The sequence below is a fragment of the Netta rufina genome (assembly GCF_964035555.1).
Source record: "Netta rufina genome assembly, chromosome: 27".
NCBI classification, from domain to species: Eukaryota; Metazoa; Chordata; class Aves; order Anseriformes; family Anatidae; genus Netta; species Netta rufina.
Genome location: NC_140151.1, coordinates 6,245,036 through 6,311,758, shown reverse-complemented (window position 1 = coordinate 6,311,758; position 66,723 = coordinate 6,245,036). Strand labels below are relative to the sequence as shown.

Below are 66,723 nucleotides of genomic sequence, written 5' to 3'. Positions count from 1 at the left end.
CCTAACCCTAACCCTAACCCTAACCCTAACCCTAACCCTAACCCTAACCCTAACCCTAACCCTAACCCTAACCCTAACCCTAACCCTAACCCTAACCCTAACCCTAACCCTAACCCTAACCCTAACCCTAACCCTAACCCTAACCCTAACCCTAACCCTAACCCTAACCCTAACCCTAACCCTAACCCTAACCCTAACCCTAACCCTAACCCTAACCCTAACCCTAACCCTAACCCTAACCCTAACCCTAACCCTAACCCTAACCCTAACCCTAACCCTAACCCTAACCCTAACCCTAACCCTAACCCTAACCCTAACCCTAACCCTAACCCTAACCCTAACCCTAACCCTAACCCTAACCCTAACCCTAACCCTAACCCTAACCCTAACCCTAACCCTAACCCTAACCCTAACCCTAACCCTAACCCTAACCCTAACCCTAACCCTAACCCTAACCCTAACCCTAACCCTAACCCTAACCCTAACCCTAACCCTAACCCTAACCCTAACCCTAACCCTAACCCTAACCCTAACCCTAACCCTAACCCTAACCCTAACCCTAACCCTAACCCTAACCCTAACCCTAACCCTAACCCTAACCCTAACCCTAACCCTAACCCTAACCCTAACCCTAACCCTAACCCTAACCCTAACCCTAACCCTAACCCTAACCCTAACCCTAACCCTAACCCTAACCCTAACCCTAACCCTAACCCTAACCCTAACCCTAACCCTAACCCTAACCCTAACCCTAACCCTAACCCTAACCCTAACCCTAACCCTAACCCTAACCCTAACCCTAACCCTAACCCTAACCCTAACCCTAACCCTAACCCTAACCCTAACCCTAACCCTAACCCTAACCCTAACCCTAACCCTAACCCTAACCCTAACCCTAACCCTAACCCTAACCCTAACCCTAACCCTAACCCTAACCCTAACCCTAACCCTAACCCTAACCCTAACCCTAACCCTAACCCTAACCCTAACCCTAACCCTAACCCTAACCCTAACCCTAACCCTAACCCTAACCCTAACCCTAACCCTAACCCTAACCCTAACCCTAACCCTAACCCTAACCCTAACCCTAACCCTAACCCTAACCCTAACCCTAACCCTAACCCTAACCCTAACCCTAACCCTAACCCTAACCCTAACCCTAACCCTAACCCTAACCCTAACCCTAACCCTAACCCTAACCCTAACCCTAACCCTAACCCTAACCCTAACCCTAACCCTAACCCTAACCCTAACCCTAACCCTAACCCTAACCCTAACCCTAACCCTAACCCTAACCCTAACCCTAACCCTAACCCTAACCCTAACCCTAACCCTAACCCTAACCCTAACCCTAACCCTAACCCTAACCCTAACCCTAACCCTAACCCTAACCCTAACCCTAACCCTAACCCTAACCCTAACCCTAACCTAACCCTAACCCTAACCCTAACCCTAACCCTAACCCTAACCCTAACCCTAACCCTAACCCTAACCCTAACCCTAACCCTAACCCTAACCCTAACCCTAACCCTAACCCTAACCTAACCCTAACCCTAACCCTAACCCTAACCCTAACCCTAACCCTAACCCTAACCCTAACCCTAACCCTAACCCTAACCCTAACCCTAACCCTAACCCTAACCCTAACCCTAACCCTAACCCTAACCCTAACCCTAACCCTAACCCTAACCCTAACCCTAACCCTAACCCTAACCCTAACCCTAACCCTAACCCTAACCCTAACCCTAACCCTAACCCTAACCCTAACCCTAACCCTAACCCTAACCCTAACCCTAACCCTAACCCTAACCCTAACCCTAACCCTAACCCTAACCCTAACCCTAACCCTAACCCTAACCCTAACCCTAACCCTAACCCTAACCCTAACCCTAACCCTAACCCTAACCCTAACCCCTAACCCTAACCCTAACCCTAACCCTAACCCTAACCCTAACCCTAACCCTAACCCTAACCCTAACCCTAACCCTAACCCTAACCCTAACCCTAACCCTAACCCTAACCTAACCCTAACCCTAACCCCTAACCTTTACCCTGACCCTTACATTAACCCTGACCCTTACCCTAACCCTAACCCTAACCTTTACCCTGACCCTTACATTAACCCTGACCCTTACCCTAACCCTAACCCTAACCCTAACCCTAACCCTAACCCTAACCCTAACCCTAACCCTAAACCCTAACCCTAACCCTAACCCTAACCCTAACCCTAACCCTAACCCTGACCCCCTTCCGCCTGCAGTACCCGATTCCCACCATCAGGTGGCGGCAGAGGGCTCACGCGGGCGCCACCGCACAAGCGCGGACCCGTCCGCCTGCAGTACTCGTTTTCCACCAGCAGGTGGCGGCAGAGGGCGCCCGCGGGCTTCACCGCGCATGCGCGGACCCCGGGCACCTGCAGTACTCGTTTTCCTCCGGCAGGTGGCGGCAGAGGGCGCCCGCGGGTGCCACCGCGCATGCGCGGACCCGTCCGCCTGTAGTACTCGTTTTCCAGCAGCAGGCGGCGGTAGAGGGCGCCCGCGGGCGTCACCGCGCATGCGCTCCCCCCGTCCGCTGCAGTACTAGATTCCCACCATCAGGTGGCGGCAGAGGGCTCACGCGGGCGCCACCGCGCAAGCGCGGACTCTTCCGCCTGCAGTACTCGTTTTCCACCAGCAGGTGGCGGGAGAGGGCTCACGCGGGCGCCACCGCGCATGCGCGCCCCTCTTCCGCCTGCAGTACTCGTTTTTCACCAGCAGGTGGCGGCAGAGGGCGCCCGCGGGTTCCACAGCGCATGCGCGGATCCCGGCCGCCTGCAGTACTCGTTTTCCACCGGCAGGTGGCGGCAGAGGGTGCCCCGGCCTTCAGCGCGCATGCGCGGCCCCCGTCCGCCTGCAGTACCCGATTCCCACCAGTAGGTGGCGGCAGAGGGCGCCCGCGGGCGTCACTGCGCATGCGCGCTTCCCGTCTGCCTTCAGTACTTTTTTCCACCAGCAGTTGGCGGCAGAGGGCGCATTCGGGCGCTACTGCGCTAGCGCGGACCCTTCCGCCTGTAGTACTCGTTTTCCAGCAGCAGGTGGCGGCAGAGGGCGCACGCGGGCGCCACTGCGCAAGCGCGGACCCGTCCGCCTGCAGTACTCGTTTTCCAGCAGCAGGTGGCGGCAGAGGGCGCCCGCGGGCGTCAATGCGCATGCGCTCCCCCCGTTCGCCTGCAGTACTCGTTTTTCACCAATAGGTGGCGGCAGAGGGCGCCCTCGGGCGCCACTGCGCATGCGCTCCCCCTGTCCGCCTGCAGTACCAGATTCCCACCAGCAGGTGGCGGCAGAGGGCGCCCGCGGGCGCCACCGCGCATGCGCGGACCCCGTCTGCCTGTAGTACCCGATTCCCTCCAGCAGGCGGCGGCAGAGGGCGCCCGCGGGCGTCACTGCGCATGCGCTCCCCCCGTCCGCTGCAGTACCAGATTCCCACCAGCAGGTGGTGGCAGAGGGCGCCCGCGGGCGCCACCGCGCATGCGCGCCCCTCGTCTGCCTTCAGTACTCTTTTTCCACCAGCAGGTGGCGGCAGAGGGCGCCCTCGGGCGCTACTGCGCAAGCGCGGACCCGTCCGCCTGTAGTACTCGTTTTCCAGCAGCAGGTGGCGGCAGAGGGCGCCCGCGGGCGTCACCGCGCATGCGCGCCCCCCCTAACCCTAACCCTAACCCTGCGCGTGAATGCGGTCGCGCTTTTACACGTCACCGCCGGAAGCCCTGTCGCGTCGTTTCCGCCCGTTGCCGCCGGCCGGTGCCGCCGCCCGCGATGAGCAAGCGGAAGGCCCCGTCTGGGAGCCCCAACCAGGGCATCACGGACCTGCTGACGGGTGGGTGGGCGCTGGGGGGGCCGCGCCGCGCCGCGTCGCGCCTCGGCCGCTCCAACCGCGTTTCTCCCCGCAGAGCTGGCGAACTACGAGCGGAACGTCAACCGGGCCATCCACAAGTACAACGCCTACAGGTACCGCCTCCCCCCCCCCCCCCTCGCCGTGCGTGGGGCTACAGGGCCCCGCCGGGGCTGGGCGCTGAGCCCTGAGCCGCGCTGTTCTGCAGGAAGGCGGCGTCCGTCATCGCCCGGTATCCCAGCGAGATACGGAGCGGGGCCGAAGCCAAGAAGCTGGTAGGGGTCCGCGCCCTGCTTCCCGAGGGGGGCCGGAGGGGCGGTGTCACGGTGGGGGGAGGTTCCCGGGGGGGGGGGGGGTTGGCTGCTGCGGGGGCCTCACAGAGCCAGCTGGGGCCTGCAGCTGTCTGCGTGCCAAGGGCTTCTGTGGTGGCATGTTTCCCCTCCCCTGCTCAACTTGGAGGGCAGTAGAAATCAAAGCCTTGTCTAGAATAAGTAACGCAGTCGTCAAAGTGCTGTGTTTATGCTGCTTGTGTGAAACCCTGCACGCTCTTGTTCCCTTATGGACCAATGTTTTGTTGTGGTTTAAGTGACATCATAGTTCTTCCTGCGGGGCTTTCTTTTTTTCCTGGCTGTAAGTGATCTTGAGGTTAACTGGTGTTTCCTTCTCCCCCAATATTTAGGATGGAGTTGGTGCTAAAATAGCAGAGAAAATTGATGAGTTTTTATCCACTGGCAAACTACGCAAATTGGAAAAGGTGTGTTTCTTCCCTTGTACTGTATTTCTCAGTAGTTGATTTTCTTTGTACTTTGCAACGTAGCCTGCTTACTGTGTGCAATTTCTAATGCTCTCTGTGGTGAGACTCGAGTCAAGCATTAGAATCACAGAATGGTTTGGGTTGGAAGGAACCTTAAACATCAGCTAGTTCTAACTCCCTTGCCGTGGCCAGGGACACCTTCCCCTAAACCAGGTTGCTCAAAGCTCCATCCAACCTGGCCTTGAGCACTTCTAGGGATGGGGCATCCACAGCTCCTCTGGGCAGCCTGTGCCAGTGCCTCACCACCCTCTGAGTAAAGAACTTCTTTCTAACATCTAGTCTGAATCTATCATCTTTTAGCTTAAAGCCATTACCCCTTGTTCTATCACTACATGCTCTGACAAGGAGTCCCTCCACAGCTTTCCTGTAAGCCCCCTTTAGATACTGGAAGGTCACTAGAAGGTGTGCCCAGAGCCTTCTCTTCTCCAGGCTAAACCGCCCCAACTCCCTCAGTCCGTCTTTGTAGATAGGTGTTCCAGCCCTCTGGTCATCCGCATGGATGTCCTCTGGACCCGCTCTAATAGGTCCATGTCCTTTCTGTGCTGGGAGCCCCAGAGCTGAATGCAGGGCTCCAGCTGTGGTCTCAGGAGAGAGGAGCAGAGGGGATGAATCACCTCCCTTGACCAGCTGGTCATGCTACTTTTGATGCAGCCCAGGACATGGGTGGCTTTCTGGGCTGCAAATGCACATTGCCAGCTCTTTTTGAGTTTCTGACTGACACTCCCAGGTCCTTCTCCTTGCGGCTGCTCTGAGTCCATTCTCCACCCAGCCTGTGCTTGTGCTTGGGATTGCCCCCACCCAGGTGCAGGACCTTGCACTTGGCCCTGTTGAATGGTTGACATGGAGTCTGTGCCGAGTACAAATTAAGGAACTAGAAGTTCTGCCAAAGTTTCAGTATTATCTATGAACGTGAATATAGTTTGTGAATGTTGTCCCTGAGAAGTGGAATTATGACTCTGGAAGGCTGTTGAGTTCTGAGTTTTAAGCATGCTGTTCACCTTCACATGGGAAGTTAAGATAGTTTGTAGGCATGGTACGTATGGTACTGTAGTAACGCACAGTTCTACTGTTGGTGCTGTTTTGTTCCGATTTATAGTAGCTCTCCAAAGCAGAATCTGACCAAGTTGTTTTATCTTCTTAAGCTTCCTTTTTGTACTGCAAATGGAGCAAAGAAGCTTTGGTTTGTGTTATTTTGTTTTTTGCAGATTCGACAAGATGATACAAGTGCATCTATCAACCTCCTGACACGAGTTACTGGCATTGGGTAAAGCTTAGTTATTTTGGTGGTGTTTTGTTGTTGCTTGTTCACTTGCTTGTTTGTTCTTGTTTGTTTTATTTGGTGGAGTTATAAACAGAAGTTGTGTGATTATAAATTCTGAAAAGAATGAGTTTGGGCTGATGCTGTAGTACCCACACCAAGACCTCAGAGTTGCAGAGACAATTGCACAAGAAGAAAAGGCAGTTGTCAATTACAGACTTTGCAGTAGAGGAATAGAAGTTGGAAAGCTCCTGTGTGCAAGCTGAAAAGGGAAGGAGAAAATAGGTGATCAAAAACCATGAAAAATAGAGAAGAGTAGAATTGCTTAGGTGAAGTAGGAGTCTTTGGGTGTGACTTAAGGATGTGAAATTTGGCCAGGGATAATGGCATTTTGGTGCTGTTTGTAAAAGAAGCAGAGTCATGAAAAAGCCCTCGTTCCTCAAAAAGAAGGCTTTTCAGAAAGGTGCTGTTAGAAATTCACAAGCCTGTTCTAGTTTCTATCCTGTGCTTAGGGAATCCCCAGCAGAAAAGAGCTCGGCTTTCACACAGGCACATGCGTGAAAAAACAACAGTAGAGATCAGTTTCCTGAGTGTGTTGGGCTCTGATATTGCTTGCTGAGAATAGGTTTGACTGAATTAGGGACCTGTGAGTCCTTAGAAACAAAGCAGAGTAGAATGCTAGGGGAAGGGAAGAGCAGTATTCAAAACTCTTCAGGTTGAAGACAGGGAATGTTATAGATCTCCAGTAATTTTTGAAGATTTGATCAAAGTTTGAGGATACTTACGTTGTGATTGTCACAAACTCTCCAGCCAAATTGGAATTGGGGCCACTTTGTTGTGGTTGCAAGCTGGAGCCTTGTGGACTTTTTGTTTGTTTCTGTTTGTTTGTTTGTTTGTTTGTTTTTAAATGCTACTCTAAAGACACTGTTGTTGTTGCTGCCATCAGCTGCTTTAGAGACTATTCACGATTAAAGTAGTTCTTATCGCACATCCAGTTACATTACAGTATAGCTGTCTAAAGCACTATTGCCAGTTTGGTGAGATTTTATTTATTTACTTCTCTAAATTATACATCACTATATAGTTCTGTCAGTGCTAAAAATGTGCAGGCCAAGCCTTGGATAGCCATCTCTGTTTCAAAGTAAAAATTGAAAATGTGCACACTGAAAGGTAAGCATTAGAAGCAACTTTAATCTTGGCCTCAAAGAACCTAGGGAGTTAATATGAATACAAACCTCCTGTTCGGTGTTGTAAGACTCTTGCTGTTCCTGATTGCATCTTGCTTTGTCTCTTTGTAGTCCAGCTGCTGCCAGGAAGTTTGTTGAGGAAGGAATTAAAACTTTAGAGGGTGAGTGTAACTTCGGGTAATCAGTTCACACACCAATAAAGTCTCTTCTGTCAAGCTGCCTGTTTCACAATAGTACTGCAGTAGCGGATGTGCCTTCCTTCTGGTGAAAGTATATTTACAAGAAAAAAAAAGCTGAAGTTAGTGAACAGGCTAAAGGCATTATATATGCATTTACAATAAAGTACTTAGAGATTACACTGAAAATAACATTGATTTTTGTCTTTCAAGTGAATAGTCCATATAAGTCTTTATCAGGAAGGTGCACTAATGATTTCTTCTCATGCTGTCAGCTGTTGAGCAGTCTTCTTAAAATCTCTTGTGTTTGAGGTTGCTATTTGCTTATTAGATACTCTTCATTTGCATCACCTTTGCATTGTTGGAAACTTACTGTACGACTTTTTACCCTCAAGTAATTTTTTTTCACTAATCCTTCTAGATCTAAGAAAAAATGAGCACAAGCTGACCCATCACCAGCGAATTGGGTTGAAGTAAGCTTTCTTGGGTGCAAGTGCTTGGCTTTTCTAATGACTCCTTTAGACACCAGAATGTAATGTAAGGTTACACAGGCCAATTAGTCCTGTTTTATCTGCATGCTTTTTGGCAGTTCTTCGGTTTTGTTTCATTAGAGTTGAAATTCAGTAGGAATTGGGATGGATGGATCACACACATCAGGTAATGTGTGGCTCCCAGGCTGCAGTACCACTGCTAGTACCTTCTGTCAGTGGTTCTGGTGCTAGAAAAGGGAAGAATGTGCCTGCTCATCAGACATCATTGTTTCACCTGGCCTCTTTTCCATGGCAGTCTGTTTTCTACAGCTCCATGTATAATTATTCAAGGAGCTTTATTTGGCTTTTGGCAACATAGGCCACCTCTGACCAGGGGTGAGGGACCTGCTCCTGCTTATTGCTGGTGGACCAAGTTTTGTCAGGTACCTTTTTTATTTCCGGAAGGCTATGTAAATATAAACCACTGACCATATGGTAATATTACTCCCACATCATAGCAGCTCTTTAGATATAGTGGAAAAACAAGCACCAAAGCTATCTCCTAAGCACTGTCAAACTTGCACATCTATTGCTTGGAAAGATGTTTTCTAAATTCTTTGTGGTGAGAATGGGAAGCTTTTGGTGAGACAATATAATGTGTATTGCTTCTTCTAAAAACACATTTAATTGTCAAGAATTTTAAGGTGTGACCCTTACCACTAAGTCAGACACTTTTATTCTATACTCAGATATTTTGAAGACTTTGAAAAAAGAATCCCAAGGGAAGAAATGCTGCAAATGCAGGTAAGAAAGTCTCTGTCAAGAACTTGAGGCAGTGAGGGCCAATGAATGACTGGCACCTTTAAATGCTCATCTGTCCTCTTTCCATAGGAAATTGTGCTGAAAGAGGTAAAGAACCTTGACCCAAAGTATATTGCTACAGTCTGTGGCAGTTTTAGACGAGGTTGGTACACTGTAATCTTGTCATGTTTTAATTAATAAACAAGACTTATTAATATATGTTCTGGAGAGTGCGTTTATGCTAAAATTCAGCTTTTTGTGTTAGCATTGTCTTACTGGTTAGTTCAGTCATGAAATGCCCACATAAATCCTTTAAAGGAAGTGTTTGTGCTTCATTGCTAGAGAGTATAGCAGCAAATTTTTGGTTGTTTTTCTATGAAATGTGGTGATATCAAAAGAGTGGGGCTCTTTTCCCTTACGACCAGTTTTTGTAAATACTTTGAATATTCACTGACTGTTTTCTACTAGAAAGGTGAGGTTAGATTTACGTTCATCGATGTGCATATGCTTTCTGTCTTTAACAGGGTTTTTCTTTGCTTCTTACTTGCCTAGGTGCAGAGTCGAGTGGTGATATGGATGTTCTCTTAACCCATCCAACTTTCACATCCGAATCATCCAAACAGGTGTGTTTCTCTGCTACTGTGGATCTGTACTGTGCCTCACTTCCAGAAAGGCGTGTTTAAATTCAGAAGATAGGTAATCTCAGACTTGCATTGCAGCTTCCTGCATTTTTTTTTGTTACTGTAATAGTAAACTCAACTCTCTGATCACCATGTTTATTTTGAGGATTTGAAATTGCTTCTTGGGTCTGTGCATTATGTTGCGGCCTCAGTGTAGTATATTTACTGTTATTCTTTCCTCCATCTTCATCCCTTAAACTCCCCAGATTCATGTGCTTTACCAGGTAGAACTGTAAGAACTAGCTGAATAAAGCAAGGATTAAAGGCAGCGTTACTATCTCTTCATGTAGCCACATGCTTTCAGAGGAGAAGCAAATGTCCTGATGCCCTTACCATCTGTTGCAGCTAACTCTTGAGTAGTCCTAGTGATTCTATGTTTCCTGTGTTGCTTCTGTAGATTTGTTGCTTGAGTTGAAAACTGAAAGCAACAAAGAACCTTTGTCATTTCAAATGGAAGCAATCTGACATGGATTTCACAGGAAACTCCTTACTTCGTAATTGTAATTTCACTAGCTTTTTCTCACTATTAACTCTAATCTTTTCCACCTCAAAGTTCATATGCAATAGCATATATATCATTATGGTGATGTCCTGCAGGTAAACAAGTAAGATACTGTTGCTTGTGAAGTAATTTGTTCTTCTGTGTTGTGTTTGTTCCTAGTCAAAACTTCTGCATCGAGTTGTAGAACAGCTGGAAAAAGTCCACTTTGTCACAGATGTGCTGTCTAAAGGTGACACCAAATTCATGGTAAGTTTTTTTGTGGTGGAGGAATGTGGCAGAGATTACCTCTCATGACAGAAACTAGGATATACACATCAAATTTTGTTTAGACTGCTGGAGTTGTAGTTTTCTTGGTTTTTTTATCTCTTTTTTTTTTTCAGTTGCCTTTTAGTGAATCTCATTAAAATATCAGTATTCAGAAATCTGCAGGTACTCATCTAGTTTTGAACCCCACTGACACAACCTTCGTGACACAATATATCTACTACAGTTAAAAGATACTTGTTTTCCCAAGATAAAAGGGGCTGTTAGGGTTGAGGATTTTGTTTGTTTATAGTTGAAATTAGAGCTAAAAGAACCGTGTTAAGACTTTGTTTTCAGTTTGGTTTGTGTTGCATTCTGAGAGGGAATGAAACATGATGGCTTTTTAGGCTTGATCTTTAGGAGGAATAAACCAAAACTACCCTCATTTTTGCCAAATTGATTGTGCATACCATATGGGTTTAAAGCTAAATGTATGTGTGTATATATATATATGTATATACATATGTATGTATGTATAGGTGAGCCAGAAGCAGAGACGCTCAACAGCCCAGGTTGAAGTCACAGTTCTATAAGCTCATTATAGTTTGACCGCTTTTTCTGCACAATCATATCAGTCTTAAAATAGTTGTACAGTAGCTCTTGCCTTCAAAGTGGAAGCTAAGAAAGGAATGTTGTAAAAAGGGAAATATGATTGTAGCTGAGAATCTGAGAAAAACAAGTTACTGCAAGGAAACAGTCTTCATAGCTTCAAAAATACAGGCAATGTTAAGCTTTCAAAACAAAGCTAGAAATAGAGGTTGTCTTAGTATGAAGCTGCAGACTGTGAGACAGTGTAATATGTAAACATTTTTCATCATTATGTTATTATGGTTCATTTCCCTGACCCTTACTGCACTGTCATTTTTGCTCATTATAAACAAGATATGAGCCTTTTTCTTTAAATGTATGAATTGCGTGGAGATTACAAAGCAGTTTGAAATGAAAAATGGTAGACGATATCTCAGGAAAAAAAAATCTGTACTTTTATTTCTATTAGCATGAGCTTTGTTTGCATTTTCCTGATCTTACTGATGTTTATCCGTGCTGAAGAGCCTGATAATAATTAGGGTAGAGGGATGGAAAAGTCCTGTGATTCTTCCTGCTGTAATAACTTAGGAATTATAGACTATTGAACTACAGTTCTCTTAGCAGCATAAAACAGTGATTCACTGTCACAATGACACCCAGCTGTTCTAATAAAATATTTAATCACTTCAACAAGAATTTAATTCTTTTTTGCTCTTCAAGATAACTAATGACCAAACCATAATTATACATATTTGGAAATGTGTATTTCAAAAGATTATTTAAGGCTGGACTATTAAAAACAGTCAAGTCCTGTAAGGCTATCTCAAATACATGTATGTTTAACATCATTTTGAATTTCTCACTTTCTTTACGTTCTCACAGGGTGTCTGTCAGCTGCCAAATAAAGAAGATGGAACAGCCTATCCACATAGGAGAATTGATATCAGGTAGACCTTTAAAAATAAAACAAAACAAAAAAAAAAAAGAACACATTAGCTATCTACTACATAATGGATATTTGCTTCCAGTCTGCATTCAAATTTCCATTCCCATGTCTAGAATATAGCATTTAACAGGTTTCCAATTACCTTGTATAGAAGCCACTGTACAACTGCCAGTTTAGAACAGGATATTAGCAAGAGTATTTCAAGTCATGGCTTTCTATTCAATTTCATAATCATGACCTATGTTATCAATACTGCTTTGACATAAATTCTTTCTTGTCAGTGGTGCAAGCACCATAACCATGCAGTGGGTGAACACCAGTAACTTATGGGTCAGGGTAAATGTGCCGTACCTTTGTTCGATATGCATTTCATTCTTGGGTCAGGCTTCTGGGAGAATCTAATATACAGAATTCCAGCATTTGTGCATTCAAAAAGGCAGCAAACCTAGAACAGTGGCTGAGCAGCTGAACTCCAAATGGCTTGTAGCTTTACATTTGTCCTAAATCTATATTTTTCTTCCACTTCTATCCTAGGTTCATCCCTAAAGATCAATACTACTGTGGTGTACTGTATTTCACAGGCAGTGATATATTCAATAAGAACATGAGAACTCATGCTCTGGAAATGGGCTTCACAATCAATGAGTATACGATCCGTCCCTTGGGCGTCACTGGTCAGTCTAGACCTTTACACGTAGTTTTCTTTATAGTTTCATGTTTTGTGTGATTATCTCCTTAAATCGGTGTCTCAGTGTATTGGAAGTTGTGGTAAATACAGTAGTTAATGAAATTTTTCACTGTGGCCTTTCTGGTACTTGACACCATTATAGCAGGGGAGGCAGGCTACTATGTACAGGCAGCATACGATAACTCTATCAGGCCACCTAATCTACTTGGTCTTACTGATGTACAGGCTGGATTTTCAGTGTAAAGCACAACAAATGTTTTCTTGTTCTTTTAACATGATCTTTTTTTGTCCTTCTGTTCTTTGGAGGAGGGCTTACTATATCATATATGTGTGTATAAATATATGTATTTTAATTGCATAACCATGTAGCCCCAAGGTTAATTGGTTATCTTTTTTCTTCTGACACTGAGAATTAATATCTAAATACTGTATGAGTCTGTGGGGGTTTGCTGTTTTTTTGCTGTTGTTGTTTTTTAAATCTATTTTGCTTACAGCAGTTTGTGTTAATCTTGCAATGCATTTGGCAGTCCAGGATTGTATGGAATTTCCACCTTTCAAATAGCATCTGTAATATGCTTGCAGGAGTTGCTGGGGAGGCCCTACCAGTAGAATGCGAGAAAGACATTTTTGACTACATCCAATGGAAATACAGAGAGCCAAAGGATCGGAGTGAATAATTGCTTGTCTAGGTTTGTGACTTGAAGAGACATTTTTGTAGCTTTTCGTGAACATAGAAACTGCATTATCTTTCTTTGGATGTTACTGCAAAAAGCGTATAGTAATGATGCTTTAAAGCAAGTCCATGGCACTAGTGCAAAATGTCTAGTAAAAATCAAATCCTTTCTCCACTCTAGATAAAGAGGATGAGAATCCTAATGCAACATAGTGCATCAGCACTATCTGATCAGCGTGATAGATATCGACACTGGATAGTGCCATTACTTTGCCTTTTAATTTATTTGTAGGCTGACATACTTTATCCCCCTTAAGCTATAACCATCCCTTGCCTCTTAATGATGTTATTTTTCTGATTTTATGGTCTAATGCTTCTAATATTTTAAAATTTGACTTGGCTCTGAACCATTCCTTTTATCGTTCCTTTGTTCAGCTGTAACTTCTTACAGCTCTCTACAGACTTCAGTGCAAAAAGGAACGGTATAGCTATAAATGTTCATGGAGAGTTTGATGTGGATGTGACTAGACAAAATTAAAAATCACGTACCTTAAGAGAAAATCAACATATCTTTCTTTGTCTCCCTCTCCCAATATTCTGAAGTGTTCTGAGATACAGTCTTGCATAAAACTTTAAAGAGAGAAACACCCATTCTTGATGTAGGTCCCAGATTCTGTTTTCAATATAGGGTGTGACTTTATTTTTCCAACATAAAGCCTTATCCAAGAACTTTTAAGTGGTAAAGAACAAGCAGGGTCTCTGCTTTTTAGTAGTTCCTCTCAAAAAAAAAAAAAAAAAAAAAACAAGTGAAATTGTCCAACATAGGCTTTTAACAGATGATTATTTTTAATCTAGCAGCAACATTCCTGCTTCTGAAGACAGACTGCACTTCTTTGTTTGGCTAACCAGCCTTCTCCTGAATGAGACTGAATTTTTGATTTGATGTAAGCGTGTTCTGCTAGCTCTTTCCTCTGATATGTCTGTGGTTCTCAACTTTTTTATATGCAAACCTGACAGCTCCGCTAGCTCCTTTTAAATCATTTTGAGAGGTAATGACTATTACGGACTTCAGAGGGGCTCCAATCAAGATTGCATTACTTAATTGTATTTGAGACAAGAATTCTGTGTATGAACTTCTTAAAGTGACTAGTTTTTATTAGTAAAATAGCAACTTTGACATATTACAGAGCATGTGTATGGAACACATCGCTGTCTTTGTGTCTGGATACCTTGTGGGAGTATAAGGCAAATATGTTATAGAACTGCAAGCTTGGAAAACCAACTCAAATAAGAAAGACTTTATAAGATAGTCCTATTGACTATTACTAATTCAATGTTAATTGATTTGTAAATAGTTAGGTCCTTTAGCAGTCTTTGTGGAGGCAGAGAAGAACTTGTATCTGTACTGTCAGAATACATAGCCTTGAATGAATTGTGGAACAGACATATTTTTTACCTTACCTGAGCCTACAGAACACCACCTTTGCTTGTTCTTATATAATTAGTGTTGATCATTCTTAGTAATAGAGATTATATAGACTAATACTCTTGCTTTTCCCTTATCTGATGTCTTCCACTGCCTCATAGTAAAAAGACATTTAGCTGCTGTATTCAGTGTTTTCTTCAATAATCAGCGGAAATAAAGTGATATTTCAATCCACTGTTTGACTTCTTTATATAGGTGTCATTTTTTAAAGCATTTGAAAGCAGTAACACAAGCTTAGCATTTACAAATGTTTCTTAAGTAGCATACAGCATTACACTGATGCAGTATACATAATACTAAGTAGCCCAGAAGACTACTTTGTCTTGGGACTGGAGACAGAATTTGCTGGCCTTGTATTCTTTCTCAATAGCACACTTAATCCTTCTGGGTAGAAGAAAAATGGCTTGTTCAGAGGTTGTTGGTTTTGTGTGTTGTTGTTGTTGTTTTTTTTTTTTTCCCCTTAAACGATATAAAACGCTGTAGTTGATTTTTGTTTTTCTTTTTTTTTTTTCCTCCACGGTATCACAGAATGGTTTGGGTTGGAAGGAACCTTAAAGATCATCTAATTCCAACCCCCCTACCCTGGCCAGGGACGCCTTCCCCTAAACCAGGTTGCTCAAAGTCTCATCCAGCCTGGCCTTGAGCATCCACAGCTTCTCTGGGCAGCCTGTGCCAGTGCCTCACCACCCTCTTAGTAAATAACTTTTCTAATGTCCAATATTAAATCTCCCTTCTTTCAGTTTAAAACGTACTGCTATGCTCTTTGATGAAGAGTCCCTCCACAGCTTTCCTGTAGGCCCCCTTTGGGTATCGGAAATAATTTTCCTTCCCATCAAGTTATTATTCCTTATTCTGCATTGCTTTTAGTTCCTTACACTTCTTTCCTTCCTCAGCACTGGACTGCACAATAGCAGGCAATCACTGGAGGCAGTTGCTGCAAGCCTCGAGTGTGTTAAAGGGAGTCTGTCAAAGTGGGTGTGCTCATACTGCCAGGTAGGCAAAGACTTGCAGCTGGGCTTCCTCAGCGCTGGCTGCAGGTTTGGGCCGAGTTCACTCCTGTCCCGCCTGCAAGGTCTTTTATCGGGCTCGGGGCTGCTGACCTCGGGGTGCCGCTGCGCCTTGCTACGGCCGAGGAGCTCCAGTTTCTGTCTGCGCGTAGCACGAGCAGCTCGAAACGGCCGGGAACGAGGAGGGGGGCAGAAGGGGCCAGCAGCGCCACGCGGGCACGCTCGCAGCGGGCCCCTCCGCGGCCTCCTCCCGGCCCCGCGCGCACCTTGAGCCGGCCGAACGCGGCACCGGCCCCCGCCGGCCCCCGCCGCCTCCCCTCGCCCCGGGGCCCGCCGAGAGCAGCGGCGAAAGCCCCGCCCCCCTGCGGCGGCCGCCGCGCGCGCCCGCTCCCCCTCGGCCGCGCGCCCCCAGCCCCGCGCGCGGCACCCGGGCGGCCCTCAGGGGCGGTGGCGCGGCGGGGCGGCGCTGCGCATGCGGGCTCGGGGCGACCGAGAGCTGTCCCGGAGCGGAGCGGAGCGGCCGGCAGGTAGCGGCGGGGCCCGGGCGCGGCGCGGCTCTACCGGGCTTCGCGGAGCCGGCCCGGCGGGGCCCGGTGGCGTCTCCCGGCCCGCGCCGGGGCGAGGGCCCCAGGGGGGAAGCCGGGAGCGCGCTCGGCGGCTCGCTCTGGCCGGCGCCGCCGTGCCCTTGGAGGGGGGGGGCGTCGCGCTGGCCGGAGGGGGCGGCTCTGTGGTGGCGGCCCCGTGGCGCGGAGCGGGCCGGGCCGGGCCCTCCCTGCGGGTGGTCGGGGTCCCGCCGGGGCCCCGGCGTCCGGGCCTGGAAGTGGCGAATGGCGCCGTTGCGAAGGGCCGCGCGTTCCGCTCCGCTCCGCTGCCCCGAGGGCGGGGCCGCTGCCGCGGGGCCCGGCTGCGGGCGCTTGGCTGGGGAGGGTTCGCGGTGTCTGCGCCGTACCCGAGTGCGGGCGTTCTCTGCGCGTTCCCTCGCATCGCCAATTCGGCGTTTTATTTTCGCAGCTGACGTGCGGTTGTTGACTTACTGCGTGCTGTAGCTAAAGATGGCAGCGTTAACGATCGCTCGCCCTAGCCTGTTATTCCTCAGTGTTTTCTCCCTGTGGCTGTTGTAATGATTTCCGTGTTGGAAAGCAAGTCCAAGTATGATATTAAGAAGATACTGTTTAAAAAGAAAGCGTTTACAATAAGTGGTGAGGCTTATTTCTGGCAAACCTATTTAAAAAAAAGAACACACACACACACGCACACACACACACAAAAAAAAAAAGTTGAAACTTCTGAATTGAGAGGTTTGTGTGGTAAAAAACATGTTTTATCAGAAATATACACTCTGCTCCATAGCTAGGTTGCCAAAACCATTGTATGTATTAAAACTCTATTGTTGTAAAAGTCTATATTGATTGTTTTTCATCAGTTTAACAACTCACCGATTTTAATTTTTCCTCTCCATGTTTGACAGGTTAAAAGGCCTTTTTATGTAGTAAATTTGAGAAGTGCCTATCTTATGACCTGATCTTCAGATAAGGAACCTGCGGTCATGTGCGGCTGTTTTATATCCTCTAGACCCACGGGTACATATTGATAGATATGTAGTGCAGGTTAGATATTAAGTCATTGAACGTAGAGCATTTTTTCACTGTGGGATGCAAATTGCATGACGGCTTCATTTCAGGAAGGGGCTCGCTATCTGAAAACAGGACTTAATTGCTTAATATGGATACTGTTGCGTTTGTGAGAGAGCCTGAGTATTTTGCAAAACTATTTGGATTTTGATTACCTGTGTTTTTAGAAAGCAAAGTCAGAAGCTGTTAAGGAAATAGATTTCTGGTTATATAAAGGTTTCTAGTTATATAAAAGTCAAAAAAATACTTGTTAGGTTTTTGCTAAAAGCATGAGTAAAAAAACAGAACACTAAGAAATAGGATATTAACATCAGGATTACGATGTGGGGAAGGGGGAAAAAAAAGTAACTAAATTGGTGGGAGTGACATGATGATTTTTGGGGGTTTTGCTTGAGTTATTATTTTATTTATTTTTCATTAGTCTTTTGTTATGGTACAAGTAACAAATGCGGGGTAGGGGTTTTCTCATATTGGGTGTTGCAGGGAACAATGTCAGCAATTTGATCAGCTGCGCAAAAAAGTAAGTGGCAAAGGGTTAGCATTAAAATTAATCAAAAGCATCATTTTTGATGGCCTTTCTTTTGTGGAGCAGGTGTACCTCTACAGTTAAGTAAACTTATTCTAGAAAGGAAAGATGAATTTTTCTATGAGGGGAAGAGCGTTTTTGCTTTTTTAACGTGGATTAACCGATGTACGGTGTAGCATCACATCTGTCCTTTTGAGTTTTGTATTCCATATTAGTTGTAGCAGCTATGTGTATTAGAAGGTGTAGTTGTTGCTGTTTTGTACACACAGTGCAGAAATACTGGAAGCTACTGGACAGTGTAATGAGATCTTTATGTATTTTCCAAATCTCTGGAAAACTTCCTAAGAACTGACTTCCATATAAACTTGTAAATTATCTTTTCCTTTGGGATTGTTCAGTGCTGACATGGCTTCGCTGCTTGGAGCCCCTTTCAGAAAGGGTCCTGTCATGAAAGCAGTTTTGCATATTATTGGAATGGTGATAAATGCTCGTGTGAGCTCTTTTTGCAACATAATAGCAGAATGTGAAGTCTCGGTATGTAGTTGAATTTAACGCTGCTCCTAATGATTAGGAGCAGATTGGTTTCTGACAAAGCAATAATGACACAAGCATGACTTTCATGAACATTCTTCGAAGGCCTTGCAATTTCTTATCAGTGAAGCACACGTAGGGTACTTAGTCACAGATGTCTATACATACTTTGAATATAGTTTGTACTTTATGCTGTTAAATCTAGGATTCTTACAGCTTCCACTGTGTTTCAGATCCCATGGCTGTCCCACCATCATACAGTGACTTGGGAAAGGCTGCCAGGGATGTATTCAATAAGGGCTATGGTAAGTAAAATGACTGAGGTTTGATAGTAATTTCATATTTTGTCTTGGGTGTCTACAATAAAAACACTACTATTTGAGAAAGCCATTAAATACCTCATGGTAGGAATCCAGCAGAAGGATGGACCACCTCGAATCACCAGAATTCCTTCAATCTATCATCACTAAGATGAACAACTGGTGAAATATGAAAATAGGCTATTTCAGGCCAGTGTTCCCTATGTGCCAGACTTGCTGGGTGTGTAGCAAATAAACCTTGCTTGTATATTGTGGTGAAACAGATGCTCTGTACTCTTCTATTTTCAGGATTTGGAATGGTCAAGTTAGAGTTGAAGACCAAGTCTTCCAGTGGGGTGGTAAGTACTGGGAGCTTTCAACATCACCAATATGGAGGGGAGGGCAAATTCCTAAAATGGTAATAATTTGATAGCAGGTGTTGCTTCTTTCTTTTGTTTCTCAATTTAAAATTGTTAGCCAACTGATCTGTTTCTAGTAACCATTTGTAGAACTCGTGCAGTGGTACTTCTTTTCCTCTGGTGTGCAAGAATTTTCACATACCTTGTTCAGGATTTATAGTTTTCCTTCCAGTTTGCATTGCAACGTCCATGCACGCAGTTTTTCTTCACCATATATAGGTCTCACTTCTGTTTATGAATGCAGTTGAGATTCTCTGCTGTTGGTTTTTATAAGATTTTTAGTTCACAGACTTTTCATCCAAAAGGCCAAGGGATAAAAAGGAACCACAGTTTGCCTTAACTTCATTTTCACACATCTCCACTATGCTTATAATGCAGGACCTAATTAATTAATTAAAACTAAATAGTCCTCCTGACATACTTTGTGTAGAATTTCAGAGCATTTTGTAGGTGTTAATTAAGATTTATAGCACTTAAGGTAACTAGAAAATGTGGTGATCCCCATTTTAGTGGTGGAAAAATGGACCTCCCTTGTGACTTCACAGGAAAGCTGGCAAAACCAAGAATGGAAAAACCAAGAATGGATTTCTTAATTTCGGTCTTTAAGCACAGGCATATGCAATTTATATTAGATAAGCTTATTCTTACAATGACTCTCAATTTCTTGAGCGCCAGCACTTACTGCTATCCTGGTTGATGGGCCTGTCCTGCTTTTCAGCCTATCTCATAACCATATTTGCTTTAGATCCCTTCTCTTGCATGGCGTAAGTCATTCCTTTTGTATTACTGCGTGCTGTCTCAGTTGAGTTTTTGATGGATTACTTCTATCGTGCACCCGGCACACAAAGGTCAAGGAACTCCACAGCGTTTGTATTAACGACAGCTGTCAATTACTGACATCAAAGAATGTGCGTACTTTTCCTGCCGTGAAGTTTTGATTCTCAGTAATATGGTAATTGTTAACTACACTATCTTGTGACGGAACGTGCACAACTCTATTAAGTTCTAAAATGGGTATTTCCTTCTCCATGCAACTTTCATTTTGGATGCTTAACCAGCTGGTAAGAACAGTGACTGTTTTGTCATGTTGGCTTTTTTTTGCTTTCTCTGGTGAGGTTTTCTGTGGGGGATATCGTTTGGTTGTTCTGCATCATATTTTCATTTACATCATGAAGTTTGGCTTGTGTCCATAGTGCTTAATCTCCTGTATGATACATGTACATAAAGCCATTTGCAATCTCTGTCCCAACAATTCAAAATAAGAGCACCATAAAAACAGCATGAGGAAAATAAAGAGAGAGAGATTAAAAAAATATCTACCTGTAAAAGATAGATATGGTATTGGTACAGTTGTCTATTGCTAAAAGTTTTGTGCTCATTAGTGTTTGTAATGAGCATTCAGCAGCAATATATGGTTTAGGGGATGGAAGAGAGGCTGGGCATGAAATGTGAAATCTAAATCTAGTACTTGAGTACTAACAGGATCTCTGATATTGAAATGTTTTTGTTTGCTTTTGATGACAGTTCTTAGTGTAATAAGTCTTTTTCCAACCTAAGCAAGCTCCAGGGCTCTATCAGCACATCTTGATAACAAATATCCAGAACAGAGATGCCAGAAATGATGAGATGCAAAAAGAATAGTTTTGGGTGTGGATAGGGAAGAGGATGATGATTTTGAGTGTTCTGTTTTTAAGATCTAAGGGTAGTGAGTGTTTGCGTTAGCATTTGACAAGTGGAAAAAGGTAAAGTACTTAGGAGTGCTGAAACTCATATTGTCCTCTTGGCAGGAATTTACAGCAACTGGCTCTTCTAACACAGACACAGGCAAGGCTTCAGGTAGTCTAGAGACAAAATACAAGATCAAAGACTATGGACTTACATTCCTCCAGAAGTGGAACACGGACAACACATTGGGAACAGAAGTTTCCATGGAGGATCAGGTAAGAGGAAGCTGATACTCTGAAAATGTTTCCGCAGTTGGTATGAGAAAATACTGAGTTGAGCAGAAAACACTGAGGAATGAAAGTTACACAAAACTCCCCAGAGTACTAAAAATGCACAGACTGAGAGACAGCATCATGAATTTTAGCGCAGGGAGTGCAAGCATAACCACAGCCAAGTGCTGCTACATAGCGATACAAAGATACAGTTATTGCAGATGCCAGCATACCAAATTAGCTGGTTGAATGAGTATCACTATTATCCACTCTAAACACAAGGGTGATTTTTTTTTTTTTTTTTTGAAAATCAACTTTAGCTATGTAGAGCTGTCACTGCTACAGTCATGAAAGAAAACCGGAGAGGATTCTCTGTTTTAAATGCCATAATACATAAGGCTGTAAGTTTGGCTGCCTTGAGACTTAAGGCTTCGGCTGAAGGTTGAAGAGAAAATTTGCAGCTTGGCGCTGCTTAAGCAAAGGGTTGCTGTTATACAACACTCTCAAAATACGAAACTCCTTTTCAAAGTCGATAGCTTTCTGCTTTTCACAACTGCCTACAAACTAAGGTAAAACTTCCAAAGGTAATAAAAGTTTTGTGGTGCTCTCCACTATATGTGTCCATCCCTTTTTATAGTTAAGGTTTTGCAATTTTACCAGTGCTTTAACACATTCAACTCAAAATGAGGTGGAACAGCTGTGCCCAGTACATGGTTTGGCCAGTGAAGTAGTACTGTGTCTCAGAATATGCATAGGTTCTGAGAGGGATTCTTAAGCTCCAGCATGGATTATTGGCTCTATAGGGAATAAATAAATAAAACTGAAGAGTTTTCTTTAACAGTTTCTCAATTTTCTTGTCAACACTAGGTTTGAAATATTCCCATAATAACAAATCTTTAAAGTGTGTGCTGTTAATGGTGCCTCATTGTAGGAAGAAATTCCCAATTTTAATCCTTTATCATACAGCACCTACAGATCTCTTTGTAAAAATGTGTGGGAGACTTTCTGTTCATGTCACGCCTTCTCTTTAGACCTGAAGTAGCACTATAGTAATGTAATAAAACAAGCCATGTTTTAGCAGAGTTGTGAGCAAACTTCTCTGTTTTTCTTTACAGTTGGCTGAAGGACTGAAGGTGGCTCTTGACACTGTATTTGTACCAAACACAGGGTAAGTATTTTCAGTCACCTTTATCTAAGGAGTCCTAGAATTGCCCTTAACTTCTCATTAGAAATGCTTATATACTGTACGTTGTGTAAATGCTCAAAACTTACCATTACTGACTGGTCACATTCAAATATTGCAACAGGAAGGAACTCATGGTTTCAAAAAAAAATAAAAAATCAAGAACTTTGTTCTGCAGGTACTGTAGAGTATTTTGAAGGCAATGAGCAGAATAAGCTCTGCTAGAAATGACTCTGGCTTTTTGGCCACTGCAAATTTATTGCTTTAGAGGAGGTATTGTATTCCTGTAACTCGCTCCTTGAATAGCTAGGTCTTACAGGGACTGCTTAATTTGTACCATCTTTCTCATGGTGTTCATGGTCCAATTGCTGTCAACCCAGTGCCTTAGGAACAAAAAGCAAAGCTTGCTTTTTTTTTTTTTTTTTCTCCCCTGAAGCCTGTGGAAGTAGAACAGCCTGTGTATTATGATAGGCAGTGGAATAGCACTTTTTTTTCTTTTTAAAATTATTTATTTCTTTTTTGGTTGACAGAGCAAAGAAGATGTGTATATGGGGTATGTATGTCTGGATATACATCAAGCTTGAGACTGCTTTGTAAATAATTACTGGTATTTCTTTATCATTGAGAACAGCATAACAGAAAAAAAAAATCAGAGTTTTAGATACTACTTGGATATAAGAAATTAGAAAAAGAGTTAAAAAGTAGCCTCCAGGCCTGGGTATGAGTGATGGACAGCGCGGTGTCCTGCTGTATCTTCAAAGATAAAGGAGGCTGGGGAGAGGATGATGGAGGTGATAAAATTCTGTTGCAGTTAACTTTGAATTGGTAGCAAAAGGAGCAGAAAGACACATTGGTGAGAGAGGAACAGGCTTCTTTGGAAGACAGACTAAATGGATGATACATGGGGGATGAGGAAAATTCCTTCTCAGTAAGGGAGTGTGGTATCCAGCAGTGAAGGAGGAAGGAGAGTAGGCAGTGCACACAAAGGAACAGTGGAGAGAGCTGAGCAGCCAAAAAAATCATTAAAGGACAAAAAGAGCAGCTATCACTGTGGGATGTCGCAGATGCTGCTGAAAGAAACTGATGGTGCCATAACATATTGCAACTATTTGCGGTGAACAGAATTTGAAACCTGATATGTTTTGAGTAATAAGCAAAAAGATTGATGCCTTTATAACTTCTCAAGGATTTTAAGGACGTTGAAAATGTTGGAAGTAGCACCACCAAATAAATGTAACATCAGTGTTACCCTCATCCCATGTGCTCTTCAGCAGTTGTGGTGATTTTAAGTTTTGAGTAGGCATTAGTCATTTAATGCACTGGCCCTAAAGGACATACATACAGGATTAAAACTACCTATAATATAGACCACAAGGGATAAAATTAAATGTTTCTCTGCAGGAAGAAGAGTGGAAAGTTGAAGACCTCCTACAAAAGAGAATATCTAAATCTAGGCTGCAATATAGACATTGATCTCTCTGGACCAACCATCTATGGCTGGGCAGTGCTGGGCTATGAAGGCTGGCTTGCTGGCTATCAGATGGCTTTTGATACGGCAAAATCTAAGCTTTCGCAAAACAACTTTGCCTTGGGATATAAGGCAGGAGACTTCCAGCTGCACACTAACGTGTAAGTATTAATCTGAGCCTAGAGAAAATTATCAGAAGATCCAAGCTAGATTAATAGTGAGAATTAACTGAGCTAGGTAAAATGTGGTAGGAAGGAGGGAGGATGCTGATTTAGTTCAAAAATAATTCACATCATGTTTTCATCTTCAGTACAATTAAAGCAGAGGCAACTTCTCAACTTTTTGTTGTCTGTTGAGACTGTGTTTCAGGGTCATCTTGGTTTTGTGTACACAAGATAATGGCATAAAGGCACTTCACACCATTAGTTTGGAATTAAAGTTGGTAAACTTCAACTTCTATTTTGGTAATAGATAAGAGTCTTCAGTTAAGCTATCTTACCCTTTCCCTCACCAAAGAGAGTTTCTGGCTCAGAAATGCCCAGGGTTGAGGAGAGAGGTGTGTGTTGCATAATTCTTGTTTCCAGCTGTCACCTTAGTGTAGCTCTAGCCTTTGCATTCAGATGCTTTGAGAATCTTTGAACTTTTTATATTTAAACAACTGCCATGCAATAACTTTGTTTTCAGTCTCATCATTCCCATAACTGCCTTAAATCTCTTTCTAGGTTTGTCCCTTTATACATTATCAGAGGCTTTTCTCCTTAAGACAAGTAAAGTTTGTTTTCTGTCAGAATCTCAAACATTGTGTCTTGGCTACTGGTCAGTTGTGGTCAGTTAAGCAAACAATACCCTTGTTATGGGTAAACATCAGAACAGCTGTGAGCTCCAGCTAGGAATTCTATGACCATGGGTCCACTGGACACCTTGGTTCATTTTGAGATAATGATCAAATGATGATGGGAAAGGAAGAGATAATCTCAAGGGGTGCTATTTACTGACAATTGCATCTCTTACAAACAGGAACGATGGAACTGAGTTTGGTGGGTCTATTTATCAGAAAGTTAATAATAAGGTTGAGACATCAGTCAATCTTGCATGGACTGCTGGCAGTAACAACACACGATTTGGTATTGCTGCTAAGTACCAACTGGATGAGAAGACTTCCATTGTGGTAAGATTTTTTTTTTAAAGGAACAAGTATTTCAAGCTCCAATAAACGCTAAAAAATAGTGATGTGAAATAGCTGCTCCAAATAGTTACTGAGAAAGTATAGGAGACAGCAAACTGTTGTGGTTTAAACTTCAACTAGGACTACAAGTCATATGTGTGAAACATCTTTAAAAAAATAGTTGTTAGTCTGTCTATTGTGCCTATGCAAAATGTGTTTTGAAAAGGTAATATGAGCATGAAATATTTTTCTACATTGTGGATTGGGTAAGAATTAGACAAAACTACTGCAGTAAGGTGACAGTTCAATTGAGCTTACAGCCCTCTCCTAACACTGAGTTATGTAGCTCTTCAAAGTCAGTCAAGGTTATGAGCTAAGTGCCTTTACTGACACTTACCAAGTCTTGCGGAAATGTTAGGGGCAAAAAGCAACATGAATAAAAGTAACTGCATACATAGTAACACTAAGCACTTAGGTAGCAAGCATTTGTTAAGCCTTAAAACAAGAATTAGTTCCAGGATAATTCAGCCAGAATTAAAAATAGGAAATGCTATTGTAAACAGCTCAAAACTTAGTAAAAGATAAGTTTGCATATTCATAATTTTTTTGCTCATTCCTTAGAAAAAATAGGGTGGGACTTGATATAGCTGTAGTATGCCACAATCTGAAGATAAGATGGGACCTATTTCTTGTGCCTGTTCCAGGTTGAAGGTAAAGTGGAGGAACATAGTGAAAATTGGGTATACTGGAAACTTGTAGGGGAAAAGACTAGAATACACCACAGCTAGAGATCAATCTACAAGTAACTGAAAGAATGAACAGGGCACTAGAGCAACTTTTTGAGTATTTGTGCATGGCAGTGATTTTTTTTTTTTCCTGTAGGCTAAAGTGAATAATGCCAGCCTGATTGGAATTGGTTATGCTCACACCCTTCGACCTGGTATGTAAGCCCAACTAGTAGCAAATCCTACTGGTTACTATGTTGTGGGTTATTTTACTATCATCTCTAGAACAGAATAGGAGGAAAAAAAAAAAATAGAAATCTTACACAGGTAATATAAAAGTAAAGGCTGTGTATGCACATAAGCTCCTATAGTAAAGAAGACACGTCACTAAGACTCAGGTACTTGGTGAGAAGGTGTTATACTGGGACATTATTATATGAAGACTCTCCTTCCTTGCTTTTCTAGGTATAAAGTTGACTCTCTCAGGCTTGATTGATGGCAAGAATTTCAGTGCTGGAGGTCACAAAGTTGGGCTGGGATTTGAGTTAGAAGCTTAATGCAGTTTTAAGTAAAACAACAAATGGTGCTCTGGAAGAAGGAAAAGCATACCCAGTGTGTTTTGGCCTTAACATTACTCTGAAATCTCCAGCAGTGTGAACTTTCTACTCTTCCAAAGAATGCTTTTAACCCACCCTTGAAGTCCAGCGAGTGCAAGCACCTCCAAAGAAGATACTTGAAGGCATGCATGGGAGTTGTGATGTTTGTGCCCCATGTTCTCACTTGCTTATCATATTCTAAATGGGCTCCTAAAAGGAGAACATCCCACCTCTCCCCATTATTGTATTGCATCCTGCATGTCCTACCTTTCACACCCTTTTACGAAAGGTAATCTGTGTGCTACAGCGTAACATTTGGTTTTACATCAGAAATGAAATAAATGTCACAGTTGGAACATAGCGTTGGTTCAGATAAGCTGTTATCTATGCAGTGGGGCTTTTCTTTTTGGTGGATCCTCTGCAGATTATCTGTTAGCTATGGTTAAAGTTTTACTAAACTATATATAAAATTAGAGGGTGGTTGAGGTTGGAAGAGACCTCTAGAGCTTACTTGGTCCAAGTGCCCTGCTCAAGCACGGCTACCTAAAGTTGCTCTTGAAGATCTCCAAGGAACAAAACTCCACAATCTCCTTTGGCAACCAGTTTCAGTGGTTCATCACCCGCACAGTAAAGAAGTTCTTCTTGATGTTTAGAGGGAAGCTTCGGTATTCCAGTTTGTGCGCACTGCCCTCTTGACCTGGCACTGGGCACCACTGGAAAAAAAAGCCTAGCTCCATCTTTGTTACATCTTCCCTTCAGGTATTTTTATACATTGATGAGAGTTCCCCCGACCTTTCTATTTTCTATGCTAAAAAGTGCCAGCCCTCTCATCCTTTACTCCTAGAAGAGGTGCTCCTATCCCTTAGACATGGAAAAGTATTTTTCCCAACAACATATACACTAACACTTTGCTTCTCTGTGCTCTCTAGGATAACGTCCTTACCTCTCACACCTTAGAAAGCAGCTTTTTCATTGAGGGTATCAAAAAGAACAAACCAAAAGTTCACAGTTTTAGATAATTTTGTTCCCATAGAGGAAACATGTATCAGATAACCATTACACTACAAAAAAGTGCAAATCAGCAAAGTTAAGAAAATTAGTTCACAGTTCAGGTATATTAGGAAAGTGACATCTACCATTGATGGTGCAAACTGACTGCAGGTGTTGTCCAGTGTTCATCAGAAAGCCTGAAAGCTAGCAAAACCACCACATGTGGTGCTTAAGGCAGAGAGTAAAAATAGCTACTGTCTTTAAGGCATGATTAAGAACTCTTTCCAAGCAGTTAGAACACGTTTCCTACTCTATCTTCATGGAAAAAAAAGCATCTGAGATGTGGATACTATAAGCTATGCCATGTGTCTCTCAGAAGTAGAAGGAGGCATTTTAACTTCCCTTTTCAGAGGCAGCAGCTTATTACAGTTGGCTTCCTCAAGCAGCATGGCTTCAGACGCAGTTGAAGTTATTTTACATCTGGGTTTGTTCTGGACTGTTTCTTTCTTCTACCTGAAGCTGCAGCCAGCTCCAATCTAGAGCCTAAAGTATAAACAGTTAGAAATGCAGAGTTCAACACTAGCTTGCACCTGAGATTGCAAAGATTTAAAAATTTCACTGTAAACAAGTTAGTCAATATAGTTTCATGATGAACCATGTGATTTCTTAGAAAACACTACACACGATCTATTTTCTTCAATATTTTACTTGCTTGTCAGTATTCTACTTCAGTAAACAAGCATCCCTGCACACCAATATATTGCCACCACAGGCCCATCCCAACTGCAAAAGTGCGGTTTTATAGTACTTCTGTAAAACAGCCAAGCTCTCTCCCCTCCCCATCTGCCCTTCAAAGGAAGGGAAGTGTCAATAGCTCTGTGCCAAACTGTAAAGCGCCAAAGTCAGTCCCAAAGACATGGCTCCCACTTTCAAGAAGCAGGGAATGCGGCAGCAGTTCAAGTAGGAGAGCGGGTGGTTTCATCTCACACAACTCATACTCTTTTCTTGTTCACAAGAAAAAATAGATTTCCACTAACCCTATTACTTATTTGTAGGCAAAGGTACACAAGCAGAAGTTTGAAGTAATAAGCATCCCCAATCCACTTGTAAAAGAATATTAAGTATGTTACCATAAAGCTCTGCTCCTGATCCTTCATTGTGTCATGCATCACATTTTCTAGTTGGCTAGAGAGTTTTTGTGATTCCAGCAGTAGCTCCTCACTGAAAGAGAGGATTGTTAGACTATTATTTTCTACAGAAGTCTTGTTTAAAGGTAGGGGCAGCACCTCTTGAGCAACTATGGTTGGCAGGTATGCTGCACAGCACAGAGGAGCGTTAACAGTTTATAAGCTCATAGTGCAACAGGGAAAGTCAGTAGTATCCTCACATTTACTCGGATGAGGGAGAAGGAAGCATGTTCAAGTTGGAATTAGGTTCTTATGTGAAGTCACTGTCACCGGAGAAAAAGCTGCAGAACATCCTATAAACTAAAGCATGAAGCAACATACAAGTAAACTAGCCGAGGTCTCATTCCAAATGGTGATCCAGTTCCTTTCAGCAAGCCAGAACTACAAGTGGTTAGTGTAACAGTCTCTCCTCGATGACATAGACCAGCTACCATTCCTTCCATGATAATGCACCAAAAGTTCCTGCAGCCGATGCACTTCAAATAAGCACAACCCCTTCAGACAAAACAAACCCCGTATTATTGAGGCACATATGTGGTGTGTATAGCAACACATTATTTCCAGTTGTTCATCAAGAATATTGACAAGACCTAGATTATCCAGCTACTATAGATAGGACTCTTGACACCAGAAGTTGAATGCAAAGTATAGAATGTAAGCAAGCTTCTGTATCATTTCACAAAGCAGGACACCTGGCTTCACAGTGCTGGCATTAGCATCAACAGAACTCCAGCCATCCCCTCACCTTTTCCTGACAGATTCTGATAAATTGTAGGTTCCAGAAGGGACCTGCAGCAGCAGCTGGCCAGGGCTACTAAAACGCGATGTGTTTATGCTCTCTGGACTGCCCGTAACTGGACCACGTACTTTACTCTGAAAGAAAACAGCAGATTCAGACTGCGATCATTTCCACCAACCAGGAATGCGAGAAAATTGGCCTCAATCCTAATTCAAATCAGTAGAAAAAAATTACTACAGGACATACTAAGCTTACTATTAATTATTTCAGTTATCTGGGTACAGTTGAACTGGAGTTTTAGTTTTACTTACACAAGCAATTTTCAGTAAGTTCCACAGTTCTTTCTGTCGTTTCTCCTGAAGCCTAACAACTGTTTCCTCATCTTCATTCATCAGATTCATCACTTTCTCCACTCTGGGGAACAATTCCAGTGCCTTCTGCTTGCAAACTACAGTTTTACTTTAAAAAAAAAAAAAAAAAAAATAGATCACATATTGGCAACTGCGGTAGGGAAACTTTTCTGAAGTTTCTTATCCCCTGTAACACTTTGTTTTTTAAACCTCTAGAACAGAACCTCTTGCTGAAAATGCTGTCTCTCAACTGCCAATAAAAGCTTAGTCTACAAAGCTCACCTGAGTTGAGCATAAATGACACGGACTTTTTTTTCAAAGGTCTGGATTGCCTGTAGAAGCAGTCGTACTATTTCTTGGCTGTCACCACTTGTCCTCTGATCTGGAATAGTCAGAGTATTACACAGAAAAGTAAGCTTTTAAGACAGAGCAAGAAGCTTTTTAATGGTTTGTTTCCACCACTTCTTCCATCCTGAAACATCCCAGAAGTTCAGGGCACGCATGTTTGAGAGGAATGAAACGCACTGTGTTTTAGCCACCTTCTTCAAATAGATGAGAATTGGAAAGCAGAGTTGAGAGAGTGGGTTTACTGCCTTGGGGCTGCGTAACTGCTCAAAGGAACAGTTGTGTCTTTCATGCTTCCCACAGAGAAATAGAAGCACCAGCATACACTTGCAGTAACAGCTTGCTCTGAGAAGAGTTCAGAAGACTTTCAAGAAAAGGCATTCAGAAGGCATCAAGAAAGCAAGGCCGGCCTGGTTTAAAATTGATTCCCTAACTCTCCTTTCCAAAAAAGCCAAGTCCAGAAGAGTGCACATACAGCTAGCATAAAGGCAGGCCTAGAATGTAGAGAAAGTTTTCTCAATGCAGATTACAGCACCTCCAAAGTAACTACCCACACAAAGCAAGCTGACCTTGACCTAAAGTGTCATTTACCTCTTGGCTTTTCTCTCAGTCTCCGGTACAGCTCTCTGGCTTGTTCTTCTCTAGAAGAAAAAGACACAGAACACAAAGAATTTCTCTAGAACCTAAATTATGAACAAGTAACTCAAGAACTCAAATCTTTTATACATTATTTTAGATCAACAGGGAAGGAGTCAAATTTTTTTTTTCTAGTGTCAAAGTCCTGCAAGTCCCCCATAATTTGGGCTGAGGAGATAAGAGTTTTGTTGTCCTCCAGTGAAATAGGAGCTAAATTTAGCTAGCAACACTTAAATCTGAAATTCAAGATAGTTCAACTCACAAATCCTCCAGTATTCCTCCTTGTTTACGACCTAGTGGGCTTCTCTGAAGGTCCACAATGTCTGTCTGCAGAGCCATCATTTTCTTCACTAGCTGATCCACATCATCCTCCTGAAAGCAGGGCAGAACACAAGCAGAGTGTTCTAAGAGATGGCTACCACTCACTGACTATTCCTTTCATTCACATTTCTGAACATGCCAGCAAGATGCTAACAACAACCACAAAGACAAATGAGAACATGAGGGACTTTACATCAAGGAAATAAATTAGCTCTGTGCTCTGGTATAAAGCACTTTCCAAGATTTTTTTGATGAAAAATTTGATCTGTGATGAAGAATCATTGAAAGGTCAGACTTCATAACAAATGTGCTGCTGGTCCACAGGCTGTCATGCTTCCTGCTGCTTTGCTGCTCCAGATCTATCTCATCCTACCCATCATAGTGTTTCCCCTCCTCCCACAGGGCACAGCCACATCCAGTACTTGGTATCCCAAGTTGTGCTTTCCACCTAAACTTTTTCACATGCAGAGGCAGAAGCTGCCACTTGTCAGACTTCTGTCACTCTGAATCCACCATCTAGAAGAGGACCAAGTGTTGGCACAGAGTAAGATGCTGACTAGTCACCTTTCACTCCTCATCTGGGACAGATGATCCTTGGCCATACTTACAGGGTTACACTCTCGTGTCAAAAGCTTTAATGTTATTGTAAGCAGGTGCACAGTGTGCACTGATAATGGGAAATTGCTGCCTTTTCAAAAAGACTGATGCTTGCTTTTAAAAGTCTTGTGTTCATCCATCTAATCATTTGCTTTCCCAATCAGTTTAACCTACTACTCCAGATCTCCTCTTTTCAGCTATCCTGCTGCAACTCTCCTGCCTACAGGATTCATTAGCCAGACATGTGAACACAACCAAGATCTCCTCTCACACTCCCCAAGAGTCTTACAAACACTGGTAAGGGAAAGAAATGATGTAACCCAAACCAAAGCACTGTGATGTATGGAATCATCTCAGACACAGTAAGTCTCTAAGGGAAGACAAAGGAAGGAAAAGAATGCTTATTTTTTCCTCAGGATAATTATTTAAGATTCAGATACGTACTCGTCCACAAAGTTCCACAGCTTGCTCCATCTCTTTCCAGGCAAACAGCAGCTTCTCAGAAGCTAAAGGAAAAAAAGAGCAATTGCTTTTCTCAGATTCATACAGGGAAAGTTAAGATATGGTGAAAGGTGGAAGAGACCTCTCTTTGCCAGATGCTATACTCACTGATTCCAAATTCAATCTGCTCTTTATACTTCTCCAGATCAATCTGGATGCTTGTTTTAAAGAAGTCCAGTTTTGCTTTCAGCTGCTGGGAAAGGGAGGCCATAGAATTCTTCATCTTCGAAAGAGTACTATTATACCGCAACAGATTCATCCTGTGTGGACAAGAAAAGGTCCTATCATCCTCCTGAACTGTAAACACAGGCCTACACTTATATCAAAAGCAGATACTGCAGAGTGTAGCACCAGGCACAGAAGTATGTGTGTCAAAGGATGCAACTCTCAGCTTTTCACTAACTGTTAACAGGTCTGCTCTTGGGCTTCTCTAGTGTATCGCTGTCCCATTCCGTTCCCTTTTACCAGGGAGCAAAAACATAGGTAAATATTCTAGAGAGACTACCACCATACATGGCTGCTCGCTGCCCCTGCTGCAGACGGTTGCAATCCTCTTTCAGCATCCGGATTGTATGCCAGATCTGACCCCACACTTTCCGCAACTGGAAAAAGTGCAGTATCTTCTTTGGATCCTGAACTGGAAACAGAGGGGAGAGGGGGCAGAAAAGGGAAACGTATGTATTAGCATGAAGCTTAAAAGCAGTGCTATCACATAAAACATACTCAAACATCACTTCTTTGAACAATATGTAGCCCAGACCCTACCCCTTGCAAAGTCTACAGCTGGCTATCCCATATGCAGCTTCCCCAGTATCTCAAATCCTTCCTTTCCTCAGTTATTCTGAGGAACTGAACTGATGCTAGGACAGTCTGTTTCAGTGTTTCTCCAGTCCCAAGATACAAAAGCTCTCTCTACTCTTCGCACACGACACAGACCACAGAACAAAGGTAGCCATCTCAGTGTGGACAACCTCTCACATTCATACTAAAGAAAGTCCTTACGGATGCAGTCAACACTTTCTGGATGTGGTCGCAAGGCAACCTGAGCTTCATAGGTAACTTTCTGGTTATCGAAGAGGAACAGGAGATCTGCATCTGCAGCATCATTCACCTGCAGAAAACAGAAGACCCAAAGGAAAAAGGGTGCTGTCAAGTGGTTGCTGTGACAAAAGCCTGCTAAAACAGCAGGGAGTGCTGCACCCCCAAAGCAACATCAGTGCTTGCTGAGTCAGTGAAAAGCAAGGAAGGGGAACATTCATGGTCACCTTGCTATCAGCTATATGCTTAGTGGCCAGCTTCTGAGAAAACAATGCAAGTCCAGCCTCCTGCAGGAGCTCCTGGTCCTGTTCCGGGATTCCAGTATCTGACTCAATCCTGGCTTTCACGGTCTGCAGAGTGTCCTCCTCCGTCACAGGGTAGGTGTGGACAGTTCCCGTAACCATGTTCAAAACATGCAGCAACTACAAGAGGAATAATGTGACATGAGAAGGGCTGAAGATACATAGGTCATGTTTGAGCAGAGATCCCAGGACCAAGACACCAAATCCTGATAAACTGTTTCAAAGCACATGCACAGCTCAAGAAGTCACTCATCAGCTGGAAGAGAGGTCACATGGTAATTATGCAGCTACAGCACCAGAATATGGAACCAAGCACATAACAGAAGCTATTTTCTACTCCCAACAAGCTCAAGGAGCATTCATCCTCCAATAAACAAGAGGAAAGCACGTGCCATTAGCTGTCAGGAGACAGCTAAATAAGATTCTGTGTTGCTCCTCCCCCTATGACTTAGCCCTCTTCTCTCATGGGCTAGCAGCAACTGATCTCTGGAAAACTTTTCAAGGTAAGCCAGGTCCATTGCTCACCTTCAAATTCAAGATGTCATCCAGAGCTTTGAAACACCCATTGGGTCCATACACAGGATCTGTACCTCTCTGCCGCGGGTGCCACATTAACATGAGTTGCAGCCATTTCTCCAGTCTCGCAGCCAAAACACTGAAGGACAGAAACATGAATGGGATCAGAGGAGACGAAGTACATTTGCAGTCACCATATTGACTGGTCTCTGCAGAAGGACTGAAATTGTTTGTTTGTTTTTTTTTGATAACAAACGTGCTATTTAGAAGGCAGAAACAGAGACTCATCTACTACACAATGTCAGTCTGACAATGGACACAAGCACTGAGTGATGTACCGAACTTATTCGCTGACATAAGGCATATAATACAAAGCTGGTCCATTCACAGAATAAATAGCTCATCTTGGCATGGCACAACAGATTTCTAGTCCTTACCTGTTAAGATTATTTGGGCAGGGTAAACTGCTAGAAAATCTGACTTCTCCAGATAAGTCTTCTGAAACAACAATATCCAGCTCACTCTTCTGTCGCACTTTTGTATGCCTAATGAATTCAAGCAAGTACAATGGTGAAATCATCACTTGCCTTTCCCAGCATACATGTTAATATTCTCTTACAGTTACTCTTGACAGATACTGCTTTGGTTTCTTCTACCTCCCACACAGAAGTCAGTCCTGATCCCAGAGAGAAATTTAAGGAATGCTGAACTTGCTCAAGTTATTCAAACTCCAGTAAAGGGAGCCATTCTCCATAAGGGCAAGGAACATGGGGATACTACCCTAAGAATCAAGGGACCACACCTCTGCTTCCCACAGACAGGACAGTGGCACTGCATGCACGCTTCTTATCACCTGGCCCCAGGTCACTCACCATTGCACTGGCTGCCAGTTGGGCAGGAATGGTCTGAAGCCTGTGATGCACTCAAAGGCCAGTGTGCCAAAGCTCCAGTAATCCACTGTCACCGTATACTTCTGCTGTTCCAGCAGTTCTGGAGCCTGAGGCAGTTTACACAAGTATAAGACAAAGCCACCCATCTCTCAGCTCTCCCCACCCCTTAAGAGCTCATTAACACTTCTGTTACATTAAAGACCGTGCTGAAAGCTCTGCACCCCAAATGCACCCCATGCCAGGACAACTACTTCATCCCAGCCCCAAGCCAGATTACACTGTTAACTCTGTCCCACAACAAAGTGGGAGCTGATCTTCTAGCTGAATTCCTTCCTTACCAAGTACTGCAGTGTCCCAACAAAGGATGTGCATAGGCTGCCCTGATCCAACTCCTTAGCATAACCAAGGTCAATGATTTTGTGTATTAACTGAAACACAAAACAGAGAATAAGGACACTAGAGCAAAGGTTTTGTTTGTTTGTTTGTTTTTAAAGTACACCACACAGCAGAGAAAGAAAAAAAGGTTCAGCTCTTCAAAGGTATGCAGGAAAGGTGCCAGTGAAAAAATGAAAGTAAAAATGGGAAGCTCCTGTAGATTCCTAAAACCAAAAGGTAGGTAAAATTGTCATTGGCTTTATACGGACATAGCTGGAAACATTACTTGTAATTCAGATCTTTACCCAATAGCTACGGTCAGGTTCTTTCCTTAGTAGCTGAATGTCATACTGCCAGGTGTTAAGAGGAGAAGTCTAACTCAGCCACGCACAAAATACTGCTCAACTGACACACAGATCTGAGCCAGCTGTTACCCTATGTCACTCTTGCAGAGTGACCACTTTAACTGCAGCAAGCACATCCACATCTTCCTCTTACTTTACATTGTCTGTGCAGGCTGAGACACCAGGTTCCTGCTTACCCTTTGCTCTCCTTGCTGCAGCACAATGTTCTCTGGTTTCAAGTCTCTGTGGATGATCCTGTTCTCATGAAGGTACCTGAGAGCAGATGCTGAGACACAGAAAGAACCACTTTTAAGAATGCAACTAACACTATCTAGCATGAGCTCAGTAAACTTTCATTTCTATGTGGTGTAAGCATTGCTTTTGAGTCAAATCTTGCACAATCAACAAGATCATTGACTGAACAATGAAATGCCATGTTCAAGAGGAAAACTTGACATCAAACTCTTCTGGACACAGATTTGTTCTCTTGGCAGATACATTTTTGAAGTTAAAGTAGATTCACTTCTCTTCAAGTCTCTCCCTCCCCATGTACTGAAGGTTAAAAAACGTAATAAAAGCTGTGCAGAAGTAAAATATATCTAGTCACTAGAAGAGTGTCTGTATCTTCAACAGTCTTAACCTAGGATCCAAAAGGTGCTCTGCCCAACACTTTCTGTCCTATCCTGTCCACAAAGCATTCTTCTCCCCACTTCACCTTCAAAACTCCTCAAAAATTTATGCAAAGTACCTTCTCTGCTCAGGACCAATGTGACATCACAACTAGCAGGTTGACGAATTCCATCTATACTAGGAAGACCAAAAAAAAAAAAAATCTCATCTTAAGAATACAAAGCGAGAATAAATGCCCTCTATTTCTTTGTACTTGCTCAAAGTAATACTTTAAGATATTTCATTTTTTCAGAATAAAAAAGCACGTTGCTAGAAAAAACAAAAACTTAGTAATATTTCCAGTTCCAGAGGTCTTTTCAGCTGTGACTAAAACTTGCGCCAAAGGGACTCACTTTTTGATCTCCAAGACTTAGTGTCCCTTCTGACTGCATTCCCAGACTGAGCTCTCCTGTTCAGCATGAAATGATCTAGCTAGACTTTCAGGAGTAATCAATAATATAATCTTCTTCTAAAGGTCAGTAACCCTAGAAAGAGCAACTATGCTTGCACTGTAAGGAATCTGTAAAACGAGTTATATCGACTGTTGGAAACATTTCTGATCAACTACAGTTCAGGTTGTACAAGTGGAGATTTAGATCTGTCCCTCTTCCTAAGCACAAACAGGCATAGGAACACAAGCTTCACTCTAAACACGATCCACCATTGTCTCGAGTCAGCCCTCTGTATCATTTCCTGGTTGTTCAGAAGTGAAATGATCAGACAGCAGAGTACAAATGCTCTGTGAACACAAAGGATGGGAGATTCTGCCTAACAGTCATATCCACAGTAGAAGTAATGACAAATGCATGTTTCTTCTCTTGCCACAAGCTCACCTTCTAATCATGCACCTTCCCCAAAAGCAATTTTCAATAACTTCTCTACAAACCCCGATCATCTATCCAGTTTTGCCTCAGCTTTGACTCAATAAGATCTTGGTGTAGTCTAAACAAAAATCTCAATCCCAAAAATCTCTAGACAGCTCTCTCAGTAACCTTCGCAGTCATCTTTTTATTATTCTTTTTTGTCTAAAATTCCACATAGTGTTTGCCCAAATGCTAATGGAAACCCACTTATAACAAACACTCTGAAGTGCTGGTCATCAGCTGTTGAGCTGAGTGGAGACTGATAGAACAAAAATGAAAGGCTGGCTCTCTTAAAAGGAGCATTGGCAAAGCAAAACAGGAAACAACTATACTGCTTAAGGGGTCTTATCTAAGATAAGAGTTCAACAGGTCACTGCTGCAGTAGTGACCCCTTTGAAGTGCCCCCTTGAAGGGGCTTCCGGGGTTCAGACTACTGAAAATACAGCTACCACTTACCAATATCAGATAACAAGATGAGAATCGCTTCCTCCCGCAGGCCACAGCAATTCTCCAGCTGATTCAGGTACTGAAAGAAAACAACACAGAATATAGTCTCTCCATCCTGTATCCTGAGGAAGGATCTCAGTCCCACAAGCTCTCAAGAACGCAAGAAGCTCCCAAAACAGCAATGATATTTTCTACGGGCACAGAACTTCGTGAAACTGGAACCTCTGGTAGCAATAATTACAGCTTTAGGCCTTAGCATATCCGTGAGATAAGAAAGAGCGGGTGGAAGAAGTCAGCATAATGGCCGCCCTCTTCCTTCTACTTGCTGTGTCCTACATAGCCATTTCCCCTGGGCCTGGCTACATCAGCTCTGAAGTCAGATATAAGTTCTGGGTTTCATCTATGGGCACATTATAGCAAAGGTTAGAAAAACAGTAAGATTAGAATTAAAACGTGGGTCTTATTTTCCTTTTTTTTTTTTTCTCCATCTATGACAGAAAGGGGTTTATCACTGTCAAGAAGGATACTGCCCACAGGAAGGCCCAGCCCTTTGATGGTCCTGGCCATACTCACATCCTGTAGCACATCCCTCATGCGTACCCTCATCCTCTACATGCAAAATCCTTGCACTGTCCTTTGCAGCCAAAGAAACGCAGAAAGTTTCAGAAAGCACTGAAGTTTTCAGAAGCAGAACTTTATCAAGGACCAATCTGTCAGATCTTGCTGGTGCCATATTAACAATTAGGAAGCTTCAAGATGTGAAAATACATTTTTACAGGGTAGGTTCTGAAGAGAAACCCCTAGGCTCCATCCTGCCAAGAAGCTGATTCACGCTTTTTCCACTGTCACCATCACCATGCCAGTGACCTCACCTTGCGGAGGTCTCCGCCTTGGCAGTACTCCATAGCCAGCAATGGCAGGTCATTGGGTGCAAGCTTCTGCATTCCCTCGGGAACATCGCGGGCAGCCACCACGTTGGGATGGTTCAGCCTGAGGAATGGAAGTGAGACAAGTACGGGTGATCACCAGAACCAGTGCAAACACTTTCTGCAAGAGCTACACAGTCTCACATATTCACAGTCACCACGTGAAGTCCTACAGGGATACAAATCCCTCAAGAAGCTGAAATACTGAATTTTATTGCTCTACAATTCATCCATCCTTCGTGGACCCGGAGACTCATCCCAATTCCTTGCTTCCTGCGTGCAAGCAGTGCTTTCTCTCAACGGAAACACACGGGAGATCTGCTTGGAAGCTACAGGACGACACCCTGCTGATCCGAGCCGTCCGACACCGGCTGCTGCCATCGCCCGGACGAGCCCCGAGCCGGAGCCGTGCCGCCCCACGCGAGCGGCCCAGCCCCGAGGCAGAGCAGGAGCGCTCTGCTCCGCGGAGCGGCGGCAGCGCAGCGCCAGCACCGAAGACGGCGGCGGGACGGCCGCAGGAGGAAGCCCCCGAGTCCGAGGAACGCCGGCCCCCCCCGGGCCCCGGGCCAGGACTCGAGAGCCGGCCCCGCCCGCCCAGCCCCAGCCCCAGCCCCAGCCCGGCGGCGCCAGGCCGCGCCCCGCCGGGCCGAGCCGGGCCCCCCGCGCCGCCGCCGCCGCCTCACCTCTTCATGATCTGGATCTCCAGCGCCCAGCGCTCACGGTTGCGCGGGCTCAGCTCCTGGCGGCACTGCTTGATGGCCAGCTGCTCGCCGCTCTCCTGCGGGGACAGCGCGGGCCCGGCTCAGCGCGGGCCGGGCCGGGCCGGGCCGCGGGGGGGGGGGGGGCCGCCCGGCGCCTACCTTGTTGTGCCACCGAATGACGTTGCCGAAGCCGCCGGTGCCCAGGCGCTCCTTCATCTCCCAGGGGCCGCAGGTCTGCGCCTGCAGGGCCGGCGGCCGGCTCATGGCGGGGCCGCGGCGCCCAGGCTGCCGGCGCGGCTGCTTCCGGCTCCGGCTCCGGCTCCGGCCCAGGCGGCGCGAGCCCGCCCTTAAAGGAGCCGCGCGCGCCCCGCCCCGCCCCGCCGCCAGCCCTCGGCTGCGCCTCACGCCCCGAGTCCCGGCCGAGCTCCGCGGGGCTCACGGAGAGCTCCCGGTCGCCGCTTGCTTCCCGTGCGCGTCCCCCCGTTCTGCAGGGCGCGCAGAAACCTCCCCGACAGCTGTGCCGGCCGGCACGGCAAACGCTGCTGCAGGGCCTGGAGAGAGGCACCGCGGGGACCACGCTCCCTCCAGCCCCAGGGAGGCTCTGCCGGGCCCGCCTGTGCCAACGAAGCCTCCAAATTGTGCTGATCGGAGCGTAAAAAGGCAAAGCAGACTGAAGATGGGCTGAGCTGCTTGGCCCAGGGGGTGGCCCAAAGACTAATCAGAGGCCAGTAACTAGCAGCGTACCACGGGGGTCAGTACTGAGCCCGCCTCTGTTCAACATCTCCATTAATGTTCTGGATGATGGGGCAGTGTACTTGGTACGTTTTCAGATGAGAAAACTGGAATGAGTGGCTAATGTGCCAGAGGGTTGTGCTGCCATCCAGAGGGACCTGGACAGGCTGGAGAAAGGAGCTGGCAGGAACCTCAGGAAGTTCTGCATGGAGAAGTGCAAAGCCCTGCCCCTGGGTAGGAACAACACCAGGACATCCCAGGGGCCACCTGTCCGGAAAGCAGCTAGGCAGAAAGCTACCCGGAGCTCTCCTAGAGGGCATCAGGCTGAACATACACCAGCAATGTGCTCTCGACTGTAAAGAATGCTAACGGTATTTCTGGGCTGCGTTAGGCAAAGCATTGCCAGCAGGTAGAGGGAGGTGATCTTTCTCCTCTGCTCAGCACCAGTAAAGCCACTCCTAGAGTGCTGCAACTGGTTCTGAGCTTCCAAGTACAAGAGAGACATGGACATACTGGAGACAGTCCAATGAAGGGCTACAAAGATGAAGGAGATGGTGCATTATGCTATGAGAAAACGCTCTGAGAGTCAGGCTGGAGAAGAGATGGCTCAGAAAAGACCTTATCAAGGTCTATAAATACCTGAAGGAAGGGTGCAAAAGAGGACAGAGCTGGGTTTAACAAACCCAGCCTTAAATTCAGTTCTAAAACCACTCCACTCGTTTGGATTTTTCTGCCACACGCCGACAATGTAGTGCTTTGGGACTGTACCTTGATTGAGCAGTTTTGTTTTCTAAGAGGACAGTATCAGTCAACATTTAACTCTCTGGTCCTTAATACGCTAGTCCTTATTTCTAACCAAGGATCCTAAGTTTTGCTCATCATCCCCACTTAACCTGGGAATTCCTTTGACCACTTCTCCCAGCAGCACTGTTCATGGCATGCTTTGCTCCACTTACCGGTCAGGGTCTCTGTGCCAAAGATGGATGTCATTCTGACATAGCGCACTGCTTTTGATTGAAGCAGGAGTTTCTCAGTATGAGGACTAAGCCTACAGACCTATGGCCATGTTAGAAATAAAACATTCATGCATTCGTTTTGGGCGCTGCCTAGGCCATTCTTCCCTCACATTCCTAGAAGCACAATGAGACAGTTCTTCATATGGGATACTTACTGTTCTCACTCTCATTGAAGCTTAAGTTGTTCAACGCAGAAAAAAAAAATGTTTTGAAGACTGAATTTGCTCTTGGACTGGAATAAAGTATGAAGAAAGCAAACTGGCTGTAAAATCCAGTATTATGCCCTCCTGACATCAGCAAGCAAGCTTTTCTCCTGCCGCCCCACCCCCAAACATTCCCTAATGCTCTGGACACGAGCCACTCCATCCTAGGTCATCCCAAGATCCTGGCTGCTATCTTTTCTCTTGGGAAGGGAGGGGGGCGGGAAGCACACCCTCCTGCCCTCTTTAGTCTCCACCCCTTTCAGAGGAGTTTTAAGACGGGAGCTGATCAGAAAGATCATAACAGAGACGTGGAAAACAGAAAGAGGCTGGTCTGGGAAGGAAATCATCAGCAGAAAATAGGAGAGAAAAAAGCAAAAAAGGTATGTGCTACTCTACACCTGTTTCAAAAAGTTCATTTCCTGTTTTCAACGTTATTGGCATTATCATTAAATAGTACTAAATACTGTTTAATAAAGCCTACTAGGGTATCATGGTAGTTAACTAACAAAGCTATTGCTTTTCAGCTTCAGAAGATTTATAATGCTGGATAAAACTTTCAGCTTTCAGTTGCTTCAAGAAAGCCTCAGCAAGCTATTCCAGGGAAAGGGCAAATGGCCTCAGGCTCTGAACAGCTAGCAGGGAGGAGCCTCCTGCACAGAGAACATTTTGAAAAAGAACTAGCAAAGGAAGAGTTACAAACATTCCAATGGTAAGGAGAAGCCCCGAGAGCCAGGCGTGAAAGGACAATTCATTGTCTTCCCAGGAGATCAGACTACACATTTCACCCCAGGCTCACAACCAGGATAATGGAGGCACAAAGGGGAGGAGGAGGGCGGGTTGTCTTCAGTTCTTCCTAAACATGATTCTTTTCAAATGACAGGAAATATTGAGAATGATTCCCCAAAGGAAGCCAGAGCTTGAAATGCCCGTTTTCTCCACTGCCTTCAAAGACTTCAAAATTTTAAATTATTTTCCCCAAAAGCAAGCGCTTGTCCACTGTGATATTCTAAAGAAAAGCAGTACAAGCCTGATACTCATCTGCTCAGTTTAGAAAAGGGATATGGCAGCACTTTCTCCAAAAGGCAGGAAAAGGCATCAAGGACCTGCAGTCCTCTGATCTAGACCAAGACGGTGGTTTATAAGCAAGGGAGCTGCTAATGCTATGGATTCAGAATCGAAGCAAGTATTCTATATGTATACCAGGTGACTAGAAGGGATGGGTGGGGGAAGCTACCTTTACTTGCTACCAATGATGTTCTGTTTGACCTTTATAAGCTATGCCCCTTTTTTAGGTCTTATGCCACATCTGTAAAATAATACACTCTCACTTCTTAGAAGAGCTGTTATTAATAAATTAATAGTCAAAATATGCAATTTAAAGTATTCCTGATGATGATGCTTCAGCAGAGACACTGCATCTGCAGCATTCCTTATCTGCATCCAATTCCAGGTCTGTATTGAGGTATATGCTACTAGCACAATACCTGTACCGTGTGCAACAACTCACGACTTGCTGATCTATGTGGTTAGCATGGAATATCCAATCTCCAGTGAAATACTATTACACGTTAGTCGCAATAATGTTTTTCCAGCTTACTCCATTCCTTATTGGCTATCATAAAAGGCATACATTAATAAAAAAAAAAAAAAAAACAATGTATAGAGCTGGCTCTGTACAAGTAGAAAGTCCTCGTTGCAAGCCTGGTTATCTACTTCATCAATTCACTCCATTCTTTAAAACCTTCATACTGTTTTTAAAACTTTTGCTTTTAGCCAAGCCTCCTAATTCATCCCCCTGAGTTCTATTTCCCTCTTCTCTCTGTTTCTCTTTCAAAGGGCAATACTTCCTTATTACTCACATGTCTGAAGTGTGATTATGAACAAAACAGGCAGCTTCTGATTCATTTAGAATTCTAAAAGAATTAAGCCTGAGAACCTCTAAATTTAGGGTATCGTATATCCTTGTTTTACTGTACCTCACAGCATAGAAACAGAACGTCAGAACAAAACATCAAGGCCTCTGTCTTATTGCTAGAGTATTTCTTGTTCAGAGAGGAAACAAGATGAAAGCAGCAGGCACAAACTGCTTATGAGAGCAGTACCACAAAGTACATTGGTTGAAGGTTTCTGCCTGGAGTCTTGTAAACATGCTATTTTTCATAGAGCCATGTGGTTTCAGTTTGATAGGGCTTATCATTCAGAACATTCCAATTGACTGGCATGGTATCGTACCTTTCTCTGGACTGAAAACAAACATCTGGCAAAACCTGTTACCACTTTTCCTTGCACAGTGGGACACCAGCCACCAATGGACAGACAGGCATGGGAGAGGGGAAGAAGGAAGAAAGGGCTGTAGCACTGCAACATGAGCTAGCCTGAACAGGGCGCAGGAAAAGTAACTGGAAGAAAGGATGCAGTATCTGACGCAAGGCAACTTCAGGGATACATTCTGTAGCACTCCACGCTAGCAGTATGTACAGCATAAGACTAGAATCTACTTGTACAGAAGATTATACAGCATAAACTTGATTATAACATTAAGCCACTCAAGTAATTCATAAATAGGGACTCCTTTCATGTCAGTTTCCAAGACTGAAATAGCTCCCTGTTTCTCAACCTCCCTTCCTTCACTAAAACTAGCTATAGTTAGTTTCCTTCTGGTATCAGGAACCTAGGACTTCTTCCAAGATATTAATTAGGCCAGCTCTGCCACTCCAATCTCCCCTCAAAAAAGTGTTGCCAGTGTTGCCTTGTTTCCAGAGAATCTTAGCATGTACCTCAGAAATAAAGTCTCTACAGTTCTTCACAGTGCTTCCCACAGAATAATGCTAACAAAGCAGCTCAGTCAGAGTCGTTTCACTTCATGAGTCTTTCATACGCAAGGTCTAGGCTAGCAGAATCTTGTTTCTTAAAGCAGTCAGCAAGAAATTCCAGCCTCCTCCACAGCTGGCAACAAAGGTGACTGGTGGTGCTAATAATTAGCAATTTAAAATCCTGCAGCTGTGAGATTCAGAACACATCCCTGCACAGCTCCAATAATGAGCAACAGCTGCAGGGATTAAGGATAAGATAACACAGTGTTTGAGCAGCAGCCCAATAACTTCTGCGTGATTTTGGGTTATGCATTGCAGTTTTGGGAGCACCGCTGGCTGAGTTCAAATGCAGTTAGCATATTCCCATGAAGTCAATGCCTGTTTGGAAAACTCAGCTTGTTTTTTTTAAAGGCTTGCTGTGTAATGCAAAATGCTTGTTAAGAGGTCAGAAAGGACTTGAAAGTACATGGAGATTACTACAAAATCTGCATATTAATATATACCCCTGAGAGCTGCTCTGGACCACATGTATTTCATCATTAAGGTATGACCCAGAGACAAGACTTGGAGTAATTAATGCTCTCAGAAGCTGTTCCTATGAACCTCTTCAGTCTGACTTGCAACTTTGTCTCCCCTTCGTGCAGGCTAATCATGAGAAACCACTATCCAGTATGTTGTAGAGCAGCCCTAGAGACTGGGAATGGAAATGAGAGCCCACCCTCTGCTCTACTTCATCCACATCTCTTACCGCATAAATCTGCCAAAGCGATTTGAGGGAATAAAACATGCAGTTGTGATCGCATAGAAGTGACACACAGAAAGAAATGCTGTAACAAGGAGAGCACCAGATCAAAAGCTAGCCTGTCAGATGTTCAACATACTCTCAATTTTTAGCAAAAACATACGACAATAGTAGAAACTGAAAGCTCAGCAAGGCCAAAGAGGGAGAAACTGTAGAAATACTGAAAAATGAAGACGTAGCAACCCGCCTATCATCACCACCTACCACAAAGCATCCCCTGTCATCACCATAGTCTCCTTGCCAACGCAATCCATCAGCAAGCAGCCCTCACTCTTGCCCAAAGAAGCAGCCTGGGCAGAAAATACAAACCTTCTTAAACAACAGTTATTAGCAGATTTCTGTGCCACTGCAAAAGATCTCTTGGATGGGACTCAGTGACCTGAATCTCAGTTAATGCTTTCTAATCAACATCTCCTTTATTCCTTTATTAGACAAGTCATCTCTTTAATAATGGGCATGATACTGTTGGCTTCCAGCAGCCTTGGGAAAAAGGACTTTCAATTTTCTTCTACAAGTCTTATTCTCCAGGAAACACGCTCTGAGTTTCCACCAGATCCAAGAGGTTATGCTTTAGGGTTGTAGGGTTTCTATGTTTATCAAATATAAGCGCAACTAGGTCCAGCCTGGCAGTTTCCTCTGTTCAGGGACACCGAGACAGCTAAGCCTAATTGCTGAGAACTGCAGAGTAGAAAGTGGGACTTAATGTAAAAAGCATTTTCATCATTTATAACCTTAATTTAAACTCACTACTTCGGATGTAACTCACTCTGTAAAACATTTTTTTTTTTTTAACCCTCTATAGATAACTTGAGATCTGGAGATGATGTGGAAAACACTCCAATATCTCCTCCTGCTGATGGGAGCAATCACAATTACTCAGTGCCAGGTAAGGAGGGAAATAATGCTCTTGCCATCCACAGGCACTCAACCTTGTTTTCAGCAGCACTTCCTTGCTAGCGATTCCAGCTGTCTGCATCAGACAAAAGGAGGATCTCATTCTATCACTATAAATCAGAGGAAGGAAAGCCATGTGAACCAGTCTATGTCTCATATGGGATTTCTACTAATGTATTATCCTATCTGGTTTCCATTTCAGTAAGAAAGTCACTTCCAAATCTTCCTTGTGTATCTGTTCAGTCAGATACTATTCACAGTTAGGAAGAGATCCATCACAATAACCCTTTAATTTCCTTTCCGTTGGCCTCACCTTCATCATTATTCTCATGTACAACTAGCCATTGATGGTTTCCATGTCCTCTCATTCCACGCTTCACATTGCATAGCTTAAATAAACACTGCACAATTCTAAAAAGTTTAGTATCTTCTCAAAAAATTGTTATCCCAGCCTTCCTCTTTCTTTTTATGCTGTTCTTTCTTTTGTGTCCAATCAAAGTTTTCTAAATGGGTTTCATGCTTAAAACTTCAAAGTATTTTATTTAATTGGCTGCAAGAAATTTATCTCTACCTTTCTCCTCTTTCCTCCCACCCCAATTTCAGTACTTAAGCATGATGGATAACAAGTGAAAGGCTTGTGCCAAAGGAAGGATCACATTCCGTTGCATACACGTGATCCAGTCCATGCTGAGCTCCTGTTATGACCAGCTAGTAAAATACGCTCTGAAAAAAAAATCAAATCTCATCAAGGTACAAAGGCTCATGAGGAAACTGCAAGCAACAGCTGCTGGGCAAAAGTAACTGTTTACCTATATTTATGTCTCTGAAAAATATTTCCTTGGACCTCCTGCAAATAGCAGAAAGCTGACAAGCTAAGAGTTGCGATGCCCTAAAAGTACATAATCATTTCACACCTGATGCAAGTACAACACATCACCAAGTTCACATCACTCAAGTGACAAACAATAACTGTATAATCAGTGGTAATTCAATGATTTGCAGTTTTCAGTACCCTTGCTGAAGTACTGAAGGCACTTTTCACTACTCTGATTTGCAAGACCTCAAGAGGAGGACTGTCCCTTTGGAGGCACTTGTTCTCTCAGTTTTCTTAGGAGAGCAGCTACTCACAGAATTAACCTTCTTTGCTTGCAGGGCTGGCACATGCGTTACAAACGGGGAGCCAGATCTAGAGGTAAGCCAGGCAAACTACAACTGCATTATCTGGAGCTTTATGAGCACAGGACAGAAAAGCAGATGGTGCTGAGGGAATAGAGCCTGAAAGCTGTTTTCTATGGCTGGGGTGTGGGGGGGAGAGGGGATCTGAGAATGGCAGATTCAGAAGGCAAAATACTGGAGTATTAATACCATCTACAGCTCAAAGAGCAAAGTCGGCCCCCCACCCCCTGTTCTTCACTAGCAGAACAGAATATCCAGTAGCATAATAGTGAGAGTGACAGGACAATCTGGGTCTGGGGAGGAGAAAGGGTTGCCTGGACCCGAAGATCTTTCGAGGTCCCTTCCAACCCCTACAGTTCTGTGATTCTGTAAGACAGATGCTCCCATCATGGATACTTTTTATCCTGGAAAGAGAAAAGAGTTCTTTTGCTAAACCAAGTATTTTCAATGAATCTCTAAAAGAGATTCCTTTCTCTAATTACAGCCATTTGCACAGACTATTCATCTGGAGAAATATACCAGCACAAGGGGAGCTGGCTGAGGCTCTCAAGGAGCCGAATAGAGTACTGTAGATGCGACAGCGGTCGGAGTCGCTGCCACACTGTTCCCATCAGAGGTGAGTATGAAGAAGAAAAAGAAGGAAAGAGCGGGAGATGACAGACTGTCCATCTAATTGTTCTAAAGAGCTCCACCATCAGGGAAGGAAATTATCACATGGAAAACCTTGCTTGAAATGAAAGCATTAATATACACCAAATCAGGCAGAACTAAGGAGGAATGAGCAAGAGGCTGAGAAAGGCTCATAACAGTGAACACAGAGAGAATGGAACAAAGGAAGAATGTGGCACTAAATATGTTTAGGCAGGGGGAAGTAGAGCAGGCTAAAGGAGACTGACAGAAGGACAGGTGGGTACATTGCCAGCTGCTTACTTCTGTGAATTCTAACTGTTTCTTGACTTTTCTTTCCTGCACAGCCTGCACTAGAAATAAATGCTACAATGGGGGCCAGTGTTCACAGGCATATTACTCCCCACAGCTCTTCGTCTGCCAGTGTCACCAAGGTTTCTCTGGGAAGCAGTGCGAAATAGGCAAGTATAATGTATCAGTTAATGGGAACAATGCTGCTGGTTTTAGCTATGTAGTGCAGAAAGCAGAGACTCAGAAACTACTGCTGTATACTGGGCTCTCCATTAAGGTGTCTCTTTTCACGGTAAAGCTTTTCTACAAAGAACCTTTGAGAAGGACACCTGGGTTGATCTCAGTGTCTCTCGATAAAACACTACATTTTGAAGCTGAAGATATTTGTATATCCTTGCAATTTGCTTGGAAAGACATTTTCACCAATTTACAATACAAGGCAGCTGGGAGCCAAGTTTAAGCAGAACAAGAGACAAGAGAAGCGGTGTGTGATGCTGTCCTTTCAGTAATGTTTTGTTCCCTTTTGCTCAGATACTGAAGTTAAGTGCTACAAAGATGCTGGAGTAACATACAGGGGCACGTGGAGCAGGACAGAGAGTGGAGTTGAATGCTTGAATTGGAATATTGATGGTTTGATGGACCAGACGTACAGCGGCCAAAGAAAGGATGCTGCTGAGCTGGGATTGGGTAATCACAACTATTGCAGGTGAGGGACTCACGACTCATGTCACAGCTGTAAGAATCTGCCCATTCTGAGAACCTGGGGCAAAAGAGAGGCTGTTTGATACCAGCCACAGAACACTGCATACAGGTGCACATACAGTGCAGTACGAGAGCAGCAACTGCAACTTCTATAGATAGATCTCAGCTTCTGATCCATCTAGAGTAGATGTTTATGCTGGACTAAAAAATGCATGCCTTTCTCACCCCATAGTCTTCCCTTGTGCCCATTTGCATCCTTCTCAGTGCCTAAAGCTCCCTTTGCAAGCCAGTTTCCTGCCACCTATGCCTGCAGATCTGCATGCTCCTCACAATTCTAAAATATAGTGCTTCCTGCAAATGAACTAAACTGCACAAACAAGTTAGCTAGCCCTGCTACCGGCTGTCTCATCCTCATCTCCACATATTCTTTGCTTTTATAATTAAAATAAGAATACAAATTACTTTTGGTGGTTCCGTCCACCTCTGCACTGCTGAGCAGGATCAAGTTACTGTACTAGATGACACACTTGAGACTAATAATGACAGTTTTATAATGATGCATAATGTCTTTATAATATCGCATAAATGCATTATGCATTAACTCTTTCAGAAACCCAGATGAAGACTCCAGACCCTGGTGCTATATCTATAAAGGGGGAAAGTACATCTGGGAATACTGCAGTGTACCCTCCTGTTCAAAAGGTACACGCAAGACAGGGAATGGACTTCAGAGCTTCCATGACTCACTGCATATATAAGGGTTCTCTGTGGACTTGTGTAACTGAAAAGTTGGTATTGTCATATTAAATCATGTTTAAGCTTTTTATATTTATGACACAGAGAGACTGACATAAGTAGAGCTAATATATAGATGCCTTGACAGAAATGACAATAGGAACAGCTGATGGTTTACATGCATCAGTTAACATGCAGCTTTCTTATTGAAGTTGGGAACAACTGCAAAACTGGAAGAGGCACGGATTACCGAGGCAGTCACAGTGTTACCAGTTCTGGAGCTACCTGTCTGAGGTGGAATTCTCAACTCATTGTTAGCAAGCTATATACTGCATGGAGAAGAGATGCTTACCAGCTAGGCCTTGGCAGTCACAATTTCTGCCGGTATGTATCATTATAGAATGAATTTAATAAATAAATAAATAACAGTAAGCTTTCTTGTGGTACTCCTGAGGCAGGGCATGTTGTTTATATGGGTTATTAAAGCCAGGTTATTTAATCCATGTTGTTTACATGGTTTATTAAAGCAGGGGCAATACATTACAGCGGAGAATAAAGCTCACTGCCAATAGTAATTTTCATTCCACTTGACTTGTGTATACTTCCCTAACACTGGACTACATTAATAGAAATTCCACACTGCCCTGTGCTCTCTGTATCTCTAGAAAAAACAAAAAGAATACAGTCAGATCCCCACCTGCTCTCTTCAGGTGTCTCCTTCTCCCCAAAATCCCTGCAAACCTGGTGATTCAAGTTTTTCTTCTCCTTCCTGTGCTGCAGGAATCCTGACAATGACAACAAGCCCTGGTGCCACGTACTGAAAGGAAATCAGCTCACATGGGAGTACTGTAACGTGCCTACCTGTTGTAAGGCTCCTAACAGTCCCAATTCTTCTTTCTTTGAGGCATTACTGTTCAGAGTGTTGCAAGCCTCTTACAGTAAAATAAGAGGTGGGAAAAAAAGCTGCTTGGGGTAAATAGGGATTCTGTAGATCAGCTGTTATAGAAGTACCTTATCTGCCAGAAGAGAAGACTGCAGAACTGGGAGACAGAAAAGACAGGGTTTCTTTACTATATTGTTTCAAATCTATACAAGTTTCCTAAGAAACAGGAATGAGTCAGATACTGAACAGTTGATACCAGGCTGCCTTGATATGCAGTGACAACTAACAATCTCTTAACTCAAACTCAGTGCAGAGTTCCTGAACACGTTTGTCATCCACAGCCACCTGTGGCACACGGCAGCATAGAGTACACCAGTACCGCATAAAATTTGGCTCCCGTGCAGACATTGAAGCTCACCCATGGCAAGCTGCCATCTTTGTGAAGTATCGCCGAGTACCTGGAGAGCACTTCCTTTGTGGAGGAATTCTGATCAGTTCCTGCTGGGTTTTGTCAGCTGCTCACTGCTTCGAGGAAGGGTGAGCTGAGGATTCAGTACTGTCTGGGAAATCATACCAAAAATTCTGGAGAATGGAAGCATCCAGGATTAGCCTTACTGGAAGGGTGAAAGACTTGAAAAAGCCATTTACTCCACAAAGTAATTCTATAGAGTTAAATGTGACCAACAATATAGACAGGCAAACTGGCTGTATGGCATTAAGGTACCACAGCAAAACACCAAATAGCTGAAGAACAAAGCTGTCAGTATAGAATGCAGAGCCATCTGAAACTTGGTAACAGCAACAGCCTTACAGAGGAGGCTTGCCAGTGTGGCTCTAAGCAATTACTGCAAAAACTAAGGCAAACAGGACATCTGAGGTTAAACTGCTTGGGCAATGACGTAGTAATAGTGCTAAAATAAGCAGAAGTTCCAACAGCACATCTTCAAAGAAAGGGTCCATTCCAGTTAACACAGGAAGAAAGCAAAACTCTTTCATTTTTCAGCTTTAGTACTGATCAGCTGAAGATTGTGCTGGGCAGGACTTCACGAACAACTCCTGAGGAAAATGAACAGAACTTTCAAGTGAAGAACTACATTGTGCATCAGAGATTTGACTCCGAAAATTATGACAATGACATTGGTAAGAACTTCTTTGACATCATGATTTGATAGGTAATGATTTGCTCGAGCTTTATGTTAGTCAAGTAGTCATTTTTTTCCCTCTTCAGCTCTGCTGCAGTTGAAATCTGATACAAAAGACTGTGCTATTGAAACAGACACTGTCCGTGCTGCCTGCCTCCCAACACCAAACTTGCAGCTGCCTGACTGGACTGAATGCGAGATCTCTGGTTATGGCAGAAATGAAGAATGTAAGTAGAAGATACACCGGGTACAAAGTCAGGTCCCCCTGTCCTCAAAGAATTCAAGCCCTTAGTATTGTTTGATGTCTGACCCCCGCAAATAATTTTGTGGGCTTATATCAGCACTCCAAAACATACACGTAAGTGAAACACATACAAAAAGAAGTTCTGGTCCAAGTTATTTCATTCATCTGAGATCTGTTAGCAGCATGGGCTAGTGGAGTCTTCCTTGAAACTTTCCAATAGTAAAAACATAGAAAATGACAGAACGTATAAGAGAAAAACTGCAGTCAAAGCTCCCGCATTTCTGCTTTACTGAGATATTTACTGCATTTAATATTAAACTTAGACATTGTCATTCTGACAGAAATCCATTTCTGTTGAGATTTACAGTTGCGGGTAGTTGCATTATTCTAAAAGATACATTTGCTGTGCAGTGATTAGCAAAAAAGCTAAAAAGTTGATGATCCTAGACATATATTATAAGGCCAGCTAAATGAATTAGAATAGTTCAGTTGGAAGGGTCTTATGAAGATCATTAAATCCAACTGCCTGAACATTTCAGGGCTAACCAAAAGTTAAAGCATATTACTGAGGGCATTATACAAATGCTGCTTGAACAATGACAGGCATGGGGCATCAATCACCTTGCTGGGTGAAAGGTTTTTAAAAATGAGCTATTTTAAAAAGCACAGCCAAACAAAAAACAGGAATAAAACCTGACTGGAGACATACACTGGCATTTTCTACTTATTTTGTTTTATTCTCTTCAAATTGTAAATGCTGAAGCAGCGACTGTGAAGCATCTGTCATAACAAGTACAAATCATGATTTGTGCTGTTAAGGTTTTTGGAACAGACTTGAAAATTTAACATATGAGCATACCATATGCTTTTCGAGCTAGTCCTTCACATTGCTTACAGGGAGTACAGAATAAACTCATTCAGAGCAAAGGGATACTGCAATTGTAATTCAAAACTGGACTGAAAAACAATCCTGCCAATGTTCAGCTTTGTGAACACACAAAACAAAAATAAATCTATTCCATTCTAAAATAGCACATGTGTATTCCTATCCAGTTACTCAGTGTTGTGTACAATAAGGCATCTTTTTTTTCTTAACAAAAGTTTAATACTAAAAAGTCAAGGTTACATTTCATGCAGGTAGTCATTTTTAGATGCAGTTACTATGACTTCATTTAGATGTAATTTGTGCAAAGATGACTTATTCATCCAAGAAACCTAGCGCTCTTTATTTTGCACCCAGTAGGAACCTCTGTAACATTGCTAATATTGCTTGCTAAGAAAGCAATATTCTCTCTCAGCTAGATTAAAGTTGTTCTCATGAGGAAAGCAGAACCCTCAAGAATTAAAAAAAGACCCTTTCGGCAAGGGAATTTTGCCACCATCCCCTCCTGCCAATAGCTAGTTCCATATCTCTTCCCCAAACTGCAGAAATTGAATTGCAAAGTTTTTATAAGTATATATATATTCATGTCCCTTCCAGTTTCTCCCTTCTATTCAGAGCACCTGAAAGAAGGGCACGTCAGACTATTTCCAGCTAATCGGTGCACAGCACAGCATCTAGACAACCGGACAGTTACAGACAATATGATATGTGCAGGAGACACGAGGAACCTTGACGACGCCTGCAAGGTAAAGCCAGCTCTGTTCCTCTTTTCTTTCTAGGTCTGTCCTTTATAGTGTGAACAAACCAAACACAAATCTTCAGAAAATAATTTATTTTCTGCATTTGACTACATGAAATTCTAGTAAACTTCTGTTCAATAGAACAGAACTGCTGGGTCCTCTTTCATTTTTTTTCTCCTTTTTTTCTCCCCTCTCCTCATAGCTGAGAATGCAGGCCACATTCAATCAAGCAAATCAGAATACAGACTGAAAATTCCAAATACAGGAAATATCACAAAGCTGAGCAGGAAACTCCACCTCAGCAGGGTTTCCTAATATTTTCTCTTATGTGAGCCACCAAAACATTCATCAGTAGGTTCTGTAAGAGATGTAGGTGCCACTCTACTGGAAAGCGGAGAATAAAATAATAAAGATGAAAAGATAGGGGAGAATGAGCAGCTGTAACATGAGAAACAGGAGAACATACATTAAATTATAATACCTAAAACAAAGATTGACATTTCTTCAGTTTCAACATCTCTTTAATGTTCATGATTTACTATTACTCACAAGAGTATAAAGCAGCCCGGACCTTTATAGTTTGAACTTTATAGTTGTTGGTTTTTTTTTGTTGTTCTTAACAATACATCACCTACATTTCATAAATAACTGCCATACAAAGTTAGACACTTCAGTATTAGATTGTTTTCGGTCTCTCCCTGATACAAAAGAAGCACTAACAGAGGCTGCCTGGAACACAGAAGTTGCTTATGTAAAAGTGTTGTTACTAAGAGCATTAGAAGCATGGTGTCTCTTGATTTGTGAGTATATTAAATGGGATATTTAGGAAAACACAAGAGATGATACCTAATGCACAATTAAAGGCAGTGAGAGAAAAAAAACAATACAAAACACAAACAAAAAAGGAGATTCTTTACTAACCTAGTACTTCTCTGCAGGGTGACTCTGGAGGGCCTCTGGTCTGCATGAAGGATGATCGAATGCATCTAATTGGAATCATCAGCTGGGGAATAGGTTGTGGTCGCAAAGACATACCTGGCGTTTATACAAATGTGAATCGTTATCTTGACTGGATTCAGAACAACATGAAATCCTGAAGAAGAAAAATGAACTATCCACAATCTTGTGACCATGCCCTTGCAAATTCCTTTGGAGTGTTTTAAGGATATTAACAGGGCATCCTGGTTGCCCAGATGCTTATGTCTGTCTGTGAAAAAGGAAGACCCATGCCATGTGTGGTAAGGGCACATTCTCAAATTACTCCCTTTTCCTCACCACAGGTTATCAGAAGCAGAGTCCTTCCCCTCATCCCCCTTATATCTCCAAGCTTTGTCGTTTCATCAGTCTCATGTGTACAACTGAAAACAAACATTGGCTTGCAAAAAGAAAGCTATATTGTTTGGGGAACAGGAGTGAGCAGCAGGCAAAGGGGACAGATTTCATTTCCTGAAACTTTCATCTCCCTCTTTTGAGGGAACAGGACTCAAACATTGTCAAGGATGCTCAATGACACATGGACATACATCTTCTATAACACTGCCCCAGGGCATATATGAACATATTTCACAAAGGGGATTATTTATTATTCAAATTAATTTCCACAAACCCCTTCTCCTCTGCCCCCCCTTGGGGGAATATTAATTTTCTAGCATTTAAAGCATGGGACAGAGAAAAGTTTCTCCCTTTGAACAAGGGGCCAGAAGAGAAAGTTTTGTGATCTCATGTGGAATAACAAGAACATGTTTTAAAAGTGCAATGGAAAGACACGTACTTTCTTATCCAAAACACAGCTGAGGTGAATCCTTGAAGGGAGTCTTGAGTTTGAGCCCTCACTTTGCACAGATTCTTTCTAGCTCAGGTTGTTCCCATTTGGGACTCACAGAGCAAAAAGAACATATTGTGTAATGACCACTTCACAAACACACTGCAGTAACATTTTTATTTTTATTTCTTTTTTTTTTTTGGGGGGGGGGGAATGAATAATCTTCTGATGTATTTGTCTATACAATTCTGAAATTTATTTTATTCTTTTTAATACTACGCAGGTATTTTAAGCTGTTCTGTGCTTGTCTGATTTAACAATAAGCTTTCCACCACTGTAAGAACAACTGACAGGTCTAAACTCGTCCACTAAAATATTAGAATCTACACTTACCCACTGAATTTACAACTACACTCTGATTAACACAGGATCAAAAATGGATTTGCAAATAAAAATGTTATTTCTTATTTGGCTCTAAGTTTAAAGTAAATTCCAATCAAGATTAAGTTCTTTCCTTATGAAATTTTACTTCATTATTTAATGAAGTAAACGAAGTAAAATTATTTGATTTTACTTCATTATTTAAGCGGATTTCAGACTCCAATAGATATAGCACAGTTCTAGGTGTGGGCTACTTATTTCCATATCAATGTACAACTTGCTTGTTCAGTTTGGAAAAGATTCATTAACAGAATCTAAGAGATCAAAACAAACACAGGATTGTTATATGTTATAAAGAAAATGTTATAAAAAAAAAAGAATTAATTTTAGCTCTTCAGACAACGATTTATTCCCAAGCTTACAGAATCAATTGTATGAAGACATTTGTCTCTCTAAGGTACCCACTATCCAAGGTCCAGTTGTCATAATTTACCTTCATCCTCAAACTTCAACTTTGCATCTTGTAAAGACCACACAAACCACTCTGAAATATCACAGATGACAGGTAAAAATTAATTTTATTGATGCCCTTGTTGAAGGTTATATTTGCACTGAATATATTCAGCACTAAGGCCACCTGCTGTGGCATTCACCAGTTGAACTGAAAACTGCAATTCGAAAATCAAGATGTCACTCATCCACTGCAACTAGCCCATCAGAGGCAAAACAGAATTTGTGTTAGCCTTCATTTAGGGCCACCTTGTTCTGCTCACAAGCATTAACTACACGTGCTGGACTTCACAGCCACCTGGAAGATGCTGTAGTCCATAAGCTACTGTACATGTAACAAGCTCTGATACCAGAGAAATTAACACATTGGCATCTAGTGGCCGAAGAACACATTACAAACAATAGGGAACAGTGCATATGCCTCATTTTATATTTATGTGTGCTATACAGAGAGAGATGCAGCACAGACTGGGATGGGCTTATGTAGCAACAGCTCCTGCAGAAGGGATGGTCCCAGTGAGAAATCCAACACAGGCTTGAATCCACCTGCACAGCAGCTAATTGAGACAGGAACTGGAATAAGGTACAGCCAGAAACATCACAAAAGGTACCAGGACATAATTATTTCAAATAAAGTCATAAGCGAGCAGGAGAACATTGGTATCACCTTCATTTGTAATAGGCAGGCAGGAAGAAAAATAGGTTCCAACAAGTTACTGGGATAGCAATTGTCTTCGTTTAGCTGCAGCTTCAGTTTCAAAGAGTTTCCATCAGAGTGCTATGTCTCCACGCAAATTCTTGTCCTGTCTCTGCCTCCTCCCTGACTTCCCAAAGAAGCCAGGAGAAACACTACCTCAAAATATTGAGAAAAGAACAGAAGCAGAATTACATTCAGATGTCACCATCCATCAGTTATAAGATAAGTGCTACAGGTGGCTTTTCAAAGGATTCTATACTAAAATTTGGATGGGTTTCCGGTTACTCCCCAAAGATTCAAGAAACTTAACGACCATGATAGATTACAAAATATCAAGGAAAAGTGTTCATTTTTTCCTGCTTCCTCCCTCTGTGGCACCACCCCCAATCTCAGGCTTCTTAAAATCACATCCTGGGTGTGACAGTCTACCTTTTCACTTCTTTCAGTCTCATCAAGGCAGAATGGCCAGCTAATCTCTCTGCTGCCAAGAACTATAGCTCTCCAACCAAACATGCAGTGATGGGAAAGGGCAGATGCCAGACCACCACAGTACAACAGAATGTTGTGGAAATTCAACTTCATATCATCTACAAAAGGGATAAAAGCCAGCCAAAACATAAGGAACAGGAAGTAGAAAAGGGAATAAATCCCTAGAATTTCCTTTAAGACAGTAAGATGAAGATGGTACAAACTTATATCTGACTCACTATTCCCAAGTGACCTGAACTCCTCTCCCATCTGCTGTTGCTGCTATTACTCCAGGCTTATTTAGGGATGTGACAGCTTCAGGTTAACCTTACTTTTCCCTTCCCCCCAGCACACTAAGCACTGGTTATCCTGATCAGGCTAAAGGCAAATGAGCAACCCTAAACGGACTGGGGAGATGCTATATCCAACAGCTAGGGATAGGAGAAACAGGAAAGTGCTTTTCCTCACTATCATGATCCTTTAAGTTCGGACTTGGAACTTGCCAGCCTTAGTCATGTATTTTATCCCCTTGAAGGGCTTGTACTTCTCCCCATACATGTCCAAGCGATTCACCTTCAGTCCTAAAAGCAAGCAAATATAGCATAAGACTGACCGCTGCCACAAACAGAACTTCAGGATAAAGGAACAGAAGAGCGTACTAGAGGGGCAGAGAGCATACTTTAACAAGCAGGAAATGGAGGGGGGGGGAAAAGCAAAAAAAAAACAAAAAACATAAAAGCTGACAATTGCTAATTGTCAGAATCATTCTTACAAACACAACCATACTCTAAAATTATGTATGAGGCTCTAAGCAAGAAACGCAAGAGGATGTAGACAGGCTGTTTCGCAGAGCAACAGAGAATAAATCCTTTTATCTGTTGCCAAAGCACACAATTTTCAGATAGGATGTTCTGAAGAGAAGGTCTGAAGAGCTACATCAGCTACATGCAGAGTAAACACTTTGACAGAGAAGAAAACATTCAGCTTCTTCACCTGATAATCACTTACCAGATATAGCCAGCTGCTGAATTTTAAACTGCAGGTTAATAGTTGGATTTTCATCGGGTTTTGATGTCCCAGCTTGCAGATTCATGCTTCCCTTCAGACTTGGCAGCTTCTGGGGGTTTATTTTCCCCACATCCCATGAGAGCAACTTCAAGGAACAACAAATGCAGCAGTCAAGCAGAAATACAGTAACAACCTCTAAAGAATAGTCCCCTTCCAATGACAATTTTTAACGTTTCTCTATGAAAAAGCTCTTTGTCTCAGTATCTTGCCTTTCAGATTGGACATACAACACACACTCCTCTCCCTCCAGTCGGGTCCTCCACTTCAGACATAGTAAAGGCTTAAGGAGCAGCTGTCTCAGAGACCCTCGTTCTCCCTCTCTTTCCCATGTTGCTCCCCAAAAGTCTACCATCAATGGTATTTCCACTATTTGTGCTACAAGCCACAATTGCTATGGGTAATAATAACATAGATAACACAGAATCACCTCTTTTCTATGAGGCTGAATCTGTGTTGCCTGATGCTCTACTGTGGATAAACTTCTAACTTACAGAAAGATAATATTGAACCAGTGGGGAGGAGGAAATCACTAACCAACTGAAATCCTCATCATTTGCAAAGGATCAAGCCTTAGCATGCAGTGCATGACAACCAGATACGCAGAAATCCGTAAACCAGTCACTAAACTACTGCCTCATCATACAACACCAGTCCCTGTACTTCCTGCACACACCATGCTACCAAAACTAAATCCATTCTGGCACTGAGCCATTTGCTGTGGGGCATAAAACAACTTCTTATGTGCAGTTGTTCAAAAACCAGGGGTATATTAAGTTCTCACCCAAGGAAAGATACTGCCTTCAGGGCATCAACATTCAAAGGAATGATCTTGAAAGGATGAATAACTCAACTTCATTTGCTGAAAGACTTGCATAAATAAATTAAAATATACTTTCTCTCACCTTTGTAACTGGGTCAAAGATGTGTGTTCCTTGTGAGGGTGTGAGGCTCATATTTAAGACACCTTTTGGCATCTGGCTAGTGACCATCACTCCCTCTATAGTCTTTCCCATAGTCTGCTTTGGCCCCACTGTGATTTCAAAGCGTCCCAGTGAGCTGCTATCACGGAAACTGATGTTGTGTTTAACATAGACAGGAATTGCCACAAGACTAGAATAAAGACAGTAACAAAGAGACCTTATGAATTTCTTGCCTTCATCTTTGCTTTTCAGTGTTCCCAGTAAAAAGGGCAAGGACTGCAGCAGGGAAAGCAATGAGATCTATGCTCCTTATTTACCAAATCAAAGAGCAAAGTCATAATGCTGTCCTCAAGTCTTTCTTACTATTAAAAAATAAAAAAAATCAAGCTTTCCTTATCTTACTTTTCCACTGTCATACAAGACAGGTAAGGACACCCAATGTAATGGAGAATTGAGCAAGAGAGGGGAGAAACTTTTCACACGTCACAACCAAGATGGTAAGTAGTCCCAGGTAGAGCAACAGCACTTGAACTGCATGCTTTCAGTTTGACTTTTCCCCCCACACTCCTTTTCAACTTCTTGAGATAAGCCTGACAAAGTCTAACAAAATGCTTTAATACCTGTAACCCCAACTGCTAGTCAGTAGCCTGCTTCCAGAAAAGAGTGCAAACAGCTGACAAGAACTTGTAGTTTCATTAAAAAAGACATCGAAAAAATCAACATGAATATCAAACTAGTTTATCTTAAAAAAAAAAAAAAAAAGTAAACAGGAAATTAACAGTTACTCCATACTGCCTAATTCATTCCCACTCTAGATTGTTCATCTGCTACTAGTTTTTGACAGATGCAGGTTGACCAGTAAAAAGAGACAAGAATCACTGCTCCAAACAAGGGGAAAAGACATTTTTAAAAAAAAAATGTGAATTAACACACATCCCTATTTCACATGGCACAAGTAGTTACCTAATCTTTAAAAGACATTCTCCCCCGCCTCCTTCTTTCTAGTCAGGAAGATCCAAATTCCATAATCCACTACACTAAATTCACCACTTACTTCTGAGCACTGACATGGTATGACAGCAAGCGAAAATTTCCATCAGGAGGAATAAAGGAGAGTATTCTCTCTGACTCCCAGCGCTTAAACCGTACACATGGATGAAAGCTGACATCATCCAACAACCGAGGGTTCTGAAATAAAAGAAAGGTTAAAGAAGGCAGTACTACCTAAAATAAGTACTTAAATTCTTCAATCTCCTATCCACAAAGGGCCCAGCATTTGACACTCTGCACCTTTGAGCATATCTACATTGAGACATTTTAAGCCGTTTGATGCTGCTACATCTGTGCAACAGCGGCACTCAATTATCATCAGTTCTAATCAAACTGCTCATTAGGAAAAAATTCTGTACCGTGAAGGTGGTCAAACACTGGAACAGGGTTCCTAGAGAGGTGGTTGATACCCCATGCCTGTCAAGGTTCAAGAGGTATTTGGATAATGCCCTCAATTACATGCTTTAACTCTTGGTTAGCCCTGAAATGGTCAGGCAGTTAAACTAGATGATCTCTTAAGATCCTTCCAACTGAAATTCTATTCTATTCCATTTTTGCAAATTCCATCGTGTTAAATAATTATATTGATGCATACTAATAAAAAAGATGGCCCTTTAAAATATCTGCCTAAAGCACTACTATATCACAGAAACTTAGTCACAGAATGTGCTAACAGTACTTTCAACAAAGAACCTGAAAATAAAATCTTTACATTCAAAGTTGCTGAAGTTCACTGTGAGTTCCCACTGTCCGTTCTTTCTCTTTTTGTTTCGTATACTCAGCTTCTGATCTAACTGAATACATCACAGTGAGACTGAGAGCTTGGTAGCATGGCTGGGAAGCCCTTTTCAGGGATTTAAGTAAAGATGTATCCTTGAGCTTTACCATAAAGGAAAGGGTAAGGTCTGGCATCCCAGTCAGCTTGACACAAGCATCAATCACCCCTTGGATTTCAGCAGTAATTGTGGAACCTGCAACAATAAAATAAACACAGGAGGTTACATGAACCTGGTCAAAATTCATTCCAACATGAAAAAACTATCAACAAGGAAGAAGGGAACGTAATGTCTTTATGAAGTGTCATGGCTCAATACGTTGCCTCCTCGAGATATTTCTCATTCCCAACCACTTTTAAAGAAGATGCATGTAAGAACCACCGATGCCAGGAACTTCCATTCTAATGGAACAGCAATAGCTCCCAAGACTAACAAGACTAAGATACATTATAACTACGGAGATAGCTCTCTACAGAATTTCCCCACACATTTCCCAGTACCGAGCTGCTTACAGGACCTCATGAACAGTCAGAAGAGGAAGACAATTTAAAATTTTGATACTTCTCTAAAATTTTTGACTGAAAAGCACCTACAAGCTGGCAACATTCCAAAGTAAGCATAGGAATAAAGCTTCCCACACAGAGATGAGGGAGCACCTCTTTGGAAAGCATAAATCCCTCTTCTGGCACCATCACGACAACTTACCCTTATCATAGCCAAAAGCAACTCCCATACCTGATTTGTCAATGATTGCATCTATTTCCTCAATCACATCAAAATATGCCTCATTGTTGGTATATTTTACACCAGTACGTCTCCAAGGCACCACTGATAGCTGTCCAGTAGGAAGCTGGTCACCCACATTAGTGCTTCCTGGAAAAAGAATGATAATCGTAACAACCACAAAAGATAGACAACGCTCCAGAACAAGTTCCTGGCCTCACCCAACTAGATCGTAATTAATTTCCAAGAAACCTCTGCCTCTTTGTGGAAGAACAATTACTCTTCCAGACTCCTTGTATTCTACAATTTGCATCTCTCCCTCACCCAACTCTAGAACATATCACAATAAACTACAGAAAAAAGTAACTAAAAGACAAAACAAAAAGCCACTGACAGAAACAAACAAACAAACAAACAAACAAACCATGCAGCTGGTGCTGGAACCAGGACAAACCTCAAAGAAAAGCGCTAACACAGGACTCCCAAAACACACTTCTGCTGGGGTTTAGAAACATACAGAACAACATACGTTTTCTGCACCTATGTCCAGATTTACTTCTGGAGGAATACTGCCACATGGCCTCACCAGTTTATCTACTTTTTGTTTCCTTGTACCTGTGATGGTGTTGACAACTGTTCGCAGGATTGTTGGAGGTTTTATCAGTTCCTTGAGAATATTGGATTCTGTTGCCAATGGAAAGCCATTGTCCAGCATCTCTTCCAGCACCTCATAAACCACTACAACATTGTCCTTGATCATCACCTCTGAACAGACACCAAAGTAATCCTGTTCAAAAGAAATAATTTATTAATCTCTAGAGGAGAGACTTAGTGATCATTCAGTTCACTGTCCTCCCACACAAAAACAAATCAAGCCTTTTCTTGCAAGAGATGAAATAGTATCAAAGCTCCACACGTTAGCAGAAGAATATCAGAGAGACTGAACACTCCCAATGGGGAAGCACAATTCTAAGCATACCTCAAACCACTGCAACAGCAAGCTGGCGAATCACTGCGTCATCAAGTGTTCCTATTTCCTTTCTATATAATGGGACTCGCTCTGATAGGCAAGAGATTTTTTTAATTGGCACTTGAAAACAGCTCTATTGTAACTGATTAAGCTGCAATACTAAATAACATCTATTTCCTGCGGTACATTTTTGGCCTGAACATGAAAGAGAGCTGACTTCCATTTCAACAGAAGTAACTCAGATTCATTGTAACAACGCTTATAACTAGTTACTCCAATACTGATCATGGCTACAAAAAAGAACTGCAGAATGATGGCTGGGAATGCAACTGTCACAACGTTCTTTGGAATTTCCAATTAAATTACTTTTCCATGCAAGCCATGTCTAGCCAAATAGCTCAGCATAGCATGAGAACCAGTCTCAGGCAACCTAAAGAAAATATAACAGGTCTCACCAACAAAAAGTCAAACACAAGAAACCCTGTGCTGCTTGGATTCAGATCCTGGGAATTAAACAAAAACAGTCAATCCATGCACTGAGCTCAATGAAAGATGACTCTGAGCCTACAACGAGCCATGGCCTGACCGGCACTTGGAAGCGAAGCTCATGTGATGCTCATTTGACCGAGCACTCACATGTCCTGTACTCTAGTAGGACGCTGGCCACGAGCCATTTCAAATCCAGACTGCACAATCGCACTGCTGGCAGGCAGAAGAGGCCCATTCTGCCTTTTACATCCCCACACTGAGTGGCACTCGTGCCAACTACAGCACAGAGGAAACACAGCTGCTCTGAGGCAACTCCTGCCACTGCTTTCTTCAGGCAGCACGAGACCCTTCCGAGAAACACCATCGGATGTAAGCAGGCGGGTGGGCTGCCACCGACTGCCTCGAGCACCGGAGCTGCACGAGCTCTTCACCGAGCAGCCCGGCTCGGTCGCGTTCCGCAGCTCCTCGCAGCCGCGAGACCGCACAGCAGCAGCGCAGCTCTCGGCTGCCGCGGGGCCGTGCCGGCTGCCTGCAGATCCGCCCCGGGCGGCCCCCGCCGACCCCGCGAGCTCTCCGGACCCGCGGGAGCCCCCGGCTGGCGCAGGACGGGCGTCGAGAGGCGGGGAAAGGCGCAAAGCAGCCGCGGCCGGCCCGCCCGGCCCCCCGCCCCCCGGCCGCACCTGGAAGGTGTCGACGACGCGGTGCAGGAACTCGATGACGAAGAGCGGCGGCACCTCGCTCTGGATGACGGCCACGAAGAAGATCTTGTGGCGGTAGACGCTGAGCAGGCAGTGGTGCGGCGTGGCGATCACCGGCGGCACGTTCTCCGCCTCCGAGGCCCTCTCCTGCGCCTCGAAGAAGTAGTCGCAGACGGAGCGGCTGACGGCGCTCTTCCAGTGCTTCTCCAGGAAGATGTCCCCCGCGGCGTTGATCAGGAACAGGCTGTGGATCATGGCGGCGGCCGGCGCCGCGGCCGGGCCGGGCCTCCGCTCGCCTCGGCCCCGCTCCTCCGCCCCCCGCCGGCCCGGCCCCGGCCCCGCCCCCTGCCCCCCGAGGCCCCGCCCCCCCCGGCGCGCGGATTGGCGTCGCCGAGGAAGAGCCCCCCCCCCCCCCGCGGCCTCTCGGGGCGGGCTTCGCAGCGAGCGCCCCGATTGGGCGGCCCGCTGACGGCCGAGCCCGATAGGCCGAGGAAAGGCGCGCGGCTGATGACGCACGCGGAGCGGCCCGCCTGGGCCGCAGTCGGCCTGGAGGGCGAGCCCCGCGCTGCGTCGCCCGCAGGCCGCGGGCAGAGCTGCCGGGAGGGGGCGCCCCGGCCCCACGGCCCCCCTCGCCCGCTCGCCGTGAGGGGCTCGCCCCGGCCTCGCTGTTCAGCGGAGAGCAGAGCCCGCGGCCTCCTGCAGCGGCAGGCCGAAGGGGGACGGAGCCTCTCCCTGATTCTCTTTGAACTTTGTTCTTCCTGCGGCAGACGTCTGTCTGTACAGCCTGCGGCCCCGTGCCGCAGCGAGGAGCAGCCGGTCGGATGTTTTCCACCGCGCTGTTCTGGGCTTGCTCACCACAGAGCAGTGGCACAGCTGCAAACGCAACCCGGCCGCAGTCAGAATGACAGCTGCCATGCACAACGCAGCTACGTCCTAGGCTGAGTGACTCCGTTGCACAACTAAGACAGGTGACTTGTGTACACAGAGCAGATCTCTCGACTTCTGCGTCAAGCAGATGCCTTTGCCAATAATTCCCTGATTTCACTACCTTATAGTCCAAAAGGGCCGCTCCCGTCACCTACTGTGAGAACAAATGTAAATACAACAAAAAAGCCCTTTTGATACCATGAAATAAGCTGTCTGAGCATACAACCTTTATTACAGGGGAAGGAAGGCGACAGACTACTGGTTAGGACTGCTGCAAAAGCACTGAAAGACTCAGATCCAAGTCTCCACTGCTAACTGTTCTACAGTGTTGTGGGCGTATCTCACTGACAGTTATACTAGCAGGTTTGGAAGATGAGTAAACAGGATGCATCGACTGTGTCAGAATGAAAAAAAAAAAAGGCAGCACCATTTAAAGTTTAAATTAGATCTTTTTTGTACTACTATTTTCCCCCCAAATGGGGCAGAGGTCAGACTGTTTACTCTGATGTTACCTTGTATTAATTCAACATGCACTAGGTGAGCTTTTTTTACTATACCAGAAATAAGGGACAACTGACCTATACATTGGTTTATCATTTACACTCATTATTTGTTTCAAGTGCATTTTGAAGCAGCGAGATGTTTTTTAAATGTCTAATTCAAATTACTGCAATGAATTATGTATTTCAGAGCAACACAGTGGTATAAAATTTTCATTTAATTACAGCATTCTGTTATAAATTTAAAATAAATATGTATGGTTTTAACATCACTCTCTAAGAGGCTTTTGGAGTCTCTATTAACAGAAGTCATATAGGCATCATGGACAGAAAACAGCAGCACAAAGGTAAGCATATGCGACAGCATAAAACCTTTATAAGTTTACCAGGTTCTCTGCAAAACTCAAGCCTTTCTGTTTTTAAAAACTTTCTGTTTTTAACCTGGAAAATGAAGTCTACTGTTACGGGATTCTTCTTTTCAATACAGGCTTTTATTTCTTGTCTCATAAAACACAATTCAGTTTTCACTGTATCATACATTGTTTAAAAACCTTCATTTTCATCCAATTGCTTGCACTCCTCATCAAAATAGTTAATATTTTACCTAGTTCACGATGTCGTTACTTCTTTATATTTCCTATGGTAACCTTGGTTTTTTTAGTCACCAAGAATGTCAATGCCAATGCAAAAGAAACCACAGGGTAATAAATTATTTCTGCACACCAAAGGTAAAGGTTGTGGAAGGATGAAGGGGAATACATTTGTTTATAATCCTATAGACTTATGAAAAACTAATCACAAGAGATATCTTGTCAAAATCCCCCTGAGTAGTCTGACCTTTGCAGAGCTGCTGTGTAGCTGGGATGCTAACTTGAAATTTAAACTTCTCCAAAAATTTTCCCGTATCTTGTTGGCACCTGCAGTGAATTAACAGTTACACCACTGTTTACTGCTGCATAAACATGGCCTGTCTGCTTCCAAACTGTTAGCAGAAGGATAACATTTTCTTCTGAACATCAGTAATGCTTTCCTCCACAAGTCGCTCAGGAGCTTATATAAACTGGAATCTAAGAGAACATGGTAGAAGGTGTAGCCCAGACTGTCAAGTTGCTGGTTAATTTAGTGGCAGCCTGAAAACAGTTCAGTAAAGGTATTATTCCCTTGTGAAAGTGCATGAACCCCCAGAGAAAAAGAGCAAAAAATTTGAATTGCAATGAAATGCTGTTGCCAAACAGTACCCTGTCTTCATGAAAAAGCAATCCCCTACTATCTGTTGGTTGCTGTATGTAGAATTCTGATGATTTAACTGTTAGCTTGTGATGTGAAAATAAAAGAGAGTAGAATAAAAAAGGCTAGTTTTCATCTCTGAAATACCAAACAACAACAATTAATTTTGTAAGGCTGACAATAATAATCTACTGCAAATTTTGAAACAAAATAGACTGCAGACTGACACTCTGCTTTCTAGGAACACAACTGGGGTTTCACTGTTATGTACTGAGTCGTTTCAGCAATGTGTGAGCAAGTACTGTTACGCTTACTCACATTATTCTCTGGAAATTACATTTATATATTCATTAGCTTTTCAGAATTCAGCACCGCAGCCTTGGAATTTAAGGCATTGAAGTACCTTAATTTCCACCCTTCCACTCAGGAAGAGGTGGGATAAGAGATTAACTTCTATGGCGAATCCAACTCTGAGAAGGGCAGACCTCTGCAGTTTGCATGAGAGGAACAGAACTGTTTGTACAATACCTCATACAACAGCACCTCAAACTCCATTAGCTTCCCAAACAGTTCAAGTAAGAAGCAGTTCATGTTCATGCTGAAAAACCTATTCTGTTAAAACATCAAAAGATTTCCTCTTGCTCAAAAGAGAAATTTCTCACCACGAGACATTCAGAAATGTCACACAGCCATTCAGAAAACACCACTTTGTTGCTTTTTCAACTGTCTTCCTGATGTTTCTTAAGATTTTTTTTTCTTAAAAGGGAAGCTTGCACGAATCTTTACCCAGCAGTCGTCCTCTAAGATAACACTGAAAAATGCGTACCTGACGTCGTGCATACGCGGCTGTTTTAGGAAAAGGTTAGGGAACTGCGCGCAGCACGCAACCACCCAGTATAAATAACAAAGCGAGATTATTCAACCGAGTACAACCCGGGAGAGAATGCCATCATTTCGTAAAATTAGAATTTGCTCTTTGCTCTTTTCCGTCAGCTGTCGACAGACGCTCGGTCCGCCGCCGTCCCCCCGCAGGGCAGAGCCGCGCTGCTCCCTGAGGCAGCCTCGGGCGGG

At 43.5% G+C, this 66,723-nt stretch overlaps 5 protein-coding genes across 13 annotated transcripts; 3 read left to right on the top strand and 2 right to left on the bottom strand.

The window, feature by feature from the left end:
- The first annotated feature begins 3,722 nt into the window (after positions 1-3,722).
- POLB (DNA polymerase beta) lies at positions 3,723-14,553 on the top strand. 3 transcript variants are annotated; one of them, XM_084302264.1, is made up of 15 exons: positions 3,723-3,852; positions 3,926-3,983; positions 4,076-4,142; positions 4,547-4,621; positions 5,887-5,945; positions 7,238-7,287; positions 7,724-7,775; positions 8,522-8,576; positions 8,664-8,736; positions 9,126-9,196; positions 9,915-10,001; positions 11,469-11,533; positions 12,067-12,206; positions 12,803-12,909; positions 13,752-14,553. In XM_084302264.1, exons 1-14 carry the CDS (start codon positions 3,792-3,794, stop codon positions 12,895-12,897), a joined length of 1,008 nt encoding a protein of 335 aa, XP_084158390.1. In that variant the 5' UTR covers positions 3,723-3,791; the 3' UTR covers positions 12,898-12,909; positions 13,752-14,553. The 3 variants fall into 3 exon arrangements, with proteins under 3 accessions (XP_084158390.1, XP_084158389.1, XP_084158388.1); XM_084302263.1 differs by having other exon boundaries at positions 13,749-14,553; XM_084302262.1 differs by having other exon boundaries at positions 12,803-14,553.
- Positions 14,554-15,821: 1,268 nt separating this feature from the next.
- VDAC3 (voltage dependent anion channel 3) lies at positions 15,822-26,192 on the top strand. 3 transcript variants are annotated; one of them, XM_084302304.1, is made up of 10 exons: positions 15,827-15,913; positions 16,855-16,966; positions 18,308-18,379; positions 18,683-18,732; positions 20,580-20,732; positions 21,845-21,897; positions 23,314-23,541; positions 24,398-24,548; positions 25,428-25,485; positions 25,736-26,192. In XM_084302304.1, the coding sequence occupies exons 2-10, from the start codon at positions 16,933-16,935 to the stop codon at positions 25,825-25,827; spliced, it is 891 nt and encodes a 296-aa protein (XP_084158430.1). In that variant the 5' UTR covers positions 15,827-15,913; positions 16,855-16,932; the 3' UTR covers positions 25,828-26,192. The 3 variants fall into 3 exon arrangements, with proteins under 3 accessions (XP_084158429.1, XP_084158430.1, XP_084158431.1); XM_084302303.1 differs by lacking the exon at positions 16,855-16,966 and having other exon boundaries at positions 15,822-15,913; XM_084302305.1 differs by lacking the exon at positions 15,827-15,913 and having other exon boundaries at positions 16,922-16,993; positions 25,736-26,191.
- Positions 26,193-26,393: 201 nt separating this feature from the next.
- On the bottom strand, positions 26,394-38,911 carry IKBKB (inhibitor of nuclear factor kappa B kinase subunit beta). 2 transcript variants are annotated; one of them, XM_084302301.1, is made up of 22 exons: positions 38,763-38,911; positions 38,586-38,680; positions 37,849-37,966; positions 36,986-37,055; positions 35,746-35,799; positions 35,195-35,283; positions 34,617-34,706; positions 34,261-34,385; positions 33,826-33,933; positions 33,398-33,527; positions 32,798-32,992; positions 32,535-32,643; positions 32,046-32,169; positions 31,641-31,792; positions 31,476-31,537; positions 30,376-30,485; positions 30,069-30,118; positions 29,415-29,514; positions 29,094-29,241; positions 28,789-28,916; positions 27,987-28,077; positions 26,394-27,399 (listed from the first exon to the last, which is right to left on the bottom strand). In XM_084302301.1, the coding sequence occupies exons 1-22, from the start codon at positions 38,865-38,867 to the stop codon at positions 27,331-27,333; spliced, it is 2,322 nt and encodes a 773-aa protein (XP_084158427.1). In that variant the 5' UTR covers positions 38,868-38,911; the 3' UTR covers positions 26,394-27,330. The 2 variants fall into 2 exon arrangements, with proteins under 2 accessions (XP_084158427.1, XP_084158428.1); XM_084302302.1 differs by lacking the exon at positions 35,746-35,799.
- Positions 38,912-40,892: 1,981 nt separating this feature from the next.
- Positions 40,893-55,035, top strand: PLAT (plasminogen activator, tissue type). Its single transcript, XM_084302307.1, has 14 exons — positions 40,893-40,934; positions 44,972-45,055; positions 46,216-46,255; positions 46,724-46,855; positions 47,214-47,327; positions 47,689-47,863; positions 48,470-48,561; positions 48,807-48,978; positions 49,375-49,460; positions 49,819-50,014; positions 50,481-50,617; positions 50,706-50,846; positions 52,344-52,492; positions 53,425-55,035. Exons 2-14 carry the CDS (start codon positions 44,990-44,992, stop codon positions 53,581-53,583), a joined length of 1,659 nt encoding a protein of 552 aa, XP_084158433.1. The 5' UTR covers positions 40,893-40,934; positions 44,972-44,989; the 3' UTR covers positions 53,584-55,035.
- A 153-nt stretch (positions 55,036-55,188) lies between these two features.
- AP3M2 (adaptor related protein complex 3 subunit mu 2) lies at positions 55,189-63,336 on the bottom strand. 4 transcript variants are annotated; one of them, XR_014619160.1, is made up of 9 exons: positions 62,981-63,336; positions 61,457-61,628; positions 60,854-60,991; positions 60,228-60,313; positions 59,347-59,480; positions 58,275-58,482; positions 57,313-57,457; positions 56,266-56,885; positions 55,189-55,988 (listed from the first exon to the last, which is right to left on the bottom strand). XR_014619160.1 is itself a non-coding variant. In XM_084302308.1 (9 exons), the coding sequence occupies exons 1-8, from the start codon at positions 63,251-63,253 to the stop codon at positions 56,785-56,787; spliced, it is 1,257 nt and encodes a 418-aa protein (XP_084158434.1). In that variant the 5' UTR covers positions 63,254-63,336; the 3' UTR covers positions 55,189-55,992; positions 56,773-56,784. The 4 variants fall into 4 exon arrangements, 3 of the variants coding, with proteins under 3 accessions (XP_084158434.1, XP_084158435.1, XP_084158436.1); XM_084302308.1 differs by having other exon boundaries at positions 55,189-55,992; positions 56,773-56,885; XM_084302309.1 differs by having other exon boundaries at positions 56,773-56,885.
- Positions 63,337-66,723: the final 3,387 nt, after the last annotated feature.

What these genes read in the sequence shown, in the direction of transcription:
- AP3M2 (XM_084302308.1), bottom strand. Translation starts at nt 63,253, where the DNA reads ATGATCCACAGCCTGTTCCTGATCAACGCCGCGGGGGACATCTTCCTG. An exon ending in TACCATGTCAGTGCTCAGAA is followed by an intron (nt 58,483 to 59,346) that starts GTAAGTGGTGAA and finishes TCTTTATTCTAG; the next exon opens with TCTTGTGGCAATTCCTGTCT. An exon ending in TCAGCAGCTGGCTATATCTG is followed by an intron (nt 56,886 to 57,312) that starts GTAAGTGATTAT and finishes GCTTGCTTTTAG; the next exon opens with GACTGAAGGTGAATCGCTTG.
- POLB (XM_084302264.1), top strand. Translation starts at nt 3,792, where the DNA reads ATGAGCAAGCGGAAGGCCCCGTCTGGGAGCCCCAACCAGGGCATCACG. An exon ending in CACCAGCGAATTGGGTTGAA is followed by an intron (nt 7,776 to 8,521) that starts GTAAGCTTTCTT and finishes TTCTATACTCAG; the next exon opens with ATATTTTGAAGACTTTGAAA. An exon ending in AAGAAATGCTGCAAATGCAG is followed by an intron (nt 8,577 to 8,663) that starts GTAAGAAAGTCT and finishes CTCTTTCCATAG; the next exon opens with GAAATTGTGCTGAAAGAGGT.
- IKBKB (XM_084302301.1), bottom strand. Translation starts at nt 38,867, where the DNA reads ATGAGCCGGCCGCCGGCCCTGCAGGCGCAGACCTGCGGCCCCTGGGAG. An exon ending in AAGGCGGAGACCTCCGCAAG is followed by an intron (nt 37,056 to 37,848) that starts GTGAGGTCACTG and finishes GTTTTCTTTCAG; the next exon opens with TACCTGAATCAGCTGGAGAA. An exon ending in TCAGAATCTGTCAGGAAAAG is followed by an intron (nt 28,078 to 28,788) that starts GTGAGGGGATGG and finishes CCTCTCTTTCAG; the next exon opens with TGAGGAGCTACTGCTGGAAT.
- VDAC3 (XM_084302303.1), top strand. Translation starts at nt 15,859, where the DNA reads ATGCGGGCTCGGGGCGACCGAGAGCTGTCCCGGAGCGGAGCGGAGCGG. An exon ending in CGGAGCGGAGCGGCCGGCAG is followed by an intron (nt 15,914 to 18,307) that starts GTAGCGGCGGGG and finishes ACTGTGTTTCAG; the next exon opens with ATCCCATGGCTGTCCCACCA. An exon ending in TGCTCACACCCTTCGACCTG is followed by an intron (nt 25,486 to 25,735) that starts GTATGTAAGCCC and finishes TTGCTTTTCTAG; the next exon opens with GTATAAAGTTGACTCTCTCA.
- PLAT (XM_084302307.1), top strand. Translation starts at nt 44,990, where the DNA reads ATGATGTGGAAAACACTCCAATATCTCCTCCTGCTGATGGGAGCAATC. An exon ending in GGTAATCACAACTATTGCAG is followed by an intron (nt 47,864 to 48,469) that starts GTGAGGGACTCA and finishes TAACTCTTTCAG; the next exon opens with AAACCCAGATGAAGACTCCA. An exon ending in GGCAGTCACAATTTCTGCCG is followed by an intron (nt 48,979 to 49,374) that starts GTATGTATCATT and finishes CCTGTGCTGCAG; the next exon opens with GAATCCTGACAATGACAACA.